This window comes from Sesamum indicum, linkage group LG5 (genome assembly GCF_026168435.1).
Source record: "Sesamum indicum cultivar Baizhima isolate 11 linkage group LG5, ASM2616843v1, whole genome shotgun sequence".
Lineage (NCBI taxonomy): Eukaryota > Viridiplantae > Streptophyta > Magnoliopsida > Lamiales > Pedaliaceae > Sesamum > Sesamum indicum.
Window position 1 is genome coordinate 2,690,608 of NC_142661.1, and position 56,722 is coordinate 2,747,329.

At 34.0% G+C, this 56,722-nt stretch overlaps 6 protein-coding genes, 2 long non-coding RNA genes and 1 pseudogene across 12 annotated transcripts; 5 read left to right on the forward strand and 4 right to left on the reverse strand.

Annotated features, from left to right (window-relative positions):
* Window positions 1-1,580: 1,580 nt before the first annotated feature.
* On the forward strand, window positions 1,581-7,346 carry LOC105162681 (CDPK-related kinase 1). Its single transcript, XM_011080769.3, has 11 exons — window positions 1,581-2,839; window positions 3,574-3,704; window positions 4,097-4,138; window positions 4,218-4,326; window positions 4,669-4,747; window positions 4,826-5,122; window positions 5,213-5,325; window positions 6,163-6,270; window positions 6,379-6,441; window positions 6,563-6,730; window positions 6,823-7,346. Exons 1-11 carry the CDS (start codon window positions 2,348-2,350, stop codon window positions 6,958-6,960), a joined length of 1,740 nt encoding a protein of 579 aa, XP_011079071.1. The 5' UTR covers window positions 1,581-2,347; the 3' UTR covers window positions 6,961-7,346.
* Window positions 7,347-7,444: 98 nt separating this feature from the next.
* On the reverse strand, window positions 7,445-15,185 carry LOC105162793 (pyrophosphate--fructose 6-phosphate 1-phosphotransferase subunit beta-like; annotated as a pseudogene). Its single transcript, XR_016065488.1, has 18 exons — window positions 14,885-15,185; window positions 14,727-14,798; window positions 14,035-14,088; window positions 13,255-13,356; window positions 13,067-13,172; window positions 12,232-12,295; window positions 11,982-12,070; window positions 11,273-11,404; window positions 10,965-11,135; window positions 10,677-10,807; window positions 10,424-10,535; window positions 10,250-10,334; window positions 9,783-9,827; window positions 9,580-9,648; window positions 8,569-9,175; window positions 8,339-8,396; window positions 8,127-8,213; window positions 7,445-8,012 (listed from the first exon to the last, which is right to left on the reverse strand). The product of XR_016065488.1 is annotated as a pyrophosphate--fructose 6-phosphate 1-phosphotransferase subunit beta-like (transcript).
* LOC148787992 (uncharacterized) lies at window positions 10,384-11,384 on the forward strand. Its single transcript, XR_016065490.1, has 2 exons — window positions 10,384-10,512; window positions 10,998-11,384. It is a non-coding gene; the product is annotated as an uncharacterized LOC148787992 (long non-coding RNA).
* On the forward strand, window positions 14,946-15,741 carry LOC148787993 (uncharacterized). Its single transcript, XR_016065489.1, has 3 exons — window positions 14,946-15,073; window positions 15,183-15,259; window positions 15,711-15,741. It is a non-coding gene; the product is annotated as an uncharacterized LOC148787993 (long non-coding RNA).
* An 889-nt stretch (window positions 15,742-16,630) lies between these two features.
* Window positions 16,631-20,594, forward strand: LOC105162680 (pentatricopeptide repeat-containing protein At1g80270, mitochondrial). The gene is made up of 3 exons (XM_011080768.3): window positions 16,631-16,805; window positions 17,825-18,410; window positions 19,116-20,594. Exons 1-3 carry the CDS (start codon window positions 16,771-16,773, stop codon window positions 20,358-20,360), a joined length of 1,866 nt encoding a protein of 621 aa, XP_011079070.1. The 5' UTR covers window positions 16,631-16,770; the 3' UTR covers window positions 20,361-20,594.
* A 718-nt stretch (window positions 20,595-21,312) lies between these two features.
* Window positions 21,313-27,319, reverse strand: LOC105162679 (transcription factor TGA2.2). The gene is made up of 10 exons (XM_011080767.3): window positions 26,564-27,319; window positions 24,954-25,057; window positions 24,318-24,388; window positions 24,021-24,218; window positions 23,702-23,779; window positions 23,563-23,622; window positions 23,316-23,445; window positions 22,802-23,073; window positions 22,427-22,675; window positions 21,313-22,026 (listed from the first exon to the last, which is right to left on the reverse strand). Exons 1-10 carry the CDS (start codon window positions 26,659-26,661, stop codon window positions 21,880-21,882), a joined length of 1,407 nt encoding a protein of 468 aa, XP_011079069.1. The 5' UTR covers window positions 26,662-27,319; the 3' UTR covers window positions 21,313-21,879.
* A 3,402-nt stretch (window positions 27,320-30,721) lies between these two features.
* Window positions 30,722-35,844, forward strand: LOC105162678 (transcription factor-like protein DPB). The gene is made up of 9 exons (XM_011080766.3): window positions 30,722-31,753; window positions 32,440-32,519; window positions 33,068-33,111; window positions 33,503-33,565; window positions 33,662-33,808; window positions 33,963-34,031; window positions 34,168-34,266; window positions 35,100-35,170; window positions 35,309-35,844. Exons 1-9 carry the CDS (start codon window positions 31,476-31,478, stop codon window positions 35,544-35,546), a joined length of 1,089 nt encoding a protein of 362 aa, XP_011079068.2. The 5' UTR covers window positions 30,722-31,475; the 3' UTR covers window positions 35,547-35,844.
* Window positions 35,845-36,452: 608 nt separating this feature from the next.
* LOC105162677 (nudix hydrolase 16, mitochondrial) lies at window positions 36,453-43,132 on the reverse strand. Its single transcript, XM_011080765.3, has 4 exons — window positions 42,796-43,132; window positions 40,958-41,072; window positions 38,180-38,263; window positions 36,453-37,040 (listed from the first exon to the last, which is right to left on the reverse strand). Exons 1-4 carry the CDS (start codon window positions 42,864-42,866, stop codon window positions 36,747-36,749), a joined length of 564 nt encoding a protein of 187 aa, XP_011079067.1. The 5' UTR covers window positions 42,867-43,132; the 3' UTR covers window positions 36,453-36,746.
* A 2,251-nt stretch (window positions 43,133-45,383) lies between these two features.
* On the reverse strand, window positions 45,384-50,837 carry LOC105162676 (amino acid transporter AVT1A). Of its 4 annotated transcripts, none has more exons than XM_088880271.1 (13): window positions 50,737-50,837; window positions 50,238-50,473; window positions 49,345-49,622; window positions 48,951-49,165; window positions 48,839-48,862; window positions 48,566-48,746; window positions 48,261-48,480; window positions 48,009-48,144; window positions 47,572-47,591; window positions 47,332-47,477; window positions 47,171-47,214; window positions 47,006-47,068; window positions 45,384-45,734 (listed from the first exon to the last, which is right to left on the reverse strand). In XM_088880271.1, exons 2-13 carry the CDS (start codon window positions 50,429-50,431, stop codon window positions 45,642-45,644), a joined length of 1,614 nt encoding a protein of 537 aa, XP_088736397.1. In that variant the 5' UTR covers window positions 50,432-50,473; window positions 50,737-50,837; the 3' UTR covers window positions 45,384-45,641. The 4 variants fall into 4 exon arrangements, with proteins under 4 accessions (XP_088736397.1, XP_011079066.1, XP_011079065.1 ...); XM_011080764.3 differs by lacking the exon at window positions 50,737-50,837 and adding an exon at window positions 50,616-50,734; XM_011080763.3 differs by lacking the exon at window positions 50,737-50,837 and adding an exon at window positions 50,570-50,708.
* Window positions 50,838-56,722: the final 5,885 nt, after the last annotated feature.

A 56,722-nucleotide genomic window follows, 5' to 3' on the forward strand; every position in this document is an offset into this window, starting at 1 on the left:
TTTACTCCCTTATATTTTTTAAATTTACGCAATTTACCTCCCTAGATAGGGGGTAAATAGCTTCATGTTAAAAAATATAGGGAGTAAATTGTTATTATTTTTTTATAGGGAGATAATTTAATTATTTGTAATATCACATGGTTAAATTGCATTAAACTCAATCCAAATACCTGTGTGAACGTAGATACACGACTGAGTGCAATTTATATTGTTAAAATCATATTTGAAACTATTTTTGTCATTTTTAAAAATAGGAGGACTTAATTTGAAGATACTCAAAAGTAATTTAGCTAGAGAGTATACCCCGATTTACCCCAAAACTTTATGAATTTGTAAAAGTTGCCTCAAACCTTGCGTCCAAAATATTTTCCAATAGATATTTCTAGCAAATTAATTTGCTTCTCTTTGGTGTAAATTATTTTGATTAAAAAAAAAGATTATATTGCATTATGATAATTAAAAAAATTCAAAAATCAAGTATCTATATATAATTATGATCATCGTGTCCATTGATTCTTATTATGATTCAAGAAAAGAAGAATTTTAAAGTATTTAATTTCTGTCTAGTGTAATTTCGAAAAATATGAGAGGGGTTGTCAAGTAAATTCCTGGACAGGCTCATCCAACATTACAAAAACACGTTGAGGCACTAGGGAATAATTAAAAACCCTTCAAAACTCTCATCAAATTCGATCTAGATGAGTTTAATGCAAATAAAGAAATCTAACAGCAAAAGTGCACACCTCAATAATGAAACAGAATAAGGTAGTACTTAGAGTAAATTAGAATGGGATTTCTTGAACTATGTCGTAATTATAAATACTTTGTCGTCGTTTGAAAAATTATAAATACTCCATGCAATTAATGGCCATCTAACAATTATCCCATACAATGGACTGTCACGAAGAGGTATTTGTTAGAGGATAACTAATTTTATAAAGTATTTATAATTTTCAAACAATAAGAGAGTGATTTCTAATTATAATAAATTTTAGAAAAGCCTGCTGTAATTCAACCCGATACTCATATTGCTCTTTTGATATACAAGTGTCGGTATTGTAGGGTCTTGCCCACAGTATGAGAACCACATCTTTTCAGGGTATTTAGAAAGTTACTTATTTGTTATTTTTTCAATTTTGAAGAGGACAAAGTTGAATAACATTTGAAAGTTTAGGGACTAAAGTGTAATTGCTGTTTCATTAAATTACTAATATCTCCAGAAGCAATCGCTGATGAAATATTAGGAAGTGATGGTCTGAATTGTTGAGGCAGAAAGGGCATAAAATTGATTTCTTTTTGGAAGTCCAAAAATTCAAAGTTGAAAATCCCAAAAAAAGATAGTCAAAGCTCAAACTACACAAATAATTAAATCAAAATGGTAGTTAGCTTAGTTGTTTGCAGATGTTTACACATGAAAATACTCTATACAACAACTCACTCATCTCTCTCTCTCTCTCTCTCTATGAGAAGTGAACAGGCTGGAAGGATCCAAACCTAAACCCCACCAAAAATATTATCAATTAATAATAGGGCCTCTACCAAAAATGATATATCTTCACAAACCATTCCAAGAAAATCAAAGAAAGGAGAAATAAATTCTTGGCATAAAAGTTGGAAAAGAAATTAAAATTATTTTTAAAAAAGAAAGAAGAATGGAAAAGCAGAGGAAGAAAGGGGGTTGGGTTTCTTGCTTTTTCCCCCATTCACTGCTCTTTTCTTGCAGCCTCTGCTAAGCATCTTTTTCTCACTTTTGTGCTCTTTTCTCAGCCCCATTTCTTGTTGGTGGTGTGTTCTTCTTTTGTTTCCATCTTTCTTTTGGGGTTCAAGTTCAAGGTTCTCTCATCTCTTGCTTTGAGTGATTCCAAAGTTGCTATTTCTACCCATTTTTCTTGAGCTGAAATCAGTTCCTCATTCCTCCTGATTCTTCTTGCATATTTTTTGCAATCTTTCTGGCATTGATCATTACAATAAGAAAGTTAATCCCTTTTCATCTGACAAGATTTTTATTTCATTTTTTCCATTCTTGGGCTTTCTCTTTTTCACTCTTTTTTCTTTTCCTTGGATTTGCTTTGGGATTTTACTTCCCTGGCAAATTCTGTCGTGTTGCTTTCTGGGTTCTGCTGATCAAGCTTGAAGATTCTTTCTTGAGTTATTATGCTAAAGGATTAAGTTTTTAAGCAGTGTGGTTACACTGTTTCTTGATTCTAATCTTTTGAGAGTTCCATCTTCGCTGGAATTCTTTTACCTTCAAATGGTTTGAAGTTTCTCCATTGTTCTTGATCACAAGTTTTAGATTTTTTTCAACTTTGGTTTTACTTATTTTCCTAAATCCTCCCGCTGAGATTCCATGGGACTTTGTCATGGAAAACCCATTGAACCCCCACAAAATCTGTCTGAAAATCCTGTAATCCCAGGTGAAAACAATGAGCCTGGACTCAATTCCTCCACTGGGAAAACCCCTAAATTCCCATTTTATAGCCCAAGTCCACTGCCTAGTGGGTTCAAGAATTCCCCTGCTAATTCTAGCAGTGTCCCTTCAACACCCCTCCGTTTCCTTAAACGCCCATTTCCACCACCGTCACCGGCTAAGCATATTAAGGCCTTGCTTGCAAGAAGGCATGGCTCTGTTAAGCCCAATGAGGCCACTATACCTGAAGGGAGTGAGTGTGAGATTATTGGATTAGACAAGAATTTTGGGTTCTCAAAGAATTTCACCAGCCATTATGAGCTTGGAGAAGAGGTTGGTAGAGGGCACTTTGGTTACACTTGTTCTGCTAAAGGAAAGAAGGGAAGCTTGAAAGGGCAAGATGTGGCTGTTAAAGTTATACCAAAATCAAAGGTTAATCAGTTTGCTTTAACTCTTAGGAGATGTATATGTAATGTGGAGAAAAAGAAATTTGCTTTGAATTGCCTCTTTTATTCGTTTATAATAAGTATGTTTGCAGCTATTTATCACTGGGTTTTGTTTTTTTTGTTTATGTTTTGTTCTTTGTTCGTTTTATTTCTTCCTTATCTGTGTATTTTGGAATTTATGCATTATGAACAAAGATGAGTATATATAATGATTTCACTTTACAAGCAAGTAGTTTATACTTTCTCTGTGCCGCAGAGGTTGGTGCTGTTGTGCACGTGCATGTTTAGCTGTATACAGGCAATGATAATTGTAACTACTTGATTGCATAACGAATAATTATGAGAAAGTCAAGTTTGTAAACTATCCTAGTTATCGTCAATTTCATGAAGAATCTTTGTAGAATTTGCGACTACCTAAGGATGTCCGTAAGTGGTCTTTACAGTTTCCAATATGGGAGAATCTTATGTTTATTACCTTCTATACTTATTACTAACTTGCAGATTGCGGTTTCTAAGTCGTACATGTCTGCATGTTGGTTTTTGATTACTCATCAATGCAAAGCTGGTCACAGAAGTGTTGCCCTTTTCATGGTTTGCAAGTGTTGCACGATTTTGCCTTTGAGAATTTGACTTATCTTTGTCTAAGAAATAGATTTTATTAAAAAAAATTGTATAAAATTCATTAAAATTAAGGACCCAGAAATTTTGTGTTTTGTACAGATGACTACAGCAATTGCCATAGAGGACGTGAGAAGAGAAGTGAAGATACTACGTGCATTAACCGGACATAAGAACTTAGTGCAATTCTATGATGCCTATGAGGATGAGGACAAGGTCTATATAGTCATGGAGTAAGTTTGGACTATTTCAACCTTATTTCACAGAGTCTATCTCTGATACATTCTTGTATTAACATCCGTCATGCAGAAACTTTGCCAGTTCATATGGTTTAGATATGAAAACAAAATTTGAAATTTTCCTTCTTTTATGCGGATATCAGTTTCCACATGCTACTTATGGTGGCCAGGCAGACTATTTGGAAGTGTAGAGTTTACAGTAATTTGTGTCTTACAGGGTCGATAACTTTATTGATGATTATATTAAACCTTTCGTGTCATCATTTAGTTGGTTCTGTTGATTCTTTATTAGCGTTTTCAAAGTCCATAGCACAAGAGTCTTTTATGAGGTTGATTGTCCCAGTTAGATGTTTAAAGACTAAGAGAATTCAAGTTCCTGTTTCCAGGCTATGCAAAGGAGGAGAACTACTGGATAGCATACTTTCTAGGTATGCTTTTCTTTGAATTTCTCAGACAGTTTCTCATGCTTCCAGTCTTTCTAAGTAATTGTCCATTTGTTTGCTTCAGAGGTGGAAAATACCCGGAAGAAGATGCGAAAATTGTCATGGTACAGATTTTAAGCGTGGTCGCCTATTGTCATCTCCAAGGTGTGGTCCACCGAGATCTAAAACCTGAGGTAGAGCTACTTATGTCCTCAATTACATTTCTTTGCTTCACCAGACTTCTTGCATCTGAAGTTTTGGACCTTAGTTGTTCTGGTTTATATTAAGACTGTCAGTTGCCTAAAGTCATCGGCACATGATAACTGATATTTGGATTGTGCATTGATTATTATCAAGAAACTTATCTAAAGTGATTTTCTTTTATTTCCGGTATTCAAGTATATTTTTTCCTGCTAAAGTTTGAATAATTAACTGAATATTGAAGCTCTAGTATAGCATTCAACTTTTGTCATGAGAAATGAGAGGTGTGTTACTTTTGTTTTTATAACTGACATGGATTTTGTACATACTCTCAGAATTTTCTCTTTGCTTCGAAAGATGAGAATTCCACTTTGAAGGCAATTGACTTTGGACTCTCCGATTATGTAAAGCCAGGTAGGTCTATTGCTGATACTTCGGTGTTCTTCGCATTACTGTTGTAAAAGTTGATTTAATGAGTAAATTTCTTGGCAGATGAAAGGCTGAATGACATTGTTGGAAGTGCTTATTATGTGGCACCTGAAGTTTTGCATAGATCATACGGAACGGAGGCTGATATGTGGAGTATTGGTGTGATTGCTTATATTCTTCTGTGCGGAAGCAGACCATTCTGGGCGAGGACGGAATCTGGAATCTTCAGAGCCGTTCTAAAGGCCGACCCAAGCTTTGAGGAAGCCCCATGGCCTTCTCTGTCCCCTGATGCTATAGATTTCGTAAAACGGTTATTGAACAAGGATTACCGTAAAAGGATAACAGCAGCTCAGGCTCTTAGTAAGTAGTCGATCGGTAACTATTTCTCGGAACTATGATCTATTCCCCACCTAAATCCAATCTAATATCTTGCATGATTTTCATTTCTAGGTCATCCATGGCTGGCAGGACACCACGATGTGAAGATCCCTCTAGATACGATAACGTATAAGCTCGTAAAAGCTTACATATGTTCGTCTTCTTTGAGAAAGGCAGCTTTAGGGGTATGTATATATGTTGACTACAGAGAAAAATTCATGACAAATATGATTTTTTGCCCACTAAGTGCTGATCTATCTTGTTGCTTGTTTTCATATACTCATGTTTCAATTTTTCTTCCTTATCCTTCATTCAGGTGAGTGCTGGTTGAGGAAAAGGATATCTTACTTTTCGGAAACTAATTCTTTGTTTAATTAAAATATCTTGAGGTCAAGACTAAAATCAGAGAGCAGTCACATATTCTCCCGACTCGATATCCCTAGACAAACTGAGTCTTTATGTTGCTGTTATCTCTGAAAGGCACTATCTTACCCTACTTCAAAACATGCGAACTTGTTCTATTTCTCTTGTTTGGTGAATCGATATTTTATGTAGACGTCTTATAGTAACCTACATAATTTGCTCTTTAAGTTTATGAAGATTCATCAATTAAACTGTGCTGAGATGATGCTCTCCCACTTCAGCTAGGCTCGATCCTTTGGATATTTCATAAAAGCCCTTCATATGGTGATGATCAGATGCATAAACCTCTTCCTTGTTAGGTATCTCGTAAGTTCAGGTCACTAGACTTAGCTAACAGTTCTCTTATACCTGCTAAGATTACGGTTGCGTGTATTATTTGTATTCTTACAATGACTGAAATCATTGTATTCCTAGATATCTTCTCCTCTAGTTCTGAATCATAGGTTTTCAGTTTCTTACATCAAGGCACGTGCAAGGCTAATTCAATTAGAGTTGTTCTCCTTTCATTCTCTGATGAAAACTATCTATGCCGACTGTGTACATTTTCTTTCAAAATAGTGCTGCAAAATGAGAAATCTCATTTTCTGTGATTGCAACAGGCTCTTGCAAAAACATTGACGATTCCGCAGCTAGCCTATCTCCGAGAACAGTTCACACTGTTGGGGCCAAATAAAAGCGGATTTATATCCCTACAAAACTTCAAAACCGTAAGCTCTCTGTGTGTGTGTGCGCGCGCGCGCGCAAGTGTTCTCTGACACTATATTTGCTGGTTTTTCATTTATATTACTTTGCCAATTTAATCACCTTCTCTGCAGGCTATGTCAAAGAACTCCACCGATGCAATGAAGGATTCACGGGTTCTAGACTATGTCAATGTGGTAAAACTTTCATTAACCTTTCTGTTCAATTGGTCATTTAGTTTTACAGTGTAACTAGTGAGTCAACGCAAGTAGTGCTTTAGTGATGAAAACTGCAAAATGCATTTCTTGTGTCATGCAGGTGAGTTCTCTTCAGTACAGAAAATTGGATTTTGAAGAATTCTGCGCTGCAGCAATAAGCGTACATCAGCTGGAAGGAATGGAAAGCTGGGAGCAACATGCACGCCATGCCTACGAATTTTTCGAGAAGGATGGGAACCGACCCATTATGATCGAGGAACTTGCCTCAGTATGCTTCTCTCTCTCTCTCTCAAAATGTGTTACAGATTCTCATTTCTGTATCTGTTTACTCAAGAATCTGACCATCTGTTGTGTGGACAGGAGCTCGGACTTAGTCCATCAGTTCCTGTCCATGTAGTTCTGCAAGACTGGATAAGACACTCAGATGGGAAGCTCAGCTTCTTGGGCTTTGTAAGACTACTACATGGAGTGTCCTCCCGCTCATTTCAGAAGGCGTGACATCGAGTCGAGCCACTAATCCATTCTTTAAATGATAGCCATTGTCGTTGCTACTTAAACGCCTCAGAAGATCGACTTTCAACCAATCAAGGGGGCACCTAGAAGAATCGACATGTTAAGTTTTGCACAGAACGTTTGCTGGATGTTGGAGCTGTAGCCATCTGCAGCAAATCCACTTCAGTACGTTTTGTCTCCTTGTAATTTTCTCCGTTCTTTCCGTATTTGCTGTTGATGAGATGTAGAGGATTGTACAGATAAGAATAGATCACAAAGATGTATTTAGGGGCTAGAGAAACAACTCAAAGCTGAAGGTGGTTTTGTGTCTTTATTTTATCCCTTTGTCTACCCTGTGAACTTAGCTTCTCAATAAATCATATCATTGTTAAGAGTTTTGTCTTTTGTTTATTCTACATTTGTCTGCGTTTTGCTTCTTTCGCAGCTTTTGAAGACTTGGTAATCGATGACAGCTGTGGGGGGCCAAAAATAACTGCAAGGAGTAATATAATTTCTCAAAATCCATCATCTTTTTGTAATATTCGCAAACCTTAAACAGTATCTGTATAATCTACTCAGTTACTCGTTAGCTGCAACATACTGTGGGGCGTCTGAAATCCATGGTCTACATTCTACAACCTGTGTTCAAAGCTTTGGCTACTGCAGCAAACAAGACCATGAATCAAAATCCAGCACATTCACAAGCTCCATGCATGAGAACCAACTGTACACATTTCCAAGGTTTACAGCTATGCAATTCTATCTCGAGTAGATATTTTCGACAAATGTGAACCAGAAAGCAGAGTGAACCCTGATGAGAGCTTTACCATGCGGGCTGACAATGGTTCCCCAAGAGCGGTTGATGCTTCTGGCTTCATAAAGAATGAGGGAGTCATCACACCGGTGATGCTGCTCCATCTTTAACTTCAGCAGTATCCCATTAACACTGTGTTTCATAGCCAAAGTATTGCATGTTCAGTTTCTCCGTCGCTCGAGAAGGATATTAGTGCAGCAATGACATTGTTCCTGGAACACAAAGTGCTTGCTCTGCTGAGTTCCTGTCAGAGCCCATTGAACAAGCATAGTAATGGAAATAGTTTGCTGAACAAAAGAAGCAAATAGATTGTTCAGACTGGCATCCACATCTCTATGTTTTTTCCTACAAAACCAACCTTCCAAACACATCTCAAATAATTTCTCATTACTTTCAGGAAAGAGCTATTCGTCCTCATAGACTTGACTTGTGTGTGCCTGCTCATCTGCAAAATTAGAAATGTTTATTCACATATATGAACATGAAAAAGAAAGAGTACAACTAGGACAGAATGTGTTGATTTGCTATAAATGTACTTAAAACAACAAATAAATAGACCAAGTGAACTACCTCATCCAACTCGGCAGCAACTCTTATCAACTTCTGACATCATCTCTAAAACTAAAACCTGCAAGCAACAAGGTTCAAGATAGTAAAAAGCCTTTGGGGGCCAAAGTGGAATAAGTACCTAAGAGAAACGGGGAAACTGTTCACATGCTAAGCAAGTGCAACTAGACGATAGCCACCAAAAGTATATAAATTTGCCCAAATTCATATTATAAGAAGAATTGTCCACTGACCTGCATAGGATGGTCAATAGTGTACTCATTGAACATTCCTAGACGATGTACCATCCGCAGATGGCCAAGAAAATCTTAACAAAAGTGAAGCAAAAGATTTAGGAAACTGAAAACAGAGAAGTTGAAGAAAGTCAGCATCTGAATAGATATCAGAGCCCTAAAGTTTTACCTTCATAATTTGAAACTTCAAAGCCAATGTTCCATTCTTTTTTCATTAAAAAATACAATAATAATATGGAGCATAGTAATTAGGTGAAGCTTTTAAGATATAATTATGACCTGAAACAATAATGATAAAGGGAAATAAACTATATGAAAATCACTTCTGCTCTTATAAACTGTCACCATGATAAACAAAACAGCTAAAAAGATTATCGTTCGATCTGCATAATATCGTTCGAGATTCACACATATCTCCGAGAATTGCAAGGAGAAAGATATGTCTAAATGCTATCCTGCGTTTGAATCTAATCACTAACTCTAATTCTGTAGCATAGAATTGGAAGCGGAATTAAGTGCAGTAAAGTCCTTGGTTATAAAGTCCCAGGCTCCAGCATCAGAGTGTGATTGGAGCTATTTGATGTTGGACCAACATACTGAAGAGGGCCTGCCAAAGATTTTGACACAAAACAAAAACAGGTTCAACGTTGTATAATCCATTTGCCTAGATGTTCTTGAAAGTAGTATATTCATGGAATTGATATCCATAACAGTATTTATTAGTACATTAGACTTCACTTGCTCAATGATCATGCAAAGACGAAAATAACATTGAGTTTATGACGCGTGAAAAGAGTTTTGCAGAGATCGCTCAGATACTTATACTGTTCATGACCTGTTAATGATTTGTTGATCAAATATCCTGGAATCTGATGTAACTCTATCTTGATATAAGTAGAATTTGTCAAACAAGTTTTCAGAAAAAGCCGGTTTTTCTATAAGCCTACTCCACACTTAAATTAGCCCGAGGTATATAGCATATTAAGCCAGTAGATTTACTGCATGATATACCTAGACTGATGTATCGGTTCTTTATAGCCCATTCTTCACGCATGGACAAGAATTTTTTGAAAGGAGCCCCTAGTTGGACAGAAAAATGTGTAAAATACTGCAACGCAAAAACCGGCCTCAGAAAGATAGAACTGTGTCCTAGCCAGTGCCCCAGATGGCACTTAGTAGTGAGCAGAAATGTAGGTATTCTGTAAAGAAGTTACCTTCAAGTTCCACCATTGCCTTCTTAATCACAGGCTTAAAATTTCCTGCAGAGATATAGACGTTTGGTTGGAAAAGAGAAAATAATTGGAATGTGTTGCAAAGTGGCAAGTAAAGGTCATCAAAACTTCTACTGAAATATACATGTTGTTTTCAAAATTTCAGTTTTCTTTTTTCTGCTATTTCATGTTCTTCCTTTGTATCTTCTCTTTGCTTTCTCCATTTCCAGGACGGAGAGGAGGGGTGGGCAATGACAAGGTGGTCTGAAGCAAAATGTAAAGATAAAAGAGAAAAGAGCAAGGGAATGAAGAAAGTTATTGTTTAAAGAGTTAAGAGCTGCCTCAAGACTGTCACTCTGTACTGAATTTCAGATACTGCACATGCAAATTCCAAGTCTTTGAGAACATTAAAACAACCAAACACGTGAAGGTGAGTATTTTACTTATTAATGAACAGGAAGAAATATTACTGTGTCTTCTTTCCACATCCATCAAAGATGTCAACGCTGTTCCACCTGCAGCCCATTTTTCAACTGGAGCACTCAAGTTTCCCACCTGAATCATGAACCACGAATTTAGCATTGAATCTATCAAGTGTTCCAAGAATTTCTATGTAGGAACGAATAAAGGAGGAAAGCACAAACTGAGGAAATCAGCCCAGTTTTCCCAGAATGAAGGAGTGCTCCGGCAGCATAGCCCAATGCGTAGCAGTAGTTGGCATCAAAGTTTGAAGGTAAACCACATCATCCTTCATATCTGGAAAAGAACAAGGATTTAAACCAAACTGTTATATCAGCCATTGTTCATCTCCTTACTGTTTCTGTTGGATACCCTGAGGGGAAATGGAAGCAAGATTTTCACAGTCTTATTCCATTCACTGTCTTAATCTAATTGCACTAGGTTTTTAATTCCCTGAAGAAATGAGATTGTCCACTGAACACATTTTTGTATAACCCTTGCTTCTTTCTGGACTCTAATTCAGTCTCCACCATTTCTATAAGCATTTTCTCTGTTTCTATTTTAGCAACCTAGATAATAAGAACAAATAGCATCAGCATCACCTTATTCCTTCATGCTGAATGAATCTGAACTGGAAATAATTTCAGAACAAGAGGATAAAAGAGGCAAGGATAATCATTAACTTATGTAATCAATGGATATCCATTCAACCAATAGCATGATTACCTGCACATTTCCATGTGGATCTCTTTCCAGCAGCAACTGCTCCTGAATGGCTTGTGGTAAGATTTCAAAAAGCTTGAGAGATTGGCTCCCCAGTTTCTTTTTCCACATTCCACCTTCATCAACAACATCATGTGAGAGGATTTCATTCAGCTCTGCAATCAATTGTTGCACCTGTAAGGATGGACTACAAGGTCAAGATCAGTTGGAACTTCCGTTATGATGCCTTGTAAAAGTTCGAGGAAATGTGAAAGTGAAAAGGAGCCAAAATGATCACTATAGCATAAAGAGCTTATTTTAGGACTATAAACCTCTGGGATGAAATCAATTAAGCCTTCTGGTATAAGTATAACCCCATAGTTGTAACTATTCTCAGCACGTTTACAGAAAACATCTGTGATATAATCTCTAACATTCTTCAGAGTCTGTTTCTTTGCTGCAACCTTCAGTGACAAAATAAATGGTGATTACAAACATAAAGGATGTTGAAAGATGATAATAGTTAGACGAAGAAGCTAATTAAATTTTCTCATATATGATACATGATACATGCAAATAAATATGGATGCCAACAAAAGAAGATGCTGTATATGGAGGTCTTTCTCTGTGCTCAGCAGTAACTTTCATAAAGGTATCTTTAGAACTAAGGTCCTTTCAGTTGGTCGGACACATCCATACAGGAATTATCGCAGAGAAGTGAGAGTCTGGATAAATGAAAAAACAAATATCACTAGAAGATTATAACTGTCCTTGTGGTGCCATGAAATGGACCTCTGCAAAAAAGGTGGATCCTTCATTTTGGATCAAACTGGGCAGTAGGGTGTATGCCCATCTAGGATTATATGGAAGCTCCCAAGAGAAATGTAAATTTGAACAACGTGCTTATAAAAGAAGATCTTGAGGGGAATTTACATAATTACTTGAGGTTTTGGAGTATGGCATCCAAAGCTTCCCTCCACCCAAACAAATGCATTTCAATTCCAAATAAACACAAAAGTTGGAACAAAAGAATTAGACTACCTCTTCACCAATGATAGTTATGTTAGGATGAGTCTGCAAACTGCATTCCAATGTTATGTGAGGAGCAGCTCTGCTCATAAGCCTCACAACTAAACAGGACATAAGTTAAATCAGATACAAAATGTGACAGCCTCTAAGCACCTAACAACAGAACAAGGTAGCCGTTCAAATATAGACTCACTCACTTAAAAACAGCAAATGTAGGTCACTCAAACAGCAAATGCGGACAATCTCACTATCTTGCACTTACAATGATAATATTTTCCAGTTGAGCGAGCATCTATCATAACATTCCCAATCATTTCTGCATATAACTGCAATTTCAGAATATAAACATAGTAAATATATTGAACCTTTTAAGTAAAAGAACCAATGAAAGCAGACCAAGCAAGCAAGAATGGGAGGAGGGAAGAAAGAAGTTTGAACTCATAGATTCCTACAGTGTAAAGGGGAAAAGTAAAACAGCAATTACAAATGTGATGAATGTGAAGACATCGTTATGTAATAGGTTTATCGCGGTAGATTTGTTCGTAAAACCAAAACTAGAAAGCATCTTTCACCTATTAATTCAGTCTGAGTAAAAGTGAAATGAAGATGGAAAGAAAAGAAGCATGACATAGCCAACATTCGATAAGTGAAACTTAGAGTTAGAGCTGACAGAAAAGGAGGAAATCCTAGAAATGGCGCTCATGGCCACCATGCTAGCGAAACCAAAGTCAGTTTAGTTGTTCAGACTAAGAGCACAGTAAAGTGGCAATCCCAGTATCTAAGATGAGTCCAGTCTGCTGTCGTACATGAATATTGACTTTCTTGAGGGTCAAAAACAAATAATTTATGTGAGCTTGTGAATAAAACACTGTGAACAAAAGCATGTAACCAGCATAGCTGCATTTTTATTCATTTTACAATTAGGTCTGAAGAACTTCCACAAGAAAAGACACCAGAGCAACAATGCATCAGTGACTTAATCTCTACCGAAAACATCAGTAAGCACATTAACTACTATGCTTGGACTATAGGAACTACACCACCCGCCAATTGAAAAAAGGGCCAAAACACAAATGATCCTTGCAAATTAAGGTCACCTTGCACGCTGTATCAAATCCAAAACTTGCAGGAACTTCTTTGGATTTTAGGTCACCATCAATTGTTTTAGGACATCCAATAACCCGGGTTTTCATTTTCTTTTCCCTGAAATTGTTTATTCAATGAAAATATTTAACCATAGGTGGAGTTGTAAACAAACTAAAATACCAATAAGAAGAATCTCTACCTAAAGTTCTCAGCAAGGAGACAGGCATTAGTGATCATCACCTCCGATGACAACAAGTCCATCTAAATCAAGCTTCATTGCCGTCTCTTGAGCCTGCTTGAACTGAGAGGCAATGTAAGCAGAGTCATTAGAAGAATGATTTGTTTCAATGTAATGCAACTTATATTGTTGATGCTTGTAAGGTTGGTCTCAGCAACCGAGGTCACGATTATGAACACCAAGGTGTGACGACCATGCGACAAAATTTAAGTGGTCAGCAGACCTATCCCATTGGGCAAGAAGAAGCAATTTAACTAAAAACAGTAAAAAGAGATGGAGGGAACAAAATTGAGGGGAGTGTCATCACAATAGCCAAAGTGAACCATATTTCTTCTTACAAAGAGAATTTTATGTCGCTACAGAAATCTCTCAAGTAAACGTTTAATTTATTGGCTCAAAGAATACACTGGAAGCAGAGTTTACAAAACATAAATGTGGCAAAGTCCATCTTGCTTATGAAAGTGAGGTTTAGTTCATTTGGAGGCATAATCAATTGGATGGTTCACTAAACCTGAACAAGTTACTAATATTCATTTCATATAACTCACAAGGCACTTCGTAAAATATTTGTATACATGCTGCCTTGAAGAAATTGGTAAAGGCATCCTCCAAGTTGATTGATTGCATTGAAAAACTTGAAAGAAGTTTTTCTGGCATTAGGAGATGGGGATGGATGATAAAGGTACCAAAAAGCATCTTATGGCTTAGATATAGCAAATGTATGAAATAACAATGACCTACTTGTTCAGGGGTTTCGATCTTGTCTCTCCCGCTACAGATCATGTCAAAGCCACCCTGTTACGGAAACAACATGTAATCGATAACAGTTGGAGATATATTATGTGAATGTTCAAACTAAGAAAAAAAAGAAGAAAAAGTAGAATATGCATTGCCGGTGGTGGTAACCATTTGTTGCATTAATCTATTTCTGTTACATTGTAAAACTATCTTCCAAATATTCCAAATACCAGCGCAAACTCCTTTCTCTTCTCATTTATACACATAAATAAGATTCAAATCTAAGAAAAAATTGGTGAAATACTGAAATGCTCTACTTTCTAGGAAGCTTCGACATAGATATGAGTATAAATCAGATGCAAATATCATGATGTAAAAATTTTAGTAGTACAAAGCTATGGAGATGCTTCGCTACATTGGACGAAGTAATTATCAAATAGAAAAAACCCACAACAGTAAGAAGAATACCAAGTCCTATGTTGCCTTGTTCATGAAAACGTGATCTTATAATGAGGACAAAACTTCAAGATTGATCTTTCATGGGCATGTGAGTTCTTTCCATTGAAATATTACTCATTCTACTTCATCCATGATTAAATTACCCATTGAAAACTCATTTTTGTCAAAACGGATTGAGATCCTTACCTGGTTCCTTTAAGGATAGATGTAGTTGGTGGTCAATACCACATACTTACATTTCATGATCCCTGCTGGACCACCCCGAAAACCATACAATGTGCTACCTTTTGTCTTGTCCTGTAAATAATCTAAAGACAACAAAATAATATCATGAAAACTTGAAACAAGACCATAACTAAGAATTTATGATCATGATGAGAACTAAAGAGCTCACCAAAAGTCCAGATATGACATTATGCCCACCAGGAGCCTGTCCTCCGGAAAGGACAACACCAACTTTTAATCTTTGATTCGAATCAGCTGTAGATTTCTGATCAGCAGGTACAATCTTTGCAGATGGTTGTCCAAAAAGGACTGGGAAAAGCTTTGCATTTTCATCTATTCACACCATATGAGTGAATGAGTTAAGTTTTCTCATGCAAAAATGAAGAACTCGAAGTATATATATTCAACTTTGTTATGTAAGTTCTATCTTGTACTAGCTACAAGGCTAACATCTTTTTTCCTTCCAGATTAATGCATTAAGAGATGGCCTCTAGAGGTCAGATGTAGAGAAGATCTTTCTACCTGTGGATTTTGGCAATGAATAGTAACCATCTGGCTTTCCATTAGCTAAAAGATCTCATGCTTTACATTATGAAGGATGTTGAGTTGTCCCCTAACTTTAACTTTCTTGAAACTCCGCTTCCAGATTTTTAAACTACACAAGCATGTCCATTCAATCTCCTCCGACCTAATGACTTGAATTGTCTGGACACTGTTTTTCAACACTAAGCATCCGTTATGCTTTCATTGAGTTATCGATCTCATTCATATAAATTTTGACATTTATCATGCATGTGTCTCAATTTACGCTTGCTACGGTACACCTGTACTAGCAAATAAACCAACTTGCAAGAAATAAAGACGCAAACCACCTGGATTTCCAGTGGCGGAACCAGGGGGACCGTCGAATATTTATCAATGATTGACTTATTATTGATTTATTATACGTCAAAATTATTTTTTTATAATCAAATTATCCTTTTATGTCTTCACAGGTTAATGCACGTGGGAAGATATGGTGGTTTATTCAGGTAAAAAATTCGTTTGACATGCAATAAGTCAATAATAAAATTAATCCAATGTAAATTTCAGCTTTCATTCAATATTTTTGCTAATATCAATAAATTCACTAATTTTGATTAACAGATAAACCTAATTGTAATATGGATGTAAATTCAGAAGTACTAGATATAATTTTTCAAACCACAAGAGTTTAATGTATAATTACACCAAAATTCAAAAATAATAATTATAATTATCCCTTTTTTTTAATAAAAGAATTTGGAAAACTTCTGTTCCAATTACCACCACAAATCGGAACATACCCCCTAAAATCGATACAACTCTTACATCGACAAAAATAATCGAACCCACAATCAATTAATTAAAAGTGCTCCCTAATCACTAATTGAGTCAATAAGTACTGACATACTTGTCTCCGATTGATCAGATAATATTATATTAATGTAACAATATTAAAATAAAATATAACCTTTCAATAAAATGAATTATTTTCTATAACAATTAAAAATTCAAAATGTAAAGTTAAATATATAATTTTGATATATTTATATTAATATAAAAAGAAATGAAGTTTACACTCGAAAAAGATCGTTTGTGATGCTATTGTACGATTTTTTTTGTTGTGCTGATAATAACCTTAAGTTGATTTTTTTTAAATGTGATGTGTTAGTTCTATATTTTATTTTATTTATAAAATAACTTAAAGTATAAAAAATATTTATTATATATAAGCAGAAACGACTTATCATAATGACCAATATTGTTTTAAGGAAAAGAGAAGTGATGCGAATACAAACTTCAGGTGACCTATATGTAATTATTTGAAAATTAAGGGGGCAGTCTGAAAATTAGGGCCTTTCAGGAAATTTTATATGTTTAAGACTATAACTCCACGAAAGGGTTTTAGGGTTTTAAGCCTTCTCACTCGCATTTCTCCAAGCTTTCAGTCTCTTGCTCTCGCAAACTCTTCCCATCTCTATTACTACTAATATTAGCTAGCAAAATTTAGGAATTACCCTTTCAATAATCAGCATGTGGGCACTTCGACGGACCTCGATTCATCTCAAGTAATTCATTCCTCTGTCAGTTTACGCCGGACAAGTATTTGTCCGAATGCTGATTTATGTGCTTGAAATGCTTTGTTTTAGGGTTTTTTTTTGTTCTTAGTTGATTTTATTGAGTTCCCTTTAATTTTCATGGATGGGAATATATTAGCTGTGCCATTTCGTATCTTCTATATGTGTATGTCTTGCAATTACATGTTTGTGTGCGTGTGGGAGCCTATGGCTAAAATGCTCCGTATATTTGTGTTCTGTAGCTTTTGTGAGATTTTAAGTGGTCAGTTCTGGTGACATTGTTACTTGGTGTAAATTAAGTAGAAGGAAAAAAGAAAAGAAAATTTGGAGAATAGATATCTCGTATTGTCTTGATGCTACTTGTATTATCTGTTGGTTGAGGAGTTCTCTGAATGTTTCTTAAAGGAGTTTAGCTTAAAATGGTATTGGCAGTCTATTTAATTTTCTTGCAAATCAGTTGAACTCTTCTTGGTGCCTTACTTCATTGCACTTTTGAGTGCAGCTCTTCAAGCTAGCCATCTTTTTTGTTAAATTCGTGAGAATGGCAGTGTTTCCTTTACTTAGAAAGGCTTTTTCCTGGGGGGTATCCTTATAAAACCCACTTTTAATTGGAGCAAAAAGGTGTCTTGAGCTTCAAAAGGGCGGTCTGAATATACTTTATGCACCCAAGCATCTATTTGTCTTATTTTTATTCTTTTAATGCTCACCTGCTGTCCAGAATGACACTTAGATTTTAATGCACTGCAAGAGCTGTAAGCACTGAATGTACTTCTTTAAGGCGTTCGGTGTTGATTTTTTCATGATTTGCCGAACTGTTCGCCGTTTTAATTGGTCTTTTATGCGTAATAATTTGGCATTTTTTACGTTTGTCATATTTTAATTGTCTGTACTGACTCTGGCTGCTTCTATTGTTATTGTTATATTTGTTTCTCTCGGATGTAGTTGAAAATTTAGCATTCACTATTCTTGACCTCTTGTCATAATTGTGATATGTATTCTTTTTCTTTCAGGAATCGAGGATTAAGTTCCGGAACCATTGGAATCAGCTGTATGAAGTCAGAGATTGCAAGAAGCTGTTTGGAAAATCACAATGCTGGAGTTGTTGAACCTCAAGGAAAATTGTTGGATGAATCTTTATATTTGACAAGATTTTACAACACATCATCTAGTTATTCAAAGTCATACGCAGGAGCTCGAACCTTTTCTTCACAGGCGGATGCTAAGAGCAGCAGAGAGGGAGATGATGACTTGGAGGATGCTTTCTCTGAGCTCGAAACTCCACTTGATGCGGTTCAAGGAGCTGCTTCTGGCGATGAGATCGATGATGAATCAGATCTCTCTGAAGGTGAGGGTGTTGCTGATGATATGCAAAATGAGTTGGGGAAGGTGGGAACTGATACTGATGTTGGAGAGAAAAGATCTCCAAAAGGTAAAGCTATTTCAGCATTGACTAAGGCTATACTTGCTGCCCCCCTTTCATCGGTCAGCAAGGCTTTGGATAAATGGGTTGAAGAAGGAAATGAAGTGACCCAAACAGAAGTATCATTAACTATGCTTCATCTACGGAAGCGGCGCATGTTCGTTAAGGCCTTGCAGGTATGTAGACTAATTCTTTTGTATATCAAGTCAATTTCACTTCATAATCTCATCTAGGATTTTTGCTATCTTTGTGTACTTTAGACCCAACAAACCGCAAGAATGATTGTGTTGGACTTTAGGCCTCTTATGTATAAGAAAATGAGGAAGAGAAGCTGTTACTGTGTAGTCAATCAAAAGCCTCTGTAGGGGCATGTGAGCTATGTGCTGTCTTTGTTAGAATCAAATCCATTTGGTTTCCCGTCTTCTGGAGCAGCTACTATGAAGGCAGTCAGATTATTCAGTTTCCAAATGACTGAGTTCTCAGACTAAGATGTTTCCACCTTTCCCATCTTCTATTGAAGTCTGGAAGTATTTATCATTGTTGTGATAATTTATTTCTTGCTTCATTTGGAAGTTTGTTAACTTGACATGCTTTGCATTATATTGCAATTACCCTCACTACATGAAGTGTTTCGTCGATCTCTCAATACTGACCAGCCTAATTCGACGAAAGACAAAAAAAGATTTGAATGCTCTGCTTTCCTCGGGGAGATGAGGCGATAAGTAAATAGTTAGCTTGCTTTCAACGCCAAGTTCATAAGCTTCTTTTTGCATAGATGTCATATTAGTTATCTTAACTTTTGCTGGTTGTTCAGTGCCTGCATTGTCATCGGATCTAGGTGATTCGTACGGGCGCTCACTTTTTAACTTAATGTTTTTCAGTTGTCAGAATGGTTGGAGTCGACAAAGCACATTGAGTTTCATGAGACTTATTATGCTTCTCGTGTGGACCTAATTTCCAAAGTGCGTGGTATCTTTAAGGCAGAGGAGTACATTCAGAAGATTCCTGAATCTTGTAGAGGTGAAATAGTCTATCGTACCCTATTGGCAAATTGTGTCTCTGCCACCAATGTGAGGAAATCTGAGGAGGTCTTCAATAAAATGAAGAGTTTATTCCCTGTGACGTGCTTTTCTTGCAACCAGTTGCTGCTTCTCTACAAGAGGACCGACAAGAAGAAAATTGCTGATGTTTTGTTGCTAATGGAGAAAGAGAATATCAAGCCATCCATTTTTACTTACCAGATTTTGATTGATGTTAAAGGGCAGTCTAACGACATTGGTGGCATGGAACAAATTGTTGAGACAATGAAGTCTGAAGGGGTCGAACCTAATATTCAAATTCAGGCAAGCTTGGCTCGGCACTACACTGCTGCGGGGCTAAAAGATAAAGCTGAGGCAATTTTGAAAGAAATGGAAGGAGACGATATAACAAAAAATCGATGGGTGTGTCGAGTGCTGCTTCCCATATATGCTTCCCTCGGAAGGGATGATGAAGTTGAGAGAATCTGGAAAGTATGTGAATCTAATCCATTCATGGAAGAGTGCATGGCTGCTATTGGAGCTTGGGGCAAACTTAAGAGAATTGAAGAAGCCGAGGCAGCTTTTGATAAAATGGTGAAAAAAGTGAAGAGGCCCTCCTCAAAGCATTTTGCTCTTCTACTAAACGTATATGCAAATCACAAAATGTTAGCCAAAGGGAAGGATCTCGTTAAGCGACTGGCAGAGAGTAGTAGCACTGTCGGGCCATTGACTTGGGATGCACTTGTGAAGCTTTACGTCGGGGCTGGGGAAGTGGAAAAAGCAGATTCTATACTCGACAAGGCTCTTAAACAAAAACGTGGGAAACCACTTTTTAATTCCTATTTTGTAATCTTGGATCAATATGCAAAGAGAGGGGATATACACAATGCTGAGAAGATATTCCTTAGGATGAGAGACGCAGGATATGTCTCACGGGTGCGGCCATACCAAGCACTTCTCGCTGCCTACATAAATGCCAAAGCCCCAGCTTATGGGTTCAGGGAGAGAATGAAGGCAGACAGCGTCATTCCAAATAAAGCGATGAATGATCTTTTGGATCGAGCAGATGCATTTAGAAAGTCGGCAGTGGCTGAGTTGCTGGAATAAAGGGAACTGAATGGTTCTGGGGTCACTTGGATCTGTGCTTGAGTGCAATCTAAGGTAGCTAGGTAGAAAGTTTAATCTACATTCCTGCTGTTTTGTCTCTTCATTAGTTTGGTTACAATTTATCTATGGTATTATTATATTGTTGCACTCCAAAATCTTGCCTTTCTCTGGGAGGCTGTGTATCGGACTAGTGCTATTACTTTACACTGAAAAAATGTCATCCTTTTGTCCTTCTCTCCTCTCCTTTTTGTTTGTTTTTATTTTTAGGTATTGATAGTGTACTTGCACTGTCAGAGGTGAAAACATTGACAGTTCTTGAGGTTAGCTAAAAATAAGCATACTCTATTGCCTTCTATAAAATTACAGCTACATTCTATGAGGGTATAGCTATAATTATATGTCAATTCTCTATTTAAAGGCAAAATTTATACGAATACTCTTGAAAAATATTATACTAACATTGTTCGGGGGTATAGTTATTATTCTACAAAAGGTAGGGAATGTTTTTGTAATTTGGTTTAATATCAAGGAGTGTAAATGTTTTTTACCCCCTATAAAATATCCACACTAAAAGAATGTTGAATTAATAATTTTAGAGGCATCTTCTTGGTTCGGACAAAGTTTGGAAGTATGTTTTACTTGTTAATTAAATAATGAAGTCATTGGTTTGATTTTTAGGGGCCGCCAGTTTACTATGGACAAAGTTTGTAATAAGTTCTATATCTGTTAATTTACTAACGAAATTATTAGTTCTGGATTTGGATTGTTCTAATTACGTTTCCTGAAATCAACTTTTTTTTTAAGTAGATCACTATATCTCAAACCACTTATCTACGTACGGGATCGTGCTGCCCTCTGCTCTGCAAAAGATAAAATGTTCAGGCCTTGGCTCATGTTCATATGAACAAAATACAGACAAAAATGTTCATGTGAAGAAAATACAGACAAAAGATTCAGACCAATCATCGATCGTTTGAACGGAAAGATTCCACTACCATCAAAGTCAGCTTATTACAAACTTTCCCAGATTAAACCAAGGAAGACAAGACATACATCAACCCACAAAACTTCTTCTCAGTTTTCATGGCATAGTTCTGTTTCTCACAATACAATCATGGGATTCCCAGAAACTAGAAGAAACCTCTAGCACACGAGGGATACATATATTACAGCAGAACATTCAAATCCCAGTCATCTTTCCTCTACACATATCTATCTTTCCTTCCTACGTCCTGTCTATAAAATCAAGAGCATGCATATTATCGATTCCTATTTTAGTCGGTGCCAGAATCAGTATACGGCGAGGGAAGCTATACTCTCACAACCAGAGTCATACATCAGTGTCGGCCATGGCTGCCAGCTTCGTTCTGGCCTACTTAGTGGGCTTACATTCCAGGAGCAGTTTTCACTCGTTAGTGCCGGTCTGGATACATCTGAGCCAAGCGGATAACAAGTCATTCTCGCGGCCTTTCAGTCGTTAGTGCCGGTCCGGGTACATCTGAGCCAAGCGGATAACAAGTCATTCTCGTGGCCTTGCAAGCCAGAGAGAACTGAGAGCTCGAAGCCTTGAAAAATATTCATTTATCAAGAGAAGTGCACGGGCTGATTGTCTAGTTGTCAGTGTACGATGCATCTGCTGTAGCGTCTGCTGCCGCAAGTTGTCAGCCTGTCATTGCCCAAGAAGAAATTTCAGTCTTGCAAACTCATTCTACCACTGCTTTCTTGTATATGTTGAGACAGTTTGATGTGAGAAGGTTTCACTTTGTGGTCCGTATCTTTGATAAATTTTGCTAATACCCGTGCATTCATATTTACATTACAAATCCCTTCTCACACAAGTTCTGCCCGGCCATCCAACTCTTTAGGGGGAATTCGTAATGTAAAACAGGAAGGTGACTGCAAGGTTTAATTTTTCAAAACCAATAGAATTTTTGTAATATGGCTAAATCTCAGAGGTAGTCATTATAATTATCCCTTACTGTATACTAGCTGAGATAGAAAAAGAACAACACAACCTGTAAGAGCAAAAGAAAAGCAACAATAACTATATGAAGACAACCAATTACCTGCCGCAGAAAACCTTCAAGAGTTCCCAACTTCCCCATGGCCATTGCCATCTGACCCATATAATTAGCAACATTTCCCGACGAGCTTTCAGGTCCTGAAGAACCGTTGGCTATTGTCTCAGCTAGAGAGTGCTGTAATGCTTCCATACCTTGCGAAAGGGCATCTTCTGCTTGATGTGATGATTGCTGCAAATTGTAAATTGCTGTCATCTGCTGCTCCGTTAGAGGCTCCAGTTGGTTCACAAGAAGCTGCAAAGCCCTCAAAATTCCAGTAAGAGAGAGAGATAAGAAATAAATAACTACTATCTTTGCTCGGAACAGAATAAATAGAACCAAACTGATAGAATAGAGCGACCTGTACTGAAGGGGACACACCTTGAGAAGTTCAGATGGACGGAAACCACCAATCCACATAAAACACCTTTCTGCTGGTGTTTTCCACATTCCCGATAAGATGTGAAATACATCAGCCTTGGCTGCATTACCCTTCAACCTGAATATGTCGTTAAATTGTGTTGTGACGTTATCCACAACAGTGCGGAGTTCTGTGTCGCTTGCATGTGAATTCACTGCTGTTCTCAGCTCATTTATCCTTTTGTTCTGTTCTTCCATCCACCTTGCATATTCCGCATCAAAAGCCAATGCCCCTGTAACAATAAGACATTTATATAATTGAATAAATGAAGATAACCTTTTTATTTTCCCCAAGTGGTATTCAGGGTATTAAACAAGCCCACACCCAACAAAAAGAAAAGAGGAAAGAAGAGTCCACCATCTGATTATAGCTCAAGAATCAAAGTTTAAATCAGAAAACAGAATCACATGCATCGTAGTTTTAATCAGTTAATACAACTAAACAATGACGCGCAGGCCCTAAAAGATATCACACCATTGCCACTCCCCGCATTAGATTGGTCTCCAATGCTTGAAATGAATATTCCCTGCTGACGTGCCCGCTGCAGTTCCTGCTCTAGCTGAGTTAGCTTCAGACGGCTATTCTCCAGCTGCTGGACATAAGCCTGGAAAGTCGGTGCAAAGCCGGTTTAAGAATTATCTTACCATAAATACACCACCACCATTTCTTAGCAGACCAAACAAGAAAGATATAGAACTTAAATATCAACTCCAAAACCTACTTTCTTCCTCAGTCTGCTTTTCCTAGCAGCTTCACGATTTTGGGCAAGCCTCCGCAGTGTCTGACAATCATATCATAAAAAAGGGATAAAAAAGCCGCATGTGAACTTAGTGAATTACCAACTAGTAAAAAGGTGTAACCTTCTGATCTAGAGTTTTTTCTTTTGATTTATCACTTGAATCGGAGACGGTAACAGCAGCAGACTGACCCATTTCGTTCTGCACAAGGAGCCCAAAAACATCTAAGCATAAATGAAACAGAAGGAAATTTATTCGTACACAAACCAATAAATTTTATTTGCTAGCGACTTTCTTGGAATACTTCCTGAGTGGAATAAGCTAAATTGACATGGTTCAATTTCTAAGATGGAGGACCTAAAATAGGGTTCAAGCTATGGGGAAAAAAGAAAATTAAAAAAAATTCCTACACAACCAGAGAACGGGCTTAAAGACCAATCACCATTTGATTCTTGTCTTCAGGGTCCACATCTGTTGAAGTATCTGTACGGGAACTGGAATCTGCCATGTTAGACTCTCCCCAATTCTCATGTTGAGCACCAGTTGCCATTACAACATTCAGATCAGATCCTTTTTGCAATTGTACTGCTTGGGACCCCAAGAAAGCCGCAGAAATATTGCCATTGGTTGCAGCAAGAGACTGCAGATTCAATGGATGTTAGATGTAAAACTATGCAAGCAATCCCGGATCTTCTAAAGTGAAACACAGATACAAATGGCTGAAAGAGGTGAAAGTTACCTTATTGAATACACCAGACTGGAGATCTGTGCTCATTGTTTGACTATTCACAGTTGGAGCAAACACTGGGTCTGCATTAAACAAACTTGTTTATAGAGATTTGGTATTGTACCAAAAGAAATAGGAGCTACTGAACATAATGGAATATCAGTTTGAAAAGGAAAATGCAGGCATTTTTACTCATTGTACACCAACAAATGTTAATAATAGGTCAGACTGCACAGGCAGAATAGAATTCATAAAACTCACTGTTCAACCCAAGCATTATTTCCTGAGAAGCTTCGACTTCTCCACCATAGATGTAAAACATATTGTATTTCTGTGTTTCAATTAGAGGTGAGTTTGGCTTGTTCAGTACTTCTGTCTGATATTATATGTTCATTATCCTAAACACAACAGCTAACTGCCACTAAATCTGAGAGAATCTAGAACTTCAAGAGATAGAACAAAAGCTTAGTCAATTTCATGTAATCGGGAAGGCAGCATACCTAGAGTGTGGAAATCTTGAAAAGCTCAGATAACAAAGTCCCTCAAAATTTAATTTGCAACTTGATGAAGCTTGAGTTTGATGGACATAATACCAAGCATACAATGAAAACAATTAATCACAAACAGAATTAAGACCTAGAAACTTACTTCGACTGACATTAGCAGCATCTCCCACCCGAAATCCGAGATACTGCTCCAGGACCCCAAAATCAGAAATCCTAGATGATTGCGTTGCATTTACTTCTTTACTCCTGCAATTTTCAAGTCACACTAACAATTAGCTATTAAATGAAAATACTAATCTAGGTGATACCATTTACCAACTCAAGAAGGAAAAAGAATGTCACCACAATTAGTTTTGCAGGGAAGGCATAGTCTTATTTACTTTTCGGGATATTCTCCAAACTTAGGAATACAATGCATAATCATGTAAACTTCAAAGTTACAGGGAAAAAGCATACAAAGAACTCTATCTGTCATGTAAAATGCCTATCCGATATTCAAATCAGATTCTGCTGAAATCAATCAGGATGTTAATTCTATTCTTTTCCGTAAGAATCAAAACAATATCTACAGCCCCACGAAGTTGTATCATCAGCCCCATACTGTGAACAAAGCTCGGTATGAACTTCAAGTTAGCACCAAGTGCTAATATCAGTCAGCAAAACTTTCAAACAAATTATAAATCTAGAACAAGAATCGTTTTCCATGCAATTTGGCAGCTCATTTGAATGACGAGACCAGTTTGGATAAACATGCTTATTATAAAGTCCATATTCAAACTTTTAACTTGTACTTGGATAATTTAAAGAACTTAGGCCAACTTCAATTACAGAGTCATATAAATAATCCTCAACAAATCCTTTCGATATATAATACAACATACTTCGGGGAAATTTTGTTTTAAGAATTTGGCAAACAGATCAAATTAGCACACCTGAGAGCTGATAAAGTAAGAACAAACTCGGATATTTCCTAACTAAACCATGTCAACATCCCGCCAGTCCGGACTTATTTATTCATCTTACCAACAAAACTGTAGATTTTTTGGACTAGCACATTCTCTGTACTACAGAAGAAACTCACAACCACAATAGGGTCTTAAAGGGTAGATAAGTACAAGTGAAAGGAGAAATGGCCAATTATAAGAATATTACTCAGTCAAGCAAGGGCAAGCACTGCTTCTAGCAGAAGCAAACAAATAACCGAAAGATCAATTGAACGGCAATGTATTCATTGACCAGTAATCCAAGAAGCAGTACACCAATACTACATCGAACAGATACTTGGTGGGAGTGAATAACCAGCATGTACTTTATTTTTGGCATATTTAACTTACATTAACCGATTATATCATTAATAACAAACAAGTAATAGAAGTAGAACCTTTTAGCTTTCCTGATTATCACTTTCCACTTAAATGCATTCAACCCTTTAGTACCTACTTATTTCTTTGTCTGACCCAACACCGTAGTGACTTTCATGGCACTATTTCACTACAGTAGCACAAAAACTTATGTGAAACAGATATCGTAAAATTTGTCTTTAACGCTGAAGATGACATGTAAGACATGGCATATTCACCTACCTTCCTACAAACCTAAAACTAATACTGCACTCAGTAGAGAAAAAGATAAAACGTTACGTTTTAACTTAAGAAGAATTTTAAAAAAATACCGTAATACCAAGGAAATATTGAGAAAGGACTCAAAGTTCTTAATCAACTTCAGACAATCACCAAAGACAGAGAAAATTACATGGGATTGGAAACCGGTATCTGAGAAATGAAGCTTGGCATTCCAGAAGTCACTCTTCTATTATCATCAGCACCAATTTTAGCTGTTCTACTACCCATGAACCACCATCACCACAGCACCACCTCAATATTTCCAAACCCGGAAAAGTTTAGACACACACACACCCAAAGGGCCAAAGGAACAAAGAAAAAAAATTCTAAAATGAAATCGTTTTCCCCAGAAACTTCATAAACTATGAAGTCAACGTCGGCAAAGATCAAACCTTCAGATAACACAAAGAAAAACACTCCAAATCCCAGTTCAAATACAAATCAAACACGTTACACCAACCGATATCATTTACCAAAAAACAATCTTTTTGACAAACACCTCCAGAATATGGTTGAGGAAAGGGAGGGAAGAAAAGGACCCAAGACCTAACAAATATATCAGACTCCTCAAACCACCGAGCAAAACCCAGTTGCTGAAATTTAGTCAAAAGCTCAAGAAAACCTGAATTTTGAATGTAAACGACATAAAGATTGGATCTTTTTGACTTTTAAGTAGTCAATTAATGACCCATTAGAGGTGCAATAATCTTATATTATGATTTCATCTAGAAAGTTCCCCCCAATCAAGAGTACTCTGTTTCAGCACCAAAACCAAGGGACCCAGTTGAGGTTTTAAGCTTATTTGTTTAACCATTTCAGCATTTGTTTATAATAATGTGCTTATGGGAGGGGAGGAGAGGAGAGAGAAAGAGAGAGAGAGAGAATGACGTTCAGATTGTTCCAAGAAATGCGTCATTCTCATCCCAGGCATTCCACTTCTCAAAGCTTTCCCCATTTTTCTATTGCTTGGTGTGCTAACTCTTGTACTATATACTAATCAATATTATGGCGTAACCCCCTGCATTTATGAGAATTTCACTTCAGTACATGAAGTTTAGGTATTTTAAAATTTTAACCTTTTATATTTGTTATATGAACATCATAAACCGCTCATTTTTCGCTTTTTATATGTTTCTGCACCACATTTATCCTCAAATTTCCATCTTGGAAATTTTAGCGGTTTGGTTCTGACAATCATTCAAAAGATAACAAACATTTTAACCATTTAGAAAGAGTTTTCCTTTTTTTATCTCACAATGAAAAAACAGTAATTTACGTTGAATGTTAAAAAATTTGTTGAATTTATGAGAAAACATGATTTTTAACACTATGTCATCAATATGATGCCTACATTTATGATTGTGTATTTGATTTTCTTAACTATGATCTGCTTTATTTTAATATCGAGATCGACAATCATAAACTTATTCATATTGGTTGGCTCCTTTCACATTATTTTGTAACTGTTAGAAATTTTCCTTCGTAATAAAAAGAAAAAAGAAACTTGTGGGCATTCCTGCAAATTCGAATATTTTGTGGGGGCTTTTGCCTATTTAAGAGATTTGCTTGACCACAATAATGGCAAGGGTAAAAATAAACTTTGCCCCTCTAAATTATTTAGCATGTAACAATTATCACCTCGAGAATTTTTTACAATATTGCACTTATTATATATATAGTTTAAAAAATTTCTTTTCTTTAATAATTTTTTAAATTTAATTAAAAATATTTTTTATTTGTAATAAAGTAAAATATAATTAGTGAGTTAAAAAGTTCAAACATTATTTTTTTTGCAAACTCAAAGTTAACTAATAAATGAGTAAATAAATACACAAAAAAAATTTATGAAAAGATTTTATTAATTTGGTGATAAAATTGAGTTATTAACTATTTATTCTTTTAGATAAAAATAATAATTAAAGATCAAATTTTTAACATATTTTCTTTATAAATATGATAAAATATATTTATTCATTTTTCGGAAAATATTTAACTTTTGACTAAACATATATATATCAATTTCTTTTAAAAAGCATATGTAAATTGTTCGTTATATTTTATTTATTGTGTATCTACTATATATATTATTTTATACTCCACTTTTAATGGAGATTCTTCACTTATTAAAAATATTAATTAAAAAATAATTTAATATTTAAAATAATATAATTATTCAAAATAGAAAGAATATTTTTATCCAATCAAAAAATAAATATTATATTTATTAATTAAAAAAGTAAATATCACGTAACAAATAATTCCGGGACAAAGTCTATTTTACCCTCATAGTATCTTTCCTTTTCTCCGCCGCCGCCTACCACGAAAGCTGACACATCAAAAGCTTCTCCCATGACAATTACCATTTTGTCCTTTTTGCCCCAACTCCCATTTTACATTTAAATCCAAGAAAAAAAGAACACTCTGATCATAAGAAGAGCCACAAATTACGAAAAGAAAAAAAAAATATATCAAGAAACAAAAAATTTACATGATTTTTCTTAATAAATAATCTTCCATTTATATAGAATTTCATTTTATTACTCAAAATAATATTTGAGACGAGCAGGGATAGAAACGTAAATTGACAAGATGCACTAACATGAGCTGGAATCACTTGTTTAATATTTTGTCTTGTCATGTTTGGTGCAACCTCTTTTGTGGAAAGATCTGTCAAATGATTATATAACTTCATTGCAAAATTAGTTCAGAAAGTATCCAATAATGCCACTCATCATGTCTTAATCTATTCATAATGGAAGGACTAAAAGTGACAAAAAAGTTAAAGTTTGAGGATCAAAATTATAATCTTAAATTGTTTGAGGATTAAAATCACATTAGTGACTATATTTGAGGACCAAAAATGCATTTATCCCGCTCAAAGCTGTAGTTTTGATAACACTACACCAAATTATTTTAATATAAAAAATACCCTTCGACTTCTAACTCATGTTGCATTAATCACTCAATCAAGTTCCTTTAGAAAATTTAATTCCATGCAATAACATGTATTCAAAAATATTTTGTTTAAGCTTATTGTTAACTGAAATTGAAATAACATGTTAGTATTTGTTCTGCATGTATTATAATAATCATTATCGATATATAACATATATTGTAAAAAGTGTCAATTTTTAATGCATTAAAAATAGTGACCAGACAGTTTTTGTATGTTAGGTTGTAAGACAATGACAAATTTTCAATATAAAGGAACAAATTATGAGTTTAAATAAAATAAAAGGTATTACTAAAAATTATGTGCGCATGCGTTGCGTACCACCGTATCTAGTATAAGATGATCCAATGTCATCTTTATTTATATTCATAAAACAATGGCCTTAAGTGATGGTCGAGATCACCTTTGTAAGATCCCTAGGAAAGTAAGGATTGTAAACGAAAAACCACCCAATTGGGATAAAGGCGACAGTGGGAGGCATATGCGGGAATCCAAATGATCCTGGGATCGAACCCTTTAATGGGACGCAAAGGCAACGAGACAGCGGCCATTGCTTTACAAAAGTCTAAAAGGAAATAAGAAAGCGGCAATGCTACGATTAACATTTCCAATCCCTGCGAGGCAAGTAGTTGCCATCCAAATTATGATCGTTTTTATACTTTGGTATCTAAACTGTTTTTTGTATGTCAACTTACCATCTCCACTTTATGAAATTTTGTAATTTGCTACTTATAACTATTTTTTTACTAAGTTTTCTGATAAAAAAAGATCACATACAATGCACATGTGATATTTAAGGATTATGTGATGTGATATTTTTCATACATGCACAACATTTGATATTTTTTCAGCAAAACAATTAGCAAAAAGTCGATCATATATGGTAAAGTGCAAATTTCTCAAACTTGAAAAGGTAAGTTGACCCAAAACAAAAAATTTACTTTAGACCATAATTTGGAATTGAAATGTGGACTAATTTATATTTTTCAAAAAAATCATCAACATTTTTTGACTGTTCATAATTATTATTTTTTGAATAAAATACAATATATTATCTATATACGCAATTAAAAATTAAATAATTTATATCAAGCATGACAAATATTTCAACATCAAATTGTGAATAATATGTTACATATAGCATGTGCTGAATATGAAAAAGATAAACTTACAAATAAATAAAAGAATTATTCTTTTAAATATTTATTATATTATATATAAAAATATGGATTATCATAATAATAAGATTTATTATAAAAGGTTGACTTGAATTTTCTCACATACCATACAAAGAACAAAAGATTATTGCAATTTTTGGCCATAATAGTCACTTTAATCAACCAATCAAAACCCCTTCTTGAGAATTGGGGGTGTTTTGTTTCCCTCCTTTCTGATACTTCTCTCAACACAGTTTCTTACCGCACTCTATTTGCAGGTTTCTCCTAAACGCCGTTGACCCATCTTTTCCCTCTCCGTTCGCTTTGCCATTAATACAAGAAACTGAGCATTACAAGCCTTTTTTTTTTTTTTAATCTGGGTGCTTTTTTTTTTTTTTTTTCTAATGTTAATTAAAGGGAAATTATCGTTAATAGCATTGGAATACTGTATTGAAAGCTCATATGCCCTTGTGGTTGCTATACTAGTTACAGTTTTCGCAAATGTAATTTGTGAATCCCATTAATTTCTGGTTTTTTACTCCGGGCAATCTGAATTTTCTACTATAGAATTTTCTTCTTTTGGGATTGGTTTGACCTGGGATTTTTCATGATATTCGTTTGTGTTGAGTTCTTGGTGTGGTGTGGGGGTGAAATCTTTTTTTGATGGGAATTTGTGTATTGGGTCACTCATCCTGCTCCATATTTTTACTGGGTATCTATTAGAATCTGCAAGGTTTCCCCTTTTTGTGATTCTTTTGGCAAATCCTGTGCTTATAGAGTACTCCTTTTGAAACCCAGAGTTTATTTTGCTCAATCCTGGTCTAGGTTATCTTGAATTCACAAGATTTTAGTTTTCACAGATATTGCTGCAATTCTCTGAACTTGTGAGTTGTTTTTGGGTCTCTCTTAAAGTTTTATGGTTTTACGAGGAAATGGTGAATCATAGTAGTAATAATAATAGTAATCAAGCAGATAGGGATAAGAACCCATCAACAATTTCTAAAAGTGGTGGTAGTGGAGGTGGAGGAGGAGCCACCAGGTCATGGGGTACCACTGTTTCTGGTCAATCTATGTCGACAAGTGGTAGTGTGGGATCCCCTTCCAGTCGGAGTGAGGCTGCAATGGCAGCTACAGCCAGTGACAGCACATTCCTCCGGTTGAACAATCTTGATATCCACGGGGATGATGCAGGATCACAAGGGACTGCTGGGTGAGCCTTCTGATTCTTTCCTATCAATACTTTTGTTTTGTTCTATTTGTTGATCACTGAAGTTCCACAGAGAATATCATGGGTTGTAGAATCACTTGAATTATGTTGGTCGCATTGGATTTTTGATGGGATTGTTAAGTCCGATGGCTTCATGTGATCGAGTTGTTAAAGTTCAAGTCATAGTAAAAGGAAGACATTGTTAAAACCTGATGGATATAGGTGAACAATGACAGCTGAGGAAATTGGAACTTGATATTATAGATCATGGGTTAACAAAGAACAATTTCAGGGTTAACAGAGATAATTTCCAAGGTATAGATGAATGGAGGTTCATGTTGTGAATTCCATGTAATATGAATAATACATTGTTAAACCGACTTATTGGTATGTTGAAGGTGCACTTGGTTGAGTTGTGGTATTACTATGACTTCATCAATAATTTAATTTGTAACATCTAAATTATGTTAAAAGGAGCTATGATATTTTATGGTTGACATTGGTAGTCAGTAGACGTCTCGTTCGACCAACAACTTCATACTTTGATAGCTAAAAGTAATTGTAATGCATGTGCATCTTTTATTTTTAATGATACAGGTTCTGAGTGCAAAGTATAATCTTGTCTATGGAAAGTTTCTTCATCTTCCTCTGCAATTGAATTGATTATAGATTTATAATAATCTAAACAGAAACAGGAAGAAGAAGAGAGGCCAGCGTGCAGTTGGAGGTGATAAGAGTGGTCGAGGTCTTCGTCAGTTTAGCATGAAAGGTTTTTGTTTCTTATCTCTCCTTGTTTTGGTTCTTTTCTGAGAAGAAAGTCTTAGCAATTTTCTGTTTAAGGTATAAGCTCTTGAGATAGTCTCTAGGCTAATTATATGCTGAGATTTGATCAAATCTCTAAGCAGACCTCTCTTGAGATGTCTTTGTAACCTGAATTATATTAGGAGACACAGATAACCTCTTCTTTTCTTGAGCACAAAAATTAGATGAAGAAAAGTTAACATGGGGGTGTAGCCAGTGTTTTGTTGGCAAATTGGGTTGCAGGAACTGTGTAATTTAGTATAAATATTGTAAATGGTTTCTGTGCAGCTCCGTATAGAAAAATTGTTACATCTTGAATGCGTGGTCTTTAGAAAAGGACTCTCTAGTAGGGTACTCTTGAACTCTGGGGAAGGTTAGCTTAATTTTCTAAACTCCAGAGGCCTATTACTCAGTTTGGTTAGATGTTCGAGGATACAAAAGCAATTTTTTTCTCTCGAGTGTAGTGCCTTTAGATTAGTTACTTAGTGATTAACTTTTTCTTCTTCTTCTGGATAGTGTGCGAGAAAGTGGAAAGCAAAGGAAGAACTACATATAATGAGGTTAGATTGCCAAAGTATAATGTTGTGTCACTTCATTTTTCTTATTTATTTATTTATTCTTTTTTGTGAAGTACCATCTTTTATTTTCCTGTTTGCCTGAAACATGGTGCGTGCTTCATTATCCTTCTTTTCCTTTTTGTATGTTGTTGCGGGGAAGGGGATTGAAGGGATTGTGGAAGTTTTTGGTCATTCCCTGTATGTAGATGATGCATCCATTCTGTGACATATCATGAACAATTGAGTCATTTGACACTTGACTACTTTCGCATTTCTCATCCTAGTACCAATTCCAGTGCCCCGTATTGTATAATTGGAGTGGAGTCATTATTAGTACCAGTTTCACTAATTAACACCTATCATTTAAAATCTGACATGTATTATGTCTTTCCAGGTGGCTGATGAACTTGTTGCTGAATTTGCTGATCCTAACAATAGTCTTGCATCTCCAGACCAGGTTCATTGCAGTTTCAGTTATCATACTAATGCATGGTTAGTAGTTGTGAAACCTAGCATTCGAGCAATAATTTTGATTGTCAAATTTATATGACAGCAACAATATGATGAGAAAAATATACGTCGGAGGGTATATGATGCCCTGAACGTGCTAATGGCAATGGATATAATTTCTAAAGATAAGAAGGAAATACAGTGGAAGGGTCTACCTCGGACTAGTGTGAATGACATTGAAGAACTAAAGGTTAGATTTCTGTACCTCCCTTTTACTATGGTTTCTTCTTTCTTCATATATTTTTATTTCTATCACATAGAAAGTATCTTGATGTGTCAATGTTGGTGACCTACATTACTTAATTCAGTCTTGGTTTATATATATATATATATAATGATTGCAGACTGAACGCCTTGGACTTCAAAGTCGCATTGAAAAGAAAGCAGCTTATCTGGAAGAGCTGGAAGAACAAGTAAGAACTCTTGAGAGGACATTCTGCATTTCTGATTTTGGCAGGAAGTTGGTCCCCCAATGTGCTCCTAACTAGGTTTATCAGTCATAGTAACTCAGCTAACAGATTAACCTTTCTGCCGTATGTTTTGCTGCAGTACGTCGGTCTCCAAAACCTCATAAAGCGCAACGAGCAACTATATGGCTCAGGAAATGCCCCAAGTGGTGGAGTTGCATTGCCTTTTATTTTGGTTCAGGTACACTTCTCGCAATATTTTCAAATAAGAGCTGCCAAAGTTAATGCTTTTTACATGTATGAATCTCCTTCTACCCTTTGCTTCTTGCTGCAAAATAGAACTTTTACATTCATGATCAGCTCCTCTCTTGGTAAGTGTGACAATTGTCAGTATGGGGTTTGAAATATGAATCAAAACCATGATCACACATGATAAAGTGTATGAGTACGTGATTTACAGGTTACAAAAGAGTTCCCTTGACTAACAAAACAAGAAAATAGAACCAAGTTGAGATTTGACGTTTGAAAGCATGGAAGCTTCCCAATTTATATAAGGACTAAGATTTCCACGACATGAAATTACATTGCTGTATTATACTTATCATCTACGTGAACAAACTAACAGATATTGCTATGTCTTGTCATCTTTATGAGCACGTATTCGACTAAGACCATATAGTTGATAAATGAACAAACAAAATCATAAAGATCAATCAGTTATTAGTGTTATTTATAAGGGCATGGCTTGAACAATAACCCTGATCCTTTCCTATTAGGTTAAGAGGAATTAAATTCAAGTTGATGTCCAAGGAAAAAAAAGGAATTATTTGATCTTGTTGATTTAAATTTTAAATGTTGTTCTAGCATTTTGAGACCTAAGCTTGACCTAGCTGCAATTTAGTGCTTGTAGTGGGGAATCTTTTCAGGAAACTATGCTAGGAGTCTGTACTAAGTTCATTATTGTGTTCGTGTTCTTTTGAAAACTTTATGATGATTGGTGTTTGCACTTCCTCTATATATGCTTATGAAATTAATCCTCATACTCTTCTCATTGATGTGTCTTTGATACTGTAGACTCGTCCTCATGCCACAGTAGAGGTGGAAATATCAGAAGATATGCAGCTGGTGCATTTTGATTTCAATAGGTAAGGGAATGATCCAAGTGTACTAATTAAGTGTACTTCACCAACTGAGTATGTGATATCAGAAAGAAAGTATCAGCATTGGAACAAGTTTCTTTTGTTTTTTTCTAACACGATCAATTTATTTTGTCTCATTTGCAGCACTCCTTTTGAGCTACACGACGACAATTACGTTCTCAAGGCAATGAAATTTTGTGAAAAACCACAAATTGATGGTGTGGCGAACAACCCTGCTAAGAATGCAGGGGAGAGCTCCAGCATGGCCAATGTGTACCAACCTCAAATACCTCATCCTTCAAGGTCAAGCATTTCAGGTAGACCTCCGACATCCCCCCCGCTTCCTGGAATATTAAAGGCACGTGTTAAGCATGAACATTAGTTTGAACCTATCAGTAGTGTCATCTTATCACATCTGTATATTGTGTAAAAAATGAAAAATGGTGGCTGGTGGGCTGCTTGTAGCCTTCCATTACCTCAAGAATTTTGTATGGCTGATGGATAGGAAGGTAAGAGTTCTTTATCACTGCAGAAACTGTTGAGTATTTGTTTAGATCTCACATTCTATTGTTTCTCAATGTGTTCTAGGTATCATTAGTTATTTTGTTATTTTCTCGGTACGCAGTTGAAAATGATGTTTGGACTGTAAGAACCACAAGGAATGCAAATTTTTTGGTTAATTCTGACTTGAAATGTTCATTTCTTGCTTGTTGAATGAGACGTTTAGGAGGCGTGTTTTTGGTTAATTATTTTACTTGTACAAGCACAATAAGATGCAGCTCCCAGATCTGCTTCTCCAATTGTTAACCATTGCTTCCAGAGAATATTGTGTATACACCATGATGAAGTCATTACTATAATGAGTGATCTTACAGTCTTAACATTTCGTAGGGCAAAAAATTTCACTTTTGGTCCCACTAAATAGGGCCATTCTCACTTTTGATCTCGCACTTTAGGTGCTCAACACTTGTAGTCCAAAAACCCTAATTTTTTAACACTTTTAGTCCCACACCGTTAAAAACTGACGGAAACGGCACGTGACACATCACGTGCCGTTAGTCAGCTGGTATGGTCCATGTTGGTCCGACAAACACTCTTTCTAGATTTTTTCCATGCAAAGATCCACTTTTTAAGGTTTTGTAGTCAACTAAAGTTGTTGTACTGATTAATTTTACACAATATTGACACTTATGTACAATATTTCATAATTCAAGAAAATAACGAACTTTAGAACCTACTCACTACCAATGTATTAATCCAAGTCCACATGAAATTGTCAAAAATGATGTGATGAAGAAAGGCAAATTTTTCACCCTTCTTGATTTCCTTTGCAATACATTTTTGTTTTGCAAGATTGCGCCTCTGGTTCTTCTTCCTTCTCTTTTGAGACAGAGCAAGAGACAAAAGCTTAAAGAACCCAGAAAGGTGTCACGAAACAACATTTTAAGCACCTAATAACACCACCACTATTTGCATCTTACTCACTTCCTAGTCCTCCAAAGGAAATGTAAGGACTAAATCAAACAAGTCATAGAATCATCTTGACATGGTACCATATAAGCTAGAGGTTCTATAAAGAATTTCAATGCTGATTGGATGACGAATTGGGGAAACCCTTTCTTTGCAATGTGGGGATCATACCATCAGCATACCAATTTGAGAAACCTTTTTCAAGAGCATCCCGCATCCATGCATGTCTGCAACTTTCGATGGCTTCAGGAACTGTTAGCCAACTTCTCTCCCGGCGGCTTTTTTCAGGCCACGAATCGAGCTCTTCCTTCACGTGCAAAGCATACATAGCGGCTCTACACAAACCTTCTGGGCTGTATTCGTCCTGGAGCGTTTTGCTCTTGAAAGGATAACATCCAAGGAAATGCTGAAAAGTACAGAAAGAAGTGAAGGATCAAATGATGAATTTAAGATATGATATGCTATCCGTGTCCAGAAGACAGCACTAGCAACACACAACAAATGAAACCTATCATTCTTCTTATGTTTACAAAGGTCTGGATCATCACAGTCCTCTCTTTTGGTTACGAATCTCCAAGGTGAAAGCTAATATGCTACATTCACCCAAATAAGCAGCCACTTCAAATAAGAAAAGAGAAACTAAAAGAAAATAGAAAGCTAAAAGAGGTCCCTCATAAAAGAAATTACCCACTTGTATAATAATCTATTAAACAGAAGATGCTTTATGCCGGTGGAGTAATTGTCGAACTGGGCCAAGAAGTCTTTGACCTATGTAGGATAAAGTATTTAAATGGATTGTATTCTTTGGACATGTTCAGTTTAGATAATATGCTTCGAGATATATTATTTCTACACTAATCAAATGTTCTTTTAGATTGGTGAAGCTCCATGATGAGGGAACCGATAGGTATGAGATTGAAAAGCTGTTGGACAAAGAATCCAACCCAGGAGCTATGACATAACAACAAAGACCAATTTGGACCTCTTTTTTATGTTTTGGTTGGGAAGACCATTTCGTTCCTTAATTATTAAACTAATACAAAAATGACTGAAGGACTCTTGAAAGAACTTTTTAAGGCTATTATGGGAAAACATATATGACTATTTCAAACAGTCAACTTTGAAAGTGCCCTAGAATTTTTATATCTTAAATCATCTACCTAAACATGAATTTTCAGTGACTAGCTAATAATAGAACTTTTTTTTATCCTTCCAGATAATCATTTGGGCTTTCATCACAGCAAACAAAGTGATCTAGTGTTTAGGGCACAATAAGATCAATTCAAGAAATTTGTCAATCAATAAGACAATTGTGTCTGGGGAAATGTGCTATTCTTTCACCTGTTTGCTTGTTTTTAAATCCAGAAATCTATACATAAGGATTAACCCCCCCCCCCCCCCCCCCGCGGGGATTTGGTGGTTAATATTTGAATGCAGAATGCTGTTCGATCAAGGCACAAAAAGTCACTTGCATCAGGACAGACTCGACACAGTTATCGAAGCAATGTATAACCAAGAAAAAATGGATATAAGTAGATGTTTTACCACTAAATCCCCTCGAACTCCAGCCTCTTCCATGGCTTCCCTAACTGCTGCCTCCTCTGCAGTTTCATCATTCTCCCACCCACCCTAGGGGAAGAAGGAGCATGTATAGTCGGGGTGTCAGGGACAATAATTTTCGATTATGCACTCATATAAGCATCATAATCAAAATTACATAAGCAACATGTGAATCCATTTATGTTTTAAGCTTCCAGGCTGCAGCCCATATAGACAAATGTAGGATCCGAAGATTCATCGAGGATGCTATCTAATTTAAGCATTGTTTCAGGACACTGAGGCAAAATATTATTTGCATTCTTTTCCATCAATAATGTGGGAAGTCTGAACTTCAACAAGCACACAATAATAATACGTCATTTCTGTACAATAAAAGAAAATGCATACGTCTGGATAGCCAACTGAAGTTTGTTTTCAGGGCCATCAACACGGCGGCCACATTATAGATCATCTAATGTAAAAATCAAATAAACAAAAACATTTTCATGGGTCATCAAACAAATTTATAATGGATACCTAGATTAGTATAAGTTAATACAAACATATAACCAAGCACATAACCAAATTGGGCTAACCCAACATTATTCAGTAGCTTCTGAAGAGTTTGCACTTCAATGTGAGCCTGGACCAATGTACCTGGCAGCTGTTATTGTTTGTTGCCCAGAATTTAAGAACTAAGTTAGGATCATAGTAGTCAGTGGCGCACGGCGCACGGCACACAATTGCGCCAAGGGCTCCTGGAGCCATGGCGCGCGCCTTTTCGAAGGATGGCTCAAATATAAGAAATAATCTATATATTTATATAATTAGTACTATTTTGATTAGATTAATGTATAAATATAAATAGTGGCAATGTATGCTATCAATCTACAATAAATATAGACATAAACATACAACAAAATATTGTAATTAATCATCCCAAAAAGAAAACACTAACAGACCAACTAAAACACTCAAAGATTAATAAAATCACATCAATTTCAAAGATTCAATCGGCATAATTAGACCAAAAATTTACACTTATAAATTTAGAAAAAAAGTCATACCGGTGAACAGCAGCGGCAGATGCTATAGAAGGAAGAAAAAGAGAAGAATTAAAAAGAAGATGCCTTGAAAGAGGAAGAAGAGAAAACTGAATAAATAAGACTCAAGAATGAAAGTTACCCATGCATGCAAACTTCTTAATTTGCTAAAATTCCTTTTATAAACCCTAATTTTTTTTATATTTAGGGTTAATTAATCTAATATTTTGTTTTAACTCACGGGCCTGGGCAGCCCAGCCAAAACCCAGGCTGACTTCTCCATGGCGCGCCTGGGCAGTGACGCCATAGAGAAGGCGCGCGCCATTGACTACCATGGTTAGGATAGGAAACATATTCAAATATCTATAAATAGTTTACTTCGTTTCTTTCTCTTGTTTGACCCCTCGTGAATACAGCTGACGAATCATCAACAAGATGAAAGGTTTTCTTTTCTCCCAAAATTAGGTGAGACAAGCAAAGAAATCTTATCACTTGAGATTTTTTCAATCATATAATTGGGGTACAACTCATAATATTGCACCACTTATGACCTGTGCTAATTATAATATAATTATACACCCATGCATACTGAGGTATTCCAGAAAAAGCAAAACCAAAAAATCAATGAAAATGCCCAATCAAAATTTATAACTTATTCCCAAACTCTTGAGTGCACTATCTGATGTCTAAGATATAATATAATAAATCAAGAGTCATGTAAGCCAACTACTTCCAGTGAGAAGAACTTGTTCCTGGAACGAGATAGTCAAAGGTTGAAAAGACGTGGTACCATTCACAATAATAAGATATAGAATCATTATTGTTTCCTTACCATAGTAATTCTGACCAAAGGGTTTGCAAAACTGATATGAACCTGAGAGTTCCTTAGGAGACGATATATATAAGAATTAAAGCACTAAAGAAGGTTTCAAAGAAGGAAGCAGAGTGTTAAAACGGCTTGTTTTACTACTATTGAATTTTTTAGAATCAGTGCTACATGATAAGCATAGTTGCTCCAATTTGAGGGTAGTCTGTGATAGAATGAACAGGCAGTACCTTTTAAAAATGGAGGAAACTAGAACGCAAATGCGCAACAATAGCAAAAGCAACATTTAGGTTGAACAGAGGGACCAGTAAAGAACAGCTTCCAAATATGTATGTATATCTGTCAATGTCTGCCCAAAAGGATCTCAATGCTTGCTTCCACACAAGAGAAAGCAAAACAACTATGTAGAACTTGATGTCAAGTATTAACCTTGAAACATTGTTCTGATCATATTTTCCAAATTAGAATAATGATAATCTGAAAAAACACAGAAACCCAATTGAAGTTGACAAGGAGGGAGATAAAGTTTTTCTCGTATGCCAATTGAGTTCAGTGAGACTAAGTTATCTCGCTGCATCCCAACAACTCAGTGTCAGATAAAATATGAACCTTGAAGCAACAATAAAAAGCCAAGACCATATAGAAATCTGCCAGCACATTTAACTTCTATGCAGGCAAACAAAAAGTTGAGAAGACGATGCTATTGGAACAATTTATCTGTATGCAATTTTTGTCTCTCTACATAAATTGGGCCATTAATCATATATAATCCCATTGATGGTAACAATGAGCCTTATATGATCTTATCAGCAAAATTAATACATTGCAACCCACGTAAGGAGAAAGATGTACTGAAAAATGCTTTACACAATCTACTTCCAATGACTTACAGATGCATATGTCCAAAATTCTCACCTTTGGAAACAGAAGACCAGGTCCACTGGTGGAGTTAATCATTAGTACTTCAACTATCTTCTCAGAGTTGCCATCACCATCTTCTTCCGCATTCCTATATCTGAAGGGAATACACCTGGAAATGACTCTACCATGTCAGAATATAAAACAGTACATGCATACCCTAATTAACTTCTCAGGCCAAGGAAAATCAAAGGTCAAGAGTCAGAATAGCGCCTCAAGAAAAACCTAAAGAATATTTTGCCTTCTCCCCGCTTCAGTTCAGCATCAACTTAGATGCAGAGAAAATTTGTGAATGTTAATCCATTTGCTTCACAGGCTTACAAGTATACTTGTTCATAAAGAAAGTCAAACAAGCACAAGAAGATGGATCAATGTTATTCTTATCAAAGAAACAGCAAAGATACAAGCATATCACAAGAATTTCAGCTGTTTGGGATAGTTAATCTGAGTTCTTGTCAACAGTTGGGACATTTTACTCCCATGCTAAAAGACTTACCAATGTAACTACACTCTAAGATAATGTATAGGAACAACTCAGTTGCACCTGATGGTATCACTAACAGCTTACTGTGTCGAGCTTTGAAACTACTCTTCATGCACACGAGTTTTTCCATTCATTTTCCTATCAAGTTTAGTTGAAAAAGAAATGAACGATAAAAACATAAGAGGGAGATGGTAAGTTTCTTAGGTCGAAAGGACCATAAAAAATCTTTTTGCTTCACATAAACTACATGCTAAATATATCACATTAATATATCTTGGCAACATTTGGGAACTGTTTGGGAGGACAATTTTTTCTCCCAAACCAAAAATGTATTTGGCAAGGACTTTCCTGGAAACATCCTCCAGACCAGGTTTACACTATCTTTCTCTCCTCTTTCCAAACCCTGTGATCCAATTATATATATGTATAAGCACCAATTATAAGAAACACACACACACACACTATCTAATCATTACATGTTTATTAAAAATATTTTCATACTATTGATGTGACACCACTAACACCTACCCGAAAACTTCATCTCCCAGAACACAACAAGATACATCTCAACTACCAATATCATCCTCAAATCCATCTCCTAAGTTCTTCTTTCTCAATGCACTCACACATAACCAGACGTTACTAAGAGATGTATTTGGCTGGTAACCTGGCTGATGAAACAGCTTTGACCGAGTCTTACGTTCAAAAAGGACTTGGAAGTTTTCCTCTAACATTATGTATTTTTTCCCTATGCAAATAAAACAGAACCCTAATTGCACGAGACCATAAATAGCCTAAATCAAAGAGAAAAGGTTTGCAAATACAATTCATGTCCATAAATGTAAAGATCAAGTACCATATAATTGCCAACAGAATATGAGAGAGATTCACTTACTGCAAAAACACCAATATATAAAAATGAAACAGGGATCCCAGGTTCTGATTTACATGAATTTCTTATGCAACATTTTCAATAAAAACAACTTAAATAAACTTGTAGAAAAATTAATTCACATAACACAACATTGCTTCCACAATTTCCCTCACTTCTCTCCTAATTAAACAAAACCCAGCAGCCAAAATTACCTAGACAATCCAATGAACAAAATCCCAAACCCAAAATCCACATTTCCTCGATCAAACAAAAAACCCAATTCGTTCACCCAGTAAAACTCCAAAAGCACAACAGAACACCAACTCCCGCATCCCCACATCATCCCAATTGGAAACGCAGAACAAAATCCCTCATGCAACCAAACGCCGTCGACAAATAAGCATGCACGTATTTATATATATAATGCACAAACAAAGATATAAATACATCAACACAAAACGAGAGAACGAACAATACCCAGCAATGAGACGGTAACCATTCTCGTAACGCTGCTGCAGCCGACCAGTTCGAGCCACCAATTCAGACATTTATTCTTAAAAATCAAAACAAAATATATGAATTCTAAATCTGTATCCCTTCCTATTGCGTATGCATATATACGAATCAAAGACTGCCCTTTTGATCGATGAAAACGAAGCAATGAATCATTACTGAAACTGGGCACTGAAAAATATGCATTACTTCTCAATTTTTACTCATTTTTCTCCAGAAAAACCAAAAAAAGATGGAATATTTTCGCATTATTTTCATAAGGGCTGTCAAAAGAAATAATATTTTTTAATATGCTGGCAGGGAAGGAAAGGAATAGGAGTCTTTATTGAGTTCTTGGTCAATCTTGTTGAGTCCCAATTCAAGACTGATTGAGTTTGAATTCTTTATTTTATAATTTTTTATATATAAAAATGTATAATTTTGTATGTCAATAAAATCTAATTTAATTACGCGAAGTTATGAGTTCGCATCCCATGGATGAATGTTGATATGTTTGAATATTATTTATTAATTATATAATTAATATTAATAATGGCATACATTCATTGTTGATAATTAAAATTTAGGAATTAATTGGAATTAAGTGACTACATATATATATATAGTTTTGTTTATTATATGGTATTTTTAAGAATATTTGAATTATAAGGTTATGATTCACGGACATGATTTTGTAAAATAATTTCATCAAATTAAATATTTATATAAAATTATAAAAACATCCAACTCGTGACATCTCTAAAATATTACAGCATAAATTATAATTTAAATAGTAAAATAATTCGAAAAGTCCGAAAGTAAGTGGAACATATGTATAGATTTAAACTCCATATATTATTTTCGTTAAATAGATATATAGTGCGCGAAATGTACGAGAATATTTTATTTTTCTATTTTTATTATATATCATTAAATATTATGAATTTTAACTAATGGAATGAATAGATCCATATGATTTTTCAAATCATAAGAAAAGACGGTGTGAAGATCCATACAAATAAAATACAATATATATTACTCAGATATAAATAGTAAAATAAAGTAAGTTGCATGTGTATGCGCATACACTTATTTGTGTGATTATGATAATTTTTTTTAAAATTTGTCATAATTACGAATACTCATCGTTGTTTGTAAAAATTATTAATATTCTTTTAGTAATTGGATAGAAGTTTGAAATTGTCAACTTTGCCCTTTATGTATTTTTTCTAAAAAAATAAAAAATTGAAGGAGGTCGGTGGAAAATTTTGAAAATTTGTAAAAAAAAGTTACTCAATTAGTTCATAAAAAATTAAAAAATAAGTAAAACTAAATTATCTTCCACAAGTTGATTCACCAAAAACTAGATGAAAAACTAACAGAAACTAACGGATTGAGCTAGTTGTTAGATAACTGTTAAAATCAATGGGTATATATAAATTTTCAAATAACTGGAAGTACTCATAATTATGTGAAATCTCAATCACAATTTTAATGTATAATTTGAATATATTAACATATATAGTATATATATAAGTAATTTAAATGAATAGTTATGATGATAATAATAATAAAATAAGGCACAATTTGAACCGTACATCGCCATGTCATTCCAGCTTGGATTTCCTTTTAATATAATGATTCTAAAGTACTCTAAATAATAATAATAATAATAATAATAGAAAAAATAGTTTTATTTTTATGTGGCAAATAGCAAGTGTTGAATGCCCATCACAATTTTAGGATCACATTTTTATGTACTTAAATATCAAACAATTCAAATATTATATTAAAAATAATAAATTAAAATAGAAATAAAAAAGAAAATTTGAGGGAAAAATTGAAACTAGAAAGAACAAAACTTAAAGACTAAATAGTAAATAAGTCAATATCAATTATTATATGGTATGGTATAATAAAGATAAAAAAATGGTGGGTCACTTGCTATTTTAAGAAAATAGAGAATGTCAAAGCGGAGATTTCATGCCACTTATTTAATTAATATTGGAGCGTAAATATTTGGATTAATTCCATTTTCACTCCAAAATTTATGGTTTATTTACATAAATTATCACTACTTTTTAAATAATTACACATACATTTATCAAAAACATCAATATTATTTACACAAATGACTTCTACTTTCTGAAAAATTAAATATAAATCCCCCCAAATCATCGATATTATTAAACATAAATTATGAGTTCAAAATATGTCGATATTATAAAAGCTAAATTTTAAAATCATTATAGTAATTTAACGATATATAACCCCTATAATAAATAGTATTCAAGCATACCATATAAAGCACGACCCTATTCAAATTTCGTATTATAAATTGATGTTGCATATCATAGACAAACACACCATATACTATCACTTATATTAGATGTAATACCAATTTGAATTTATTTTTTTAAAAAAAATTCCTAACACGCAAGTAGACCACGGGTCCAAATTCACATGCACCAATAGTTCATAAACAGAAATTTTATCTCAGATCAGATTCGACAAAAATCAAATTAAACAAATAAACGAGTATATAGGATACACTTTGCATGAATAAATAAATATAGCAAAAAATTTATGAGTTTACCATAAATAAAGCTCGTTAATATCAACCCTACAAGGGTTTTTCTTAGTAGTTTCAGCACTTCTTTCGATTATAGGATAAATTCTCCCATTTGTGCCGCAAAAATATGATAAAAATATCGAATGATAAGAATATTGAAGTACTCAATTGAAAGAGGTTGAAGGCCCATCCCTTCAGAGCCGAAAATTAAAGTCATCGCTAGGGACCTGGAACGACTAATAGTTGTCGAACTTCTCATTTAAATCTTCTCATAGAGTTTCTGCAGTGAGTTGTAAGTTCCCATGGCCGCGCTAACCACCCCCAGAGTAATGATACCGATGCTCAGCACAATCTGAAACGCAAAATATCGTTTTATTGATTTTACACGTTGATTTTTATTTCCTTCCAAAACGTTTAAGAATAAAAATATTTTAATTAACGATCCACATTATATATATATAGAGAGAGAGAGAGTAAAATTCATATTCAAACCCGAGTTTTGTCATTAATGAAACTTTGGTACCTAACTAATTATAAATGACCCAATTCATATTCGAGTTTTTATATTAATATCAATTTAGTATATGAATAATTATAAATAACTTAATTAGTACTCGAGTTTCACCGTTAAATCACTTAAGTTTCCAAATGATTATTTTTATTAGTTTTTCTATAAGACCATTTTACCCTTACATAATAAATGAAAATAATAAGTGTACAAAAATAAATAAATAAATAAAATTGAATCAATATATTTTCTGACTTTCATTTTCTACATTTGAATATTATACTTATAATAATATTTCATTAATTTATTTTTTTCTACTCACTTTATTTATCAATATTGATAAGATAACACATTACTTAATAATTAATTTTATTAAAAGTAAAATCCAAAATGCATTGCAACCATAGAAAAGTTGAATTTACATTCTAAATTTTTAAAATTGAAACTTTTGAATTTATATTAAGTTTTACAATCAAATTTAAATATCTCAATTAAGTAAAAAAGAATATCTTTGACGATGAAAATTTTAATTCCTCAAGACTTGACTATTGACATAAGTTATTTAATAATGGGTTTTTTTATATATATTGAAGATAATGATAATAGAAAGTATCAAAATAAAAATATAATAATTTTGATAACCAAATATGAAAATTAAGTCAATTGGTTCAAATAAATAAATAAATATATATATATATAACTAGAAATTTATGCTATTTTTTGTGATATTTATTATTTTAATATTTAAGGGTAAAAATTATAAAAAGATAACAGAAAAAATAAATAAAAAATATGAATTGGGTACCAAAATGATATTAATGATAAAAACGGGTACTAATTAAGTCATTTATAATTACTATGTACCAAAGTGATATTAATGATGAACTCGAGTACTAATTGAGTCATTTGTAATTATTCATGTACCAAAATAATATTAATGACAAAAGTCGAGTACCAAAATAAATTTTACTCTCTACATATATATATGTAAGTCAATATCATTCATGTGAAACATACGTGCTTTTTCCTAGTTTCAGAAAATTAAAAAACCACGGTAGTGTGTTTACAGGCAATTGATAAAGAAACAAGTAACTCTTTGATTCAGACAAGATTACCTGCATCGAAGAGGCATTCTTTCCCAATATCTTCAAGAAGCATACTGTTGGTATTACTACAGCCTGGATCAAAGCCGCATTTCGCACATTTTAAGATCTTTATCCACAAACTAACAGTATAATTTGGTCAAGCAAACCATGAAAAACTAAAACAATGATGTTTACCATAAGAACACATAAGAGAGAACCGGTGAGAGACATCACGATCCCTGCAAATAAAAAATATGCTCAGATGAAGTTACGAAAAGAAGGCATGCGAGAAAATCTTGCGTTTATTCTTTAAGGAGGGATGTACAATAAATATTTTATGTAAAAATGTCACTTACCGAAGAAAGGAAGAACAAATGCAACCAAAAGAGAAGATAATGTAAGAAGTGTCCGAATAAGAACAAGACACCAGTAATTATTAGACCAGCGAGTAGGCAGCAGCTCCTCTATGCTTCTGGCCAGTGGGTTCATTAACAGGGCATACTTATTTCTAGATAAGGAAAAACATGGATACATGGAGACATATTATAAGAATGCAATGACTTATCTAGGAATAAGTGAATTCACGCAAAGGATATTTGGAGAGTGGGTTGATGACCTGTAAGAAGACGAGCATGAAGTTAATTTGTGGAAATGGACAGAACAGCATTTCAACAAGAGATAACATATCATTGGACTTTAACTACCGCAAGTGAACTCAATCGAGATTAATGAGTTATTCTTTAACAAAGAATGTAATGTATTCCAGAGAAGTATTTCAAGTGAATTATTTTAAAATATATTTTTGCAAAAATCAAATATAAATGGATGAACAAGGAAAACTAAAATTTTTTAGTACAAAAACACAACGAACTTTTGAAAAATCAATTTTTGTTTTTCAGTCGTTTCAAATGTATAACCAAACAGTTTAATTGAGTGAATGGAAAATTGATTATTTTATAATTGATTTCATAAATAATCATAAAATCAAAACAATAATATAAACCAAAAATGTAGGGTTAAGATTGGTACTTACTGTTGTCCACAATGCAATTTTAGAACTAACTCTGTTCTGCGGTAAATTCAGAGTAATCTGCGACATCGTGTCTTGACCAAACATAAGAAATCCCATGACTGCAGCGCTACCGTAAATAAAAACACATATAATGAAGCTGCATGGTAATAAAACGCCACAATCATTAATCAAACAAACAATAATAAGAAGTCCAATGTCCATTCAATACCAAAGTGCATGGAAAGAATTTTAACAAGGTCAGAGATGTGGTACCATATTATTAGCGCTTTAGTGAATTTCCTCTTATCAGCCATTGATTGGTAAATATTTGGAAAAACTGAGTGGCCAGAGTAGCAGTATCCGCAAACGCCGACGGAGAAGGGAATGCCGCTCCAGTTTATCAGTCTACTACTATGATGAAATCCGACTCCATCCACCGAACCAATAAACAATAGACTTAGAACGATGACAAGTGTTGCAATAACGCCGCTAGCTGCAATATAAGTACAAAGACTCAGGATCTGGTGCATTAGAGATTTAATGAGACTATGAACCAAAGGTTGAGTATTCCAGGACACCTGAGAGGTAAGAAATCAAGCGCAAATCTTTGAGCAAAAGAGTTGGTAATATGATAAGAACAGTGATTATTCCGAATAAGTGCATGGAGTCCAGTTCGATGCCAAATATATGTAATGATGCTCCGGGAAAAATCCTTGTGAGATTGTCCCCCTCCAAGATGATGAATTCCACGCAAGATGTCTGCATTCATGGGATGTGTTAAAATTCAGACAGCTCTTATTTATATGTAGGCAACAAATGCGTGAAAGGGGGGAGCATAGGGTTCTGCTTACATAGAGTTCTGAGTATAATATGACCTGCAACAAAAAGCAAGATGAGTTTAGTACAACTGCAGAAGTATTTTGTGAATATTTTATCGAGAAGGTAAAGGTTTGAATAACATACGGAAACCACAATGCGTCCCCATTTGCCGAAAGCGGCTTCTCCCATATCAGCAAACGTCAATATTCCATCTCTGCTTTCAAAGCAATATCTCATAAGAGTAGCAGTGTAACAACAGATACATGCAAAGAACGCAAGAACCAGCACACTAGCCCATCCAGCTTCTTTCACTGAATATGGTGTAGAAAGTAGTCCAACACCGGCCATAACATTAACGCCTGCATCAATGTGAGATACGTGAAATTCACTAAGATTCAAGAACTATAGGAAGCATAATCAGAAACATATCTTATCAGGTCATACAAAATTCGCATCAGAATGCATTAAACATGGAACAAGCAGGTTAGAAGCCTTGATCTGCATCAAGATTTTAGGAACATATGATTGCATAACTCACCATTGAATATGGTCTGAACGAAGCTGCATTCATGGCTTAAAGGTAATTCTCCAGTCTGCTGCTTCTGCAATGCAGACCTGTCAGACATTATCGATTGTGTCCTCCATCTATCAAGGTTATCTTGCCAAGGTCCCTTCTTATGATCTGAAAGCAAAGGCATCCTCATATTCAAGTCCAATAAATTCTGGCTGGTGATCCCTGAAAAACCAACACCAGATGCACGAAGAACCGATGCGATGTTTGGCGATGCGGCTATTGAAAAAATATTAGTTGTTTCCCTGGAGAGACAAGATTAACAAGCCTTAAAATACACTTCTTGATCAAAAGGACTATACGTTGAAAATAATTCCTAATTGTTTCACAAGAACTGCACAATTATGAACCCACCCTGTTCTCGTTGCAATAATGGCAGTCTACCAACCATTGTAGCCACTTATCCATTTCAACAAAGATCTTTGATTCATTAAATAAATGAAAAATGCCATTAGTTAGAGGGAAAAAGAGTACATTACAAAAGTTGATAGTACAAAGTTCAGCAAGAAAACAGCTTCAGAGGTGATATTTCCACACTACTGATGGAGCAGCAGTGTTTTCTTGAACAGTTTCAACCTTTGATAATTGCAATTACTGCTGAAAGCACTGATCACATGAATCCTCAAACAATATCAAAAGTCAGATTCAGGTGCCCTTAATTAAGGATATAGACAAATTTTCTACTCTCCTTTTATATTTACCAGTGCTGTTGCCTATTCATAACACATCAAACGGAAAAAAAGAGGAACAATTTTTATTTGCAATGCATCGTCTAATTTCTCTAAATTTTTCAGGAACAAAATCACTAAATTTCAAGGAGGGAAAAGAAAAACATCCTGTCCTGTCGCAGGTTGGTATACCTGAAACTCTGAGGCCATTGCTGGGAAACGAAAGAAGAAGAACGGGAACCTCCACCACCCTCGGCAGAACCAATCCCATCATAATCATCATCTTCTTCTTCTTCTATGCCGGCCCCGCCCGCCGCAGGGCCACCGTCTTCCGCCTCATACTCCCCATCTTCCAAGTAATACTCGGATGATTTCACCGACGACATCTCTCACAAGCTTCCGAATCAATCTAAAATCCAATCGAACTCCTGCAATCCATGAGACATATACAGCTATTTGTATCAGATTTTCTTCTTCTCCATTCAAAACATAAAAATTAAACGAAATCAGACGTAGCCACAGACAGATTAGAGATGGAAAAAACGTGCAAGAAGCCGAGCTCCAACTCACTCTAGATAATGACAAATGCATGCAATGCAATAAATGTATTTACTCGTCCGAACAAGATGCTTGTGTGCGTGTGTGTGTGTTTATGACACATAGAGAGAGAGAGAGAGAGAGAGATTCATACGAGCTTTCAGTGGCTGAAATTGGTGGAAGGCTAAAGGAACAGGGGAAGCTGTTTGATTGATCTCTCCAAGGTATACGAATCAGACCTATCGCTGTTATTTGCTCCTTCATCCTTCTATTTTACGTAAATTATAGTTTTGCCCCATTATTGTTATATATAGATATATACTACTATATTATATTATAAACTAGTTAGTACCATGTGTCCAGATATGGGATAACTGTATTTTTTAAATATAATTAAATAAATTATATACACTTTTTCAATATAAAAAAGTAATAAATAAATTAAAATTAAATTAATCAATAAGTATAAAAACTACAAAAATATATTTATAATATTTTACTAACTATTTACCTAAAAAAGTGAGTGAATCTTTTGGACAGAAACAAACAAATGTACACTTACTAAATCTATACATAAAATAAATGAAAAAATTTTAAAAATTTGTAAATCTTTTGAATAAAGACAAATAATTTTACACTTATATATATTTTAAAATAAATATAAATAAAAATATTTTCTTATATGGTAAAATAAATTACAAAGAGACACGAGAGAATTGTGTTTCAAAAAATTAAAAAAAATTAAAAAAATTAAATGTTATAAATGTAACAATGACCAATTAATTAAAAATAAAATTTTATATGATAACATAAATATTAATGGATATAAAAATAAATTTCTTGGAGGGCCTCAATATTTATGTTTTATTATATATATAGACCAGCAACAACAACAGTTACACGCAGTCTCTGCGCGTATTACTCAACTGAACGCAACTTAAAATTACTCACAGTTTCTTGATTGTTCATATTTTATAATTAATTAGAAAATAAGACAACATATTAATGTTTGGATGTATACTAAAGCATATATATAATTCATTTTTATACACAAATTGCACCATTGTCTAACAATGGTATTACGTAAAACAAATAATATTCCAATTTATATCAAGTCAAATAGTAAATACTATAAAAAAGAAAATTAGTACCATTCAAAATAAAAAAAATTATATCTTAAATAAAATCAAAATTTATAATGTTAATTTTGTAATATAAGACGTGAGAATTATGATTAGGACTCAAGCGGCCATGACAGTGTAAGCATTTGTGCGCTTAAAATAAGGTTAAGGCTAAGAATGAGGTCCCATGAACAAGTTCGAGGTCATAGATTTGAGTATTATTGAATGTATGTGTGTTTATTCACTTTATGTATGTTACCATAATTTGTATTAGTCATTCTGATATATTGGTTGAATCGATATAATCTATTAATTATTATTCTTAGTCATATTAATATAATGACTGAATTAATATATTACTCCCCCCCCCCACAAAAAAAAATCCCTTTTTTTATGTAAAATGACTTAATTTTCATGGAGAAAAAATACAATTTAGTCCCATGTGATATTGCAAATGTCCAAATTATCCTTTATAAAAAGGATTTTAGCAATTTACCCCTTTGTGGAAATTTAAGAGAATCAATGAAAATCTATTAAGCCTCGAAAATTCCGTATTAAGAAAATCATTAACTCATAATTTCAACATGTCTTTTATTTGCAAATAAAATACACATAAGACATATTAAGACAAATAATTATTTATTTTAGGACTATTTTGATATTTTTTGTTTTTAAGTAGTTGTAATCTTCTTACATTTCCTCTTTCTGTCTCCACACTACAAGAAAATTTAATTTATTACCAACAATATAATTAATTATGATAAAATAAAATTAAATTAAAAATTTTAACTTTTTTTCGATCATATTTATTATGATTTTTAGCTGTATATGGTCAAAATATTAACTATGATTTTAACTATGAATAGTATTTGTTTTATTTGCAAAAATACGATTAATAGCCATCGTGCAGTCATAGGTAATTTTATTTGCCATAATTTTTTTTAATTATAATAATTAATTATAGTGAAAATTCATATGATTTTTGGTGCCAATTTTAAATTTTATTTTTCGTACAAAATTTTAATACTAGGTGATAAAATGGTAAAAAAATGAGAAAATTGTAATTTCGGTTCCAAAATATAGGATAATTTACAAAATTAGTCACATACTTTTTAAAATACCCAACATTAGTCACACACTTTAAAAAATATTACAAAGTTAGTCCTATATTTTGTAATATTAGTTCCACACTTTGAGAAAATATAAAAAAATTAGTTCCACACTTTAGAAAAATGTTCCAAAGTTAGTTTCAATCATTAATTTTTCAACGTTTTTCCTAAAATATGGGACTACTTGCCATATTTTTTTAAAGTGTGGGACTAATATTGCAAACCACTTTATATTTTAGAACCAGAATTGCAATTTTCTCGCTAACAGAGTGTTGGAAAGTTGATCAGGGGGAAATCGCTCCAACAAAAACATTTCAAGGGGCAATAGTGCATTTTCTTACTTTGTGGGGCTGGACTAATTATCAAAATATAATTTCTTGAGGGTGTTAAATGCAATTCGCAGTATTATTTTATATACTTTAGCACCGCCCCCCGACGCCGCGCCACCGTCATCAGCATCATCACTTCCGAGAAACGTTCCAGTATATCTGCAATCTCCGGCGCCACCTCTCAAGTTCCGTCCCAATCTAATCCAACAATCCGACGGTGCAGAATCAAAACGAGTCCTCCGCACATGTGCATGCCTTTAGATATACGTTTTCAGCCCAACATAAATCAGATTTTAAAATGCGATTTTCTTACGTGGATGGATTGAAATGCTTTTAAGTAGACTTATTTATTTCAATAAATAATCATTTTTAAATAATTAAAAATTTATCGATATTTTTTTTCATGCATTTTTGGGGAAATAATGTCATATAATAAAATTAAAATTAATTACTCTTTTATAAAATATAATTCAAAATCATAATTAAAAAATTATATAAATAAATTTAAATAATTGGAAAATTTTCACTCCCTTCCCTAATATAATTACATGTAAACTACTTGTGGTTAGAAAAATTACATATAGTACTCACGAGATTTGCTTTCATTTAACTATTATGTCACTCGTTAGTTAAAATTTATTGAATTTATCAATATTAATAAAAAAATTGAAAGACAATTGATTTTCACCTTGATTGATTTATTACTAACTTATTGCAGGTCAAATAATTTATTTTTACTAAACTACCCTTATAAAGGTGAAAATATACTTCTACATGCATTAACGTATGAAGGGTATAAGGGTAATTTGATCATAAAAATATCTATTTGATTTGCAATAAATCAGTAACAAATCAATTAAGGGTAAGTATGAATTTTTATCAAATATTATTGTTAATTTTAACTAATTCGGTGAACTTTGGTTAATAAGAGACTTATTTGTTAAATGAAAGCAAACTTAAAAAAATACTAAATTTAATTTTTCAAACCTCAAAAGATGTAGATTTTAATAACATCAAACTTGGAGGAAAGAGAGTGCAATTATTCCTAATTAACTTGTAATTCGAAATTTGAAATTATTATTTCTAAGGGGTAATTACACTCTCCTCTCATTAGGTTTGATGTAGTTTTACGTAGACCCCATGTGGTCTGAAAAATTATATTTAATATCCACGAGGTTTGCTTCTGTCTATCAGATAAATTTCTCAATTAGTTAAAATTCATCAAATTCGATGATATTAACGAAAGAAATCGGATAAAAATTCGTATTTATCGCCGATTGACTTATTGCAAGTTAAATAAATCTTTTTATGATCAAATTATTACCATTATACATCTTCACGCATTAATGCACGTGAAGTATACCTTCACAGTTTTAAGGATAATTTAGTTATAAAAAAATTTGCTTGACCTGCAATAAGTAAATCGAAGGTAAATACTAATTTTAATTCATGTCTTTTTTGTTAATATTAACAAATTTAATAAATTTTGACTAATAGATAAACTTATTTGCTGTATAAAAATAAATTTCAAGAGTATTAGATATAATTTTTCAAGTGTCACATCAAGATGGAGGCATTCATTGTATGCATTAACACGTCATATATTTATTTTTGTCCTTGATATGTCTGTACTATGTACTGTGTTCTGTAAGAGGGAGAGTCACCCGACAACTTCTGCCGTAGGTTTCTGCAGTGGGCCTCAAAAGGGAAGGATGATGGAGGTCTATTCCAATATCCTAATAATTAAACTTTATTAGTTTTTATTTAATTTTTAAATAAATTAATTAAAATATATTTTTAAATTATGAATTTTAATTTTATATAATTTAAAATTTTTAAAATATCTTTTTGTAAAGTAATATACTTTTACTTTACTTATTTTCATATTTTTTTAAGAGAAAAGAAAAATTCAATAACAGTAAAGTATTAATTTCCACCTCACCGTATAAAGATTGTACAATTATTTTTTATTTAAGGAATTTTTATATTTTTTTTAAACAACAAACGGTATTCATTATTTTTCAAACAAAAAATCCAAAAATTTTATTATATTTATGTTTAGTAAATAGCTATGTTTGTAGAAATTGAACTCACAATAATTTAATTGTAGAACTCAAACAAGGGACCGTTGCATTTATGTTTAAGGATGATAGGTAGGTGAGTTGGGGAGAGAAATAATGAGGAAGAAGACAAAAAAAATATATATATATATATATATATATTATCTATTTATTTTAGTTTAAAATAAAATAAAATAGTCCATTAATTACTGAGTTATTTTTAAATAATTAGTTAATTAAAAATTAGTTATAAATTAAAAATCATCCTATTTATAGATAGAAACATATATTTTTTAAAAACTAAATACGTATGCACTGAGTTAATAAATTATTATTTACATTATTAAATCTTAATAACAATGGTTAAAAATAAATTATAATCTTTCAAAAAAGCAAAAAATAAAGAAATTAATTAACAAAAATATACCTTCTGTCTTTTTTTTGGGCTGACATGAACAGATTTTGATTTGGAAAATTTGATAGGAGGAATCTTTGAACTGCACAAGATTAATAGACATGTTTGTCTGTAATTTCAAAAGCCCAGAAGATTACATAATTAAATCTCAACAACTATTTATATAATTATCCTACTTTGTTAAAAATAAAAATATTCAATTCTCAAGTATTGCAATATATATATGTTTTTCTAAGTATTGAAAAAATATTCTCTAACATTTCCATGGCTCCATTTTTTGGTCGTACACCGATTCACTTGGAGCAGGCTAATAACGGGCCAAACACGTTTATTCCTTACTTTTACGCTTAAAAGCTTCTGACATCTTATTTATTGATCTTACAAGTTCGTTTTATAGAGAAATTATCGAAGGCTTTACAACGTCTTATAAGATGTTTCGAAAAACTTATAAGTTGACCAGAATGAAATTTAAATTAAATAGTAGCATAAGACAACAAGAACAAATTATTTCTTCTATTAATTTCAATATTTCCTACAATAAGAATTGTTATTCCTTCCTTAACCGAAAAAAGTATGTGTGGAGTTAAGTCTCAAAAGAAACATTTTAATTATGTTGGTTTATGGTATTTGAACTTTTTCTCCAGAGAAATTAACAAGGCAATTGGTAGTAATATTAATTATTATTTTAATTATTATTCTTAGTCATATTAATATAATGACTGAATTAATATATTACTCCCCCCCCCAAAAAAAAATCCCTTTTTTTTTTATGTAAAATGACTTAATTTTCGTGGAGAAAAAATACAATTTAGTCCCATGTGATATTGCAAATGTCCAAATTATCCTTTATAAAAAGGATTTTAGCAATTTATCCCTTTGTGGAAATTTAAGAGAATCAATGAAAATCTATTAAGCCTCGAAAATTCCGTATTAAGAAAATCATTAACTCATAATTTCAACATGTCTTTTATTTGCAAATAAAATACACATAAGACATATTAAGACAAATAATTATTTATTTTAGGACTATTTTGATATTTTTTGTTTTTAAGTAGTTGTAATCTTCTTACATTTCCTCTTTCTGTCTCCACACTACAAGAAAATTT

Coding starts and splice junctions, on each gene's coding strand:
- LOC105162681 (XM_011080769.3), top strand. CDS start 2,348: ATGGGACTTTGTCATGGAAAACCCATTGAACCCCCACAAAATCTGTCT. Junction 5,326..6,162: donor TGAGAAAGGCAGCTTTAGGG/GTATGTATATAT, acceptor TGATTGCAACAG/GCTCTTGCAAAAACATTGAC. Junction 6,271..6,378: donor CCCTACAAAACTTCAAAACC/GTAAGCTCTCTG, acceptor CCTTCTCTGCAG/GCTATGTCAAAGAACTCCAC.
- LOC105162680 (XM_011080768.3), top strand. CDS start 16,771: ATGTGGGCACTTCGACGGACCTCGATTCATCTCAA. Junction 16,806..17,824: donor CGGACCTCGATTCATCTCAA/GTAATTCATTCC, acceptor TTTTTCTTTCAG/GAATCGAGGATTAAGTTCCG. Junction 18,411..19,115: donor TGTTCGTTAAGGCCTTGCAG/GTATGTAGACTA, acceptor AATGTTTTTCAG/TTGTCAGAATGGTTGGAGTC.
- LOC105162679 (XM_011080767.3), bottom strand. CDS start 26,661: ATGGGTAGTAGAACAGCTAAAATTGGTGCTGATGATAATAGAAGAGTG. Junction 24,219..24,317: donor AGTCTGGTGTATTCAATAAG/GTAACTTTCACC, acceptor TTGAATCTGCAG/TCTCTTGCTGCAACCAATGG. Junction 23,446..23,562: donor AAAGCAGACTGAGGAAGAAA/GTAGGTTTTGGA, acceptor CCGACTTTCCAG/GCTTATGTCCAGCAGCTGGA.
- LOC105162678 (XM_011080766.3), top strand. CDS start 31,476: ATGGTGAATCATAGTAGTAATAATAATAGTAATCAAGCAGATAGGGAT. Junction 32,520..33,067: donor TCGTCAGTTTAGCATGAAAG/GTTTTTGTTTCT, acceptor TCTTCTGGATAG/TGTGCGAGAAAGTGGAAAGC. Junction 33,809..33,962: donor ATGACATTGAAGAACTAAAG/GTTAGATTTCTG, acceptor TAATGATTGCAG/ACTGAACGCCTTGGACTTCA.
- LOC105162677 (XM_011080765.3), bottom strand. CDS start 42,866: ATGTCTGAATTGGTGGCTCGAACTGGTCGGCTGCAGCAGCGTTACGAG. Junction 38,264..40,957: donor CTGGTCTTCTGTTTCCAAAG/GTGAGAATTTTG, acceptor TTCTTCCCCTAG/GGTGGGTGGGAGAATGATGA. Junction 37,041..38,179: donor GAGTTCGAGGGGATTTAGTG/GTAAAACATCTA, acceptor TGTACTTTTCAG/CATTTCCTTGGATGTTATCC.
- LOC105162676 (XM_088880271.1), bottom strand. CDS start 50,431: ATGTCGTCGGTGAAATCATCCGAGTATTACTTGGAAGATGGGGAGTAT. Junction 47,478..47,571: donor GTCATCAACCCACTCTCCAA/ATATCCTTTGCG, acceptor ATCTAGAAATAA/GTATGCCCTGTTAATGAACC. Junction 47,215..47,331: donor ATTTGTTCTTCCTTTCTTCG/GTAAGTGACATT, acceptor TTTTATTTGCAG/GGATCGTGATGTCTCTCACC.